At 36.9% G+C, this 72089-nt stretch overlaps 6 protein-coding genes and 1 pseudogene across 6 annotated transcripts; 5 read left to right on the top strand and 2 right to left on the bottom strand.

Annotated features, from left to right (window-relative positions):
* The first annotated feature begins 11476 nt into the window (after nt 1–11476).
* LOC132130243 (olfactory receptor 52Z1P-like) lies at nt 11477–12418 on the top strand. Its single transcript, XM_059541946.1, has one exon. It carries the CDS (start codon nt 11477–11479, stop codon nt 12416–12418), a length of 942 nt encoding a protein of 313 aa, XP_059397929.1.
* Nucleotides 12419–20409: 7991 nt separating this feature from the next.
* LOC132130242 (olfactory receptor 52Z1P-like) lies at nt 20410–21354 on the top strand. The gene has a single exon (XM_059541945.1). The coding sequence runs from the start codon at nt 20410–20412 to the stop codon at nt 21352–21354; it is 945 nt and encodes a 314-aa protein (XP_059397928.1).
* Nucleotides 21355–34590: 13236 nt separating this feature from the next.
* Nucleotides 34591–38581, bottom strand: LOC132130581 (transforming growth factor beta-1 proprotein-like). The gene is made up of 7 exons (XM_059542328.1): nt 37735–38581; nt 36948–37208; nt 35831–35905; nt 35611–35758; nt 35362–35512; nt 35157–35267; nt 34591–35069 (listed from the first exon to the last, which is right to left on the bottom strand). Exons 1-7 carry the CDS (start codon nt 38072–38074, stop codon nt 35022–35024), a joined length of 1134 nt encoding a protein of 377 aa, XP_059398311.1. The 5' UTR covers nt 38075–38581; the 3' UTR covers nt 34591–35021.
* Nucleotides 38582–48029: 9448 nt separating this feature from the next.
* On the bottom strand, nt 48030–50148 carry LOC132130200 (B9 domain-containing protein 2). Its single transcript, XM_059541896.1, has 4 exons — nt 50048–50148; nt 49490–49584; nt 48801–48926; nt 48030–48714 (listed from the first exon to the last, which is right to left on the bottom strand). Exons 2-4 carry the CDS (start codon nt 49575–49577, stop codon nt 48401–48403), a joined length of 528 nt encoding a protein of 175 aa, XP_059397879.1. The 5' UTR covers nt 49578–49584; nt 50048–50148; the 3' UTR covers nt 48030–48400.
* A 3635-nt stretch (nt 50149–53783) lies between these two features.
* On the top strand, nt 53784–57383 carry LOC132130240 (uncharacterized; annotated as a pseudogene).
* A 2356-nt stretch (nt 57384–59739) lies between these two features.
* Nucleotides 59740–60696, top strand: LOC132130918 (odorant receptor 131-2-like). Its single transcript, XM_059542792.1, has one exon. It carries the CDS (start codon nt 59740–59742, stop codon nt 60694–60696), a length of 957 nt encoding a protein of 318 aa, XP_059398775.1.
* Nucleotides 60697–65342: 4646 nt separating this feature from the next.
* LOC132130192 (diablo IAP-binding mitochondrial protein-like) lies at nt 65343–70447 on the top strand. The gene is made up of 7 exons (XM_059541880.1): nt 65343–65470; nt 65699–65837; nt 66642–66767; nt 66854–66964; nt 67088–67184; nt 68973–69212; nt 70066–70447. The coding sequence occupies exons 1-6, from the start codon at nt 65430–65432 to the stop codon at nt 69107–69109; spliced, it is 651 nt and encodes a 216-aa protein (XP_059397863.1). The 5' UTR covers nt 65343–65429; the 3' UTR covers nt 69110–69212; nt 70066–70447.
* The last annotated feature ends 1642 nt before the right edge of the window (nt 70448–72089 follow it).

Below are 72089 nucleotides of genomic sequence, written 5' to 3'. Positions count from 1 at the left end.
TGCTGGTGATGTTAGGTCATACTCTAAGAATACACAAATATGTCATCAATGTAAACCAACATGAACCTTATGCTTGAAGTCCTGGAATATTGACAGGGCATTGACCAGGCCATAAGGCATAACCCAATATTCACAATGGCCAGTAGGGATCACAAACATGGTCACTGCAGAGGTCCAGCTTGGTGAAGGCAGTGGCACCACTCAGTTGTTCCAGAGCAGTAGAGATGAGGGGAAATGGGTTGTGGAACTTCACAGTTTTTTGTTTAGAGCTTGATAGTCTACACAAGGCCATAATACTGTCATTTTTGGCCACAAAAAGAAGCTTGAATCTGCAGGGGACTTCGACAGATAGATGTAGCCTTGCTGTAAATCCTCCTCTATGTACTGTTCCATGACCTTCTGTTCAGGGATGGAGAGTGGATCAAATCGCACAGACCCATGGCTGATGTGGAAGCAATTGAGTCGCTCTTTTGGGACAAAAGACTTCGCTGAAGAGGGCATAACAGGATGTTATGTTGACAGATTGTTTATCCACTGGTCATTCAATTGATGTAGACTGTACAGCCAAGACTTGTGGTACTGGACAACTCGGATAATGAATTTGAAGGAAACAATCAGGGAAACATCTGTTGCTTCGGGTTGGTGTTGACTAAACCAAGGGAGAACCAAAATGATCCATGTTAGAATGCTCCAGAACCAGAAAGGAGTTGGATTCTTCTTGACAGATTCTGACCCACATCTGAATGTGGCCCACACTGATTCGGGCATTCCATCTACTGAGGCATTTACTGATCACTGACTAGACATGGTAGTGGTTGAGATGGTCCTCTTCTGAAGATTAAGTTGGTGGCAGAGGTTCCCAGCGATTAAGTTTCTGAGTAGATGAGGGCTGCAACAGATACAGATATACCAGGAACAGTAAGGTTCAAATGTGGCACTGCCACAGTAAAGCTCTGCACGATGCTCACTTAAGTTACAAAAAAAGTAATTGTTAATGTATATGTGTCATGCCAATATATTTAAAGTTTAGTTTTTTCTTCGGAATGTATGTTGATTTTGAGCATTTTGACATGCATTTTGTTTGAGGGGGACTTTTGATGGCCTCTAAGGATTCTTATTATGGTGGGCCTACCGATAAGAGGTGGAGGGCGGTCATTTTAAAAGGAAAGGTTTTTTGTGTTTGAGGAGGTGGCTTGCTTAGGGGCTACCTAGCTCTGTGTAATTGTCTAAAGTGACTATTGTCTATCAGACTTTGAAACCATTTCATTTTGGCACGATCTGGTGTGGCATATATGTTTTTGGACTATACTCTGGGGACTTTTTTGTTTTACAGATGGAGGATAATCAGTTTTTTAGTGGGACATTGATCCAGTGGATTTATACATTTTATACATTGTTATTTCACCAGGACTTCAAATTTCCTCCCTATCCCAAAGTAGAAAAGGAATGTGGAGTATCATATTTATTATTAGGTTTTCCTTGAAAGGACTGTTGAGTATCATCTTTTTTTGTTATTTCTTGCTCGAAAGGACTGCTGGGTCGTGGGCAACAAGCCTACTCATGGACCTTTGCTATATGATGCTATACGTTTCAACCACCCCTGCTGATTACTGGGAGTGCGCAGACAGATGACAGCCAACCTTCGCATAGTAAAAATCCCCACTTACCAACCCAGTCAGAAGGTCTGGCTGTCCACCCGGGACATCAGGAGTGTGCCATGGAGGAGGGGGTACAGTCACAGATGGGTCAGTCTAATCACCCAACCAATCATAGTGCACCCCATCTTCCGAGTTTTAATCAGTGGCACCTGTTGTTAATTCCCTCACCCATCATCCACCACATTTAAGCATGCACCTCAGTTCACATGACATCTGATCTTGTGACTACACAGTGGAATCCTCCTCTGTATTAGTTACCAGCATTGATTCCTTTCGACTTATTGCTACTTACCTCTTCTCCAGCGAGAATCTCCTCTCCTTCTAGTGAATCCTCCGTGTCTCCAGTGAATCTCCTCTCACAAGCTGTCCTCCAGCATCTTCATTGAGGTGTGTGTGCCATCACTCAGTCAACCTGCCTGTTGCATTCCCTGTAAGAATAGTCTGATCGTCAGTCCATTACTCCATCTCTAGTGTCTGTCTCAGTTAAGGATCTACAATACTCACCTTTCATCTATCCCTCTGCCACATCATAGTCCTTTATAAATGAATACTACTGTCAAGTCACCTTTATTTATATAGCGCTTTAAACAAAATACATTGCGTCAAAGCAACTGAACAATATTCATTAGGAAAACAGTGTGTCAATAATGCAAAATTACAGTTAAAGGCAGTTCATCAATGAATTCAGTGATGTCATCTCTGTTCAGTTTAAATAGTGTCTTTGCATTTATTTGCAATCAAGTCAATGATATCGCTGTTCATGAAGTGAACTGAGTTAACTAACCTTCTGTCTCTGAGTCCACCTGTTACAATTGTTGGCCTTCTGGAAAGAATGTTCATTTACTGTACATGTACTCAATACTTGGTAGGGGCTTATTTTGCTTTAATTACTGCCTCAATTCAGCGTGGCATGGAGGTGATCAGTTTGCAGCACTGCCAAGGTGGTATGAAAGGCCAGGTTTCTTTGACAGTAGTCTTCAGCTCATCTGCATTTTTGGTCTCTTGTTTCTCATTTTCCTCTTGACAATACCCCATAGATTCTCTATGGGATTCATGTCTGGTGAGTTTGCTAGCCAGTCAAGCACACCAACACCATGGTCATTTAACCAACTTTTGGTGCTTTTGACAGTGTGGGTAGGTGCAAAATGCTGCTGGAAAATGAAATTAGAATCTTTAAAAAGCTGGTCAGCAAAAGGAAGCATGAAGTGCTCCAAAATGTCTTGATAAACGGGTGCAGTGACTTTAGTTTTCAAAAAAAAACAATGGACAAACACCAACAGATGACATTGCACCCCAAACTTAACACTGGACTTCAAGCAACTTCGGCTATGAGCTTCTCCACCCTTCCTCCAGACTCTAGGACCTTGATTTCCAAATGAAATACAAAACTTTCTCTTATCTGAAAAGAGGACTTTGGTCCACTGGGCAACATTCCAGTTGTCCTTCTCCTTAGCCCAGGTAAGACACCTCTAACATTGTCTGTGGTTAAGCAAAATCCTTGACATATCTGTGTGTGGTGGCTCTTGATGCCTTGACCCCAGCCTCAGTCCATTCCCGGTGAAGTTCACTCAAATTCTTGAATCGATTTTGCTTGACAGTCCTGATAAGGCTACGTTTCTCTCGGTTGGTTGGGCATCTCTTTCTTCCACACTTTTTCCTTCCATTCAGCTTTCTGTTAACATGCTTGGATACAGGACTCTGTGATCAGTCAGCTTCTTTGCCAATGAATGTTTGTGGCTTACCCTCCTTGTGAAGGGTGTCAATGATGGTCAAAATCATCACAATTAAAAGAACCAAAGACTTAAACTACTTCAGTATGTGTGCATTGAATGTATTTAATACACAAGTTTCACAATTTGAGTTGAATTACTTAAATGAACTTTTTCATGATATTCTAATTTATTGAGATGCACCTCTGTCGTCGGACCGCAAGTCTAAAAGAACCGACGATCTGGTTCAAATAAACAGATTCAACAATTCTCGAATAAAGTGATTCCCGGAAAAGAATAGATGTCTCAGAGCCTTGATACATTTCAAAGTGGGCGTACGCACATCGAGTGCTGTAGGCTGCGTTGGTGAGGTGATTTAATGCTTGTGTGGTTTATAAGGTACTTTTACATACGTAAATAAAGGTCATAATTCAAAATGTACTTTTTTCTTGTCAGAAAAGCACAGACACATTTGTGAGAAAAACTCATCGAGTGCAGTCTTATCGAGATGTTTAATGGTAAGTTCATGTTTATTATACATTTTACAGATTTTACATAGGCTACATAATTTATTGTCTGTGATAATCAACTAACATTAACCCTTGCGCACATATAATTTTGTTTCATGCTATAGTTAAAGCTGCACTTTGTAACTTTGATGCACTTCATACAGTTAATTGAACTGAATCACTGTTATTAAAACAATCTGTATTTTCTTTACTTTGTTTTATAGGTTGGAACAAACATGGAATTCCTTAACCAAGCCACAAAACCCCATCCATTTGTCATGACGATTTGAAAATGCCAGCAGATCTCTCAGGCATTGATCATAATCAATGGAGAGGTAAGGATATTCTGGACACTTTTCAAAAGGAATTGCAAATTGTATATTTAATTGCATTTTTCCACGTGGACACATAAATTGTGACATAGTGCAAATGCAATTAAAAAGCATTTGAATTTCAGATGCCTTACATAGAAACCTGTCAATCCGTGTTAGGGGTTGGGCTTATACCAGGGGTCGGCAACCTATGGCATGCGTGCCAACAGTGGCACGCAGAGGGATAATCACTGACATGTGAGCAATAGGGAAAACTGCATACTGACGTACATTTTGAGGTAATAACTTCTCATAGTCACATAGCCTGTTAGGAGCTATAAATACTATTAAAGTGTGAGAAATAACTTGCACTAGTCTACAGATGCGAGTGCAAACGCTCCACATACTAAGCACTTCAAATCAAAGCCTCAGTGGTCTAACAGCGCTCATCAATGTCAAAATGACTGAGATGGCCAATCAAATCAAAGTAGGCAGGGTTTAATGTTCACAGAAGCAGAGCGTGAAGCATCAGTTTAACGTTAAAGAGAACGAGGTAAGATGAAGCTGCAAATCATTTAATATTAGTCAACTTTTAATAATACGTTTTACAATAGAAATGTTAAATGACCGACAGCTATATCCAGTGATTGTATTGGGAGTTGACGTCATTCACAGATGATTGTGCCAAATAAAATAATTCAAAAATAACATAGTATTGTCCCACCCCTGACACAGATTGACAGGTTTCCATGTGAGGTATGGAACTTCAGATGCCAAAGTAATTGCAATTGCATTTGAGTTTTGGCAGGTTACATGTGCGACACATGTGTGAAGCAGACATGGTAATTAATAACACCACATGTACTTGTTTTTATGATGCATGTATGCTAATATTAGTCTGTTTCATTCTTATTTTGAGGTCACCGTAGCCAGCATAGGCAAAATTATGAGAATAACCCAGCAAGAATAACCCAGAAACACAAAACCACATACACATTTGGTAAAAATGGCTATATCCTGCTGGGTTAAAATGTGTAAATGTGTGTTCTGTCCAATATTTACCCAGTGCTGGGCTGCCTATTGGGTTATTTTTAACCCAGCCATTTTTAGAGTCCGAAGCTCAGTTTGAGATCATGATATGCAAATTTCTAAGTTTTCTAAATTGCTAACCTGATCAAAACTCTGCTGAACAAAAAGCATGTTTTTTTAGCTAATACTTTTTAGTTCAATACTATAATGTCAACTGTCACGGAACTCCGGACATATGACACTAGATGTTATGAACCAAATAAGCAGGTATTTATTGCACAGATGTAGGGTAATAGAAGTTCAGAATCAGAGGAGCTTTATTACCAAGTATGTTAAGGAATTTGACTTGACGACAGAAGCTTCCAGTGTAGAAGAAAGTACAACATAGTGCCGACATACATAGGAATAACACGGTAGGGATGGGATATAACACTAATATAAAAAAAATCAATAAATGTAATAATGTACTATACAGAAATAGAAGTATAGTGGGAAAAAAGATAATTGTTTAGATAAATGTTAAGGTATGTTATTTGTGTGCAGACATGTTATTTACAAAGTGTGCAGCCTAGTGAACCATACTGCGAGACCATTTTGAAGGCTCAGGAAACATTTGCAGGTGTTTTGAGTTGATTAGCTGATTGGAATATCACCATATTCTAATTTGTTGAGATGGTGAATTGGTGGGTTTTTGTTAAATGTGAGTCAAAATCATCACAATTAAAAGAACCAAAGACTTAAACTACTTCAGTCTGTGTGCATTGAATGTATTTAATACACAAGTTTCACAATTTGAGTTGAATTACTTAAATGAACTTTTTCATGATATTCTAATTTATTGAGATGCACCTCTGTCAAATTTCTAAGTTTTCTAAATTGCTAACCTGATCAAAACTCTGCTGAACAAAAAGCATGTTTTTTTAGCTAATACTTTTTAGTTCAATACTATAATGTCAACTGTCATGGAACTACGGACATATGAAACTAGATGCTATGAACCAAATAAGCAGGTATTTATTGCACAGATGTAGGGTAATAGCAGTTCAGAATCAGAGGAGCTTTATTACCAAGTATGTTTACACACACAAGGAATTTGACTTGACGAAAGAAGCTTCCAGTGTAGAAGAAAGTACAACATAGTGCCAATGTACTATACAGAAATAGAAGTATAGTGGGAAAAAAGATAATTGTTTAGATAAATGTACAGTATGTTATTTGTGTGCAGACATGTTATTTACAAAGTGTGCAGTTTAATATAAATATGTCCGATAACTATGTAAGCTGTGATGGATGTTGTAAGCTTAATTGTTCAGGTTAAATAAAGCCTGCGGGGAAGCCTGTTTTTGTGCCTGGCTGTTCTGGTGGTCAGTGCTCTGTAGCGCCGACCAGAAGGCAACAGTTGGAAGAGAGAGTGGGCTCGGTGTGAAGGGTCCAAGGTGATTTTTTTTTATCCCTTTTCCTCACTCTGGAGATGTAAAGATATTGGAGGCTGGGCAGAGGGGCACCAATGATCCTTTCAGCAGTCCTGACTGTCCGTTGTAGTCTATTGATGTCTGATTTGGTAGCTGAACCAAACCAGGCAGTTATGGATGAACACAGGACAGAGTCAATGATGGCAGAGTAGAACTGTTTCAGCAGCTTTTGGGGCAGGTTGAATTTCTTCAGCTGGCGAAAGAAGTACAACCTCTGTTAGGGCTTTTTTGTGATGGAGTCTATGCGAGTGTCCCACTTCAGGTCCCGAGAGATGGTGGTGGCCAGGAACCTGAGTGCTGTCCATGATGGTGAGTGGGGGGAGTGCTGGGGGGTTTCTCCTGAAGTCCACTAATCTCCATAGTTTTGAGTGTGTTGAGCTCCAGGTTGTTAAGACTGCACCAGACAGCCAGCTGCTCAACCTTCTGTCTGTAAGCAGACTCATTTCTGTCCTTAATGAGGCCGATGACTGCCGTGTAGTCTATGAACTTCAGGAGTTTGACAGAGGCGGTCCTTTGAAGTGCAGACATTCGTGTAGAGAGAGAAGAGCAGTGGAGAGAGAACACATCCCTGGGGGTGCCAGTGTTGATGGTGATAGTCCTGGATGTGAGTTTGCCCAGCCTCACTAGATGCTGCCTGTCTTTCAGGAAGCTAGTGATACATTGACAGATGGAGGAGAGCTGTGTGAGTTTGTCAGAGAGAAGGTCAGGCATTATGGTATTAAAGGCCGAACTGAAGTCCACAAATAGGATCCTTGCATAATTATCAGGTCTGTCGAGGTGTTGCAGGATGTAATGCAATCCCATGTTGACTGCATCATCCACACACCTGTTTGCTCCGTAGGTAAACTGAAGAGGATCCAGCAAGGGTCCATTGATGTCCTTCAGGTAGGCCAGGACCAGTTTCTCAAGTGACTTCATGACCACAGATGTGAGAGCAACAGGTCTATAGTTGTTAAGTTCAGTGATTTTGAACTTTTTGGGAACCGAATGATGGTGGAGCATTTGAAGTAGCAGGGAACTTCACACAGCTCCAATGATCTGAAAATCTTTGCGAAGATGGGGGCCAGTTGGTCAGCACAGACTTTTAAACAGGTAGGTGAAACACCATCTGGAAACTTTTCTAGATTTCTGCTTCCTGAAGACCTGGTTCACGTCCTCTACACAGACCTTAAGCACAGGTTGAATGGTGGGGCAGGGAGGGAGAGAGGGGGTTACAGGGGTGGTAAGTGAATGTGTGAAATGCAGATCAAAACGGATGGGGCTGGTAGACTATCCTTTTCAAATCTGCAGTAAAACACATTCAGATCGTCAGCCAGTTGTTGATTCTCCACAGACTGTGGGGGTGGTGTTTTTTGTACATGATAATGTTCCTCAGACCAGTCCATACTGATGCCGGATGTTTTCTGACAGCTATTTTCTCAGCTTTTCAGAGTAGTTTTTTTTTTTTGCCACTCTGATCTCCTTTGTTAGTCTGTTCCTGGCCTGGTTATACAATATTTTATCCCCACTTCTGTAAGCATCCTCTTTAGTGTGACAAAGTTTTTGAGTTTCCCAGTAAACCAAGGTTTATTATTATTAAATGATAAGAATGTCCTGGTGGGGATGCACATATCCTCACATAAACTTATATATGAAGTTACAGTCTCTTGTGAGCTCATCCAGATTTGTGGCTTCAGTTTCAAAAACACCGCAATCAGTGAGGTCAAAACAAGCTTGTAATCACTCTCTGCTTCATAAGTCCATTTTTTAACGGTCCTTAATACAAGTTTAGCAGATTTCAGTTTCTGCCTGTAGGTCGGTATAAGATGAACCAAACAGTGATCAGAGTCACCCAAAGCTGCCCGTGGAACAGAGTGATATGCTTCCTTTATTCCTTTGTAACAGTGATCCAATATATTGCTGTCTCTGGTGGGACACGTAATGTGCTGCTTGTATTTTGGCAGTTCACGGGAGAGATTTGACTTGTTAAAATCTCCAAGAATTATTAAAATAGAGTCTGTGTACCTTTGCTCCATTTCAGTTATTTGTTCGGCCAGCTGTTGCATCGCAGCGCTCACGCACGCATCCAGAGGATCGTACACATTCACAAGAATGAAAGAGGAAAACTCCAGCGACGAGTAGAAAGATTTGCAGTTTATGATGAGTTCCTCTAAGTTAGGACACCATAACTTTTTCAGCATTGTTACATCAGAACACCAACTTTCGTTGATGTAGAAACACAATCCATGACCTCTCGTTTTCCCCATTAACTCTGCAATGCGATCGACTCTGAACAGCTGATATACTCCGGCAGATCACTCAGCCAGGTTTCAGTGAAGCACAGTGCAGCAGAATTTGAAAAGTCTTTATTTTTGCGTATGAGGAGAAGTTCATCCATTAAGTAGTAGCCCTTTATGGTCACTAGTCACAAGTACCAGCGAAATTAGCCATCAACCTGTCCATATATATATATATATATATATACACACAACATACATACAATATGACAAGGGGGTAGACAGGACAGGAAGACAGGGAATTGAGGAAGAGACACAGCATAACATTAGGGAAGCGAGGACAAAAAATAACAACACCCAGACTATGCTCCTTTGGGAGTACAGTGTGAGAACAGAAAAAACAGCTCAGCAACAAACGCACATAATCAATACAGCATAAACACACGACTTTGCAACAGGGGAGGGGAAGTGTGGGGAGTCGAGGTAATCCAGCACAGGCAAGCAGCCATCCAGTCCTGCAGACATTCTCGGCGCTGGTCACAGAACCGCTTGTCAGACTAGCGGTACAAAGCAGCGAAGGCGAGGGATGGGGGCTGTGGAGGTTGAATCCGTATCTGTATATATGTGCGTATGTGTGTGTGTATGTATGTAAGAGTTCATGTATTTGTAGGCCTGGAGAGCTGGCATTCAAATCTAGGTGCATCAGTCCGCAGCTTGTGATAGCAACACAACAGTTGCCATGGAGACAGTCCTGGTCAGGTCCTAGACAGAGTCAACAATCAGCAGGTGTCAGTGGACTGGGGGGATGAAAGCAAGAGCGTCTTGCTGCAGTGCTCTTCCAGGGTAGATGTTGTTCCCAAAAGTGGCCTTGGCAGAGGCCAGTTCTGGTAGAGGGGAGCCGAAAGAAGATAAGATTGTGATTGTTTGGTCTAGGGGCGAGTAGCCGCATTCTAATTTACTGGTTACTCTCTTTGTCCATTCTGGTCTCCAAATCCATCCATTTTCCTTTGCAAAGCCGTTTGCTTCTCTGTGATGGTATCCATATTGCGGTTAATAGTCTCAGTCTCAGTGCTTACCGCTCTGCCCACTGCTTCAATCATGACGGTGTTACGGCCAGCTCGTAACCGCAACAAAGATGGGACAGCCACACCACTGAATTAATATAATAATTAATATTTATTACAAAATCTAGGGGTTTACACAATACAAAATTCAGACAGCGAGGCAACCCGAGGCCAGCCAGAGATGATGTCAACTCTCCCTGCCTCCCTCATTGCATGAAACCACGATATTTATCTCCATCTCCTAATGCGAGTCAGGTGTCCTGTATCTCTGCGGCCGCCTACAACACAAGGAAAAACAAAACCAACAAATACCAAGAAAGAAACACACCCATAACCATAACAATGGGCAGCCTAATGAGGCTTTGGACAGCTGTTCCCGTTTTCTGAATTCTTCGATAACCCAGGGCAAAGCCTAATCCAATCAGCAGAAGACCTGTTATCATGGTTACGAATAGGTAGATGTCTTCAATATCCTCAACGATATAACAGGAGCCGCCAGACACACGACCCACCACCTATACCACATGACCATCATATAACCAGCTGCGAGTGTTCCGGCAGGGCAGTCAGGTTCCCCCTAATCCAAGCTTCTCGTTGAGAAGATGGTGTCAATTGCGTTGAGAGACCAGTTGATCAAATCCATGATTTTTCAGTTTGGAGAGCAGTGCGAGAGAGTCTCTCAGAAGTATTAGATAATAGACAAAACAAGATGAGAGAGCAAGCAGGTGAGTTAAGGGAAGGAGAGGGAGAAAATGCGTCCGTCTTCGATTGGAACCACAGAGAGATCGCTGGTGATAACAATGGAGATCACAGGAATAAACTCTAGAGATCACTGGAGATCACAATCTTGTGTTAACTCCAGAGATCTCCAATGTTTACTCCAACATTAACTCCAGCGATCTTCCTTGATCTCCAACGTTAACTCCAGTGATCCCCTACATTATCTACAGCAATCTCCAACATGAACTCCTGTGATCTCCACCATTAACTCCTGTCAATATTAATTAATATCAATTAACTCCTCCAATAATATCTCCATCGTTAAAGTGAACTCCAAAATTATCTCCAGTTCAACTGTTCAATTGTTACATAAAACAATTATAATAATAAAATAAAAAAATAAAATCAGACTATTATTTCATGTCAGACTTTAACAGTACAATACATGTAGAATAAATAAAAAATTTTCATCCAAGTAGAATACACAGAAGAATACTACACACAGAGAACATCATCATCATGTGATCTGAAACCCCCAAGACAGCAATCCAAAGTTAAACACAATGCTCTATATAAACAACATTAATGCACAGTAAAGTAAGAGCCATGATGCTATTAATTTGTGCTGTTCATTTGATTTGACTATTTGGACTACTGTTTGTAGGTATTTTAACTTTACACATTGACTGGATAACTGCCAGCACCTAGAGACAATGAAGACTGAATCTAAAAAAAGGAACATTTGAATCTAAATAATTTGTGTTTACGGTGTGTTGAACATTATTAAGATGAAAAACTCATCAGTTGTGTCATTGATAATACTGGAGGCATTTTACAGAATGGAGGACCTTAAATACCTATACATTGTCATCTTTTTCATGTTATACATGCTTGTACTCTTTGCAAACATCACTGTGATCTTTATCGTTATTAGCAACAAAGTGCTTCATAAACCAATGCACATCTTTCTTTGTAATTTGGCTGTAAATGGCATCTATGGTAGCACAGCTTTGCTTCCCCCCATGCTAGCTACTTTAATGTCTCCTTTTCATGTGGTATCTCTGGCCTGCTGTAAGGCTCAAACTTACTTCCTGCACACATATACTATCATAGAGTACACCATTTTGTCGGTGATGTGCTATGATCGCTATGTGGCCATCTGCTATCCACTGCAGTATCACACTATTATGACGATCACAAAAGTGTATAAACTAATAGCTTTCTCATGGGGTTATCCTTTAGTGGCATTCGCATTGTTTTTTATTCTGACTCTGCGCTTGACACAATGTAGAAACATTATAGGGCGAGTCTACTGCTCCAACTATTCTCTTGTTAAACTGTCCTGTGATGACACAAATGTTGTGAGTACTATTGGACTGGTTTCTGTTGTTGTATACAGTTTTCCTCAGATTGTGATGACTTTTTATTCATACGGACACATTCTTAAAATATGCTTTACTGCAACTAAAGAATCTAAAATAAAAGCACTGAAGACCTGCACTCCACACTTATTTGCAATAATGAACTATAGTGTGGGATGCTTTTTTGAAATAGTACAAAGTCGCTTTGACACAAGTTATCTCCCATTTGAAACACAAATATTTATGTCACTTTATTTTTTGATATTTCCTCCTATTCTGAATCCAGCCATTTATGGGCTGAGTGTTCAGGCTCTGAGAAGCAATTTTCGACTTTGTGGCTCTAAGAATAAGTTACTGCCTTTAAAGTAGGGTCTTTGTTATTTTCTAGGTGAAAAAAGCATGTTTTCAAATTTTTCATTGTGTCAATTAAACAGCTTACTTTCCAAACATTTTGATGATATGTTGATGATATGTTGTCCTCCAAAAGCAGTAGTCAGTAAACAGTGTAATGAACACACTGATTGTCACCATTCAAGAAAACAAGTAATTAAACAAAGTTTCACTTGGTGTTCTGTTCTTCTCCTTACTGAGAGATATGGGAGAAAAAAAGAAAAGTTCATGGATATGGGTTGATACAGTAGATGGTGCTAGCAGGTATTGTGCAGAGGCTGGAGAGTCTGTGGTCAGGACTGCCTGAGCTAGCCCCTACTCTGGCCAAGTCAATCCCTGATGTTTGTCTGCATCAACAAACACTGGGCCTAAAAAGAAAAAATTCAGTGACTGGGGTCCACTCATCAAAAGGCACTCCAGTTAAGCTTTCCATCCCAAGAAAGACTTAGGAAATAACAATTAAGACAAATAAAAGTGCATTTACCAGTAATAAGTTCACTCATGTGTTTGTTATTTTTTCAGGGGCTGCTAAGGCCAGACTCCTATTTCTGCTTGACAGTAATGTCAGGTTAAACAATGCAGCCAAGAACAAAAATAATAAAAAACAATTACTTCTAAAGCTGTTGTATAATGTTGTTCATTTTAAGGAATCTGCATGCTTTTCATTAGTATATGTTTTGCCCTGCCTTGCAATGATATGACAGTCATGTTGTAGTATCCTATACTGGAGTGTTAGAAAATGTATTACAGTAATTGCTAAAATAATTTATCTATATTACTATAGTAGAATTACCACAGCAAATGACCATACATAAGTTACAATTTACTGTAATACCTTGACTATAATATGGTTCAAAACACTATAGAATTTAAAATGGAAATATTACTACATTTTCTAGAAATAATTTAATACAGTATTTTTTCATGTGAGCAGCCAGAGATCAGTTAAATATCTGGGATCTGTTAAATTATCTTCAACTTGCGAAATATTTTGACAACATTTTTTGAACAGTGGATGGTAGCAAATAAAGACAAATCACAATAAACAATACAGATTTTAAATGCTTTCCTTGCATGCCTTCTTGACTCACACTCTCTGATTCTGTCATTACAAAGGCAAAACCTATTGTGTTTGTAATATTTTGACATTAAATTTGTTATTACCTGTAACCTTATTTGCACCTATCATTTGCATGAATACTAATAAAAAAATAAAAATAAAATAAAAAAAGCAAGTGGAATCACTGAAATTATATTTATTTTAATTTTTATTTATATTAAAACCCAGTAAACTAATAGTTTTTGAACTATCTCAAGTTAATACTTCGAGATCTTTTTTCTTTTTAAAATTTTTTTTTACATTAGGGTAATATTAGTTTTATTCATTCAGTGTTATTAGCCTAAACAAAAATGACAAACTGTTGTTCTTTCATTGTAATATATAGTCATTGCCAAATGTATTTGAAAGTGTGTTTCTCATCAAGCAATTTTACATTTTAGCATCTATTGATAACCTATTACTGGTTACATCTGCTGATAACTATAATATAACATTTTATAACATTTAATATAATGCGCATTTAAATGTATTATTAATAAAGTTTATCAACATGCTAAGTAAGCATGACTTGCACTTTCTTGCTGTTGTCCGGTTTAGAGGAGGAGCAGCTGCGCACTGTGCAAATAGTACAATAACAACTCAATGCTGAACAGCAGACTCTTTAGTTTGTGACTTAAAGGTAGAGTTTCTCCGATTCCGATACTGATATCAGAAATATCACCGATACCACAACAAACTCTGGCATTGGTATCGGCAAGTACTTGAACCCATGTATCGATCCGATACCATAAATAAAAACAAGACCTTAAACAAGACCTAGTTATGACCGCTAGCTTTGCCTAACCACTGCACGGTTCTTCTTCGCTGCTCAAACACAGGAAGTTGTGCTGTATTGCCACAAGCAACCCCTTTTAGAGCAGCGAAGAAGAAATGAAAATGGGTTAGCAGTATGTCCGATGTTTAGCAGTATTTCAGACTGGACCAACCAAACAGTAAAACGGCGACTAGGGATGCCACAAGTACGGGGACTTCAGTGCCAAATCGAGTGCTAAAATTTTTAAAATGTGATGATACCAGCATCTCTGTAGTACCGGTAGTAAGTTACCGACTCAGAGTATATTCGGTACCTGCAGCTGCGTTCAGTCGCTTCCGCGTTAATCTAAGCACAGGGCTCCAGACTGTAGCCGAATATGTACTAGTGTCTGTGAATATTAAACTGCAAAATACTATTTAAATATTACTCATGCAAATTCTATGTCTCTGTGGATGATGGGCGCAGCTGTACGTACAGATGCATGCCCAGGTATCGGATCAGTACTCAGTATCGGCCGATACCGCGAGCCCAGGTATCGGAATCGGTACCTGGAAGGGGAAAAGGGTATCGGAACATCTCTACTTGAAGGGATACAGAACCCCAAAATGAAAATTTTGTCATAAATCACTTACCCCCATGTCGTTCCAAACCCATAAAAGCTTTGTTCGTCTTTGGAACTCATTTTTAAATATTTTGGATGAAAACCGGGAGGCTTATGACTGCCCCATTAACTGACAAGTAAATTACACTGTCAAGGTCCAGAAAAGTATGAAAGACATTGTCAGAATAGGTTCAGTGGACGCGGAGAGACAGAGGAGACAAATTGTTGAATAAAGTCATTATTTTTCTTTTCTTTGCGTACAAAAAAGTATTCTCATTGCTTTATAATGTTACAATTGCTGAACACTGTTCTATTACTGTATGACAGTGTTGGGAACATTACTTTAAAAAAGTAATTAGTTATAGTTACTCACTACTTGTTCCAAAAAGTAACTGAGTTAGTGACTGAATTACTCTATAATAAAAGTAACTCGTTACCAGGGAAAGTAACTATTTGCGTTACTGTAAAAAAAAAAAAAAAAAGTTGCTATATGTCAAAGTATTTTTTTTTAGCAGTTTTCACAAGTCAGTTGAAATAAGTAGAACAGACAGGTGTTCGTACATAACTTTCGAGATTTATTGCACGTCAACAGAGTTTTATCCTGCACTCTTTGTAAGAAAAGTGTTTTTGGCCACTAGCTTTGTAGATGCGTGTGTCACACATTACATGCACGTTCTTGCCTTTGACTAAAATGAATTTGAAGTAGTGCTTATATCTCCACCTTGAAAATGCCAACTTTTCATCGGATTGCTCCTGACTCGCCATTTCTCCTGCTGCTGCAAATCTCTGTGTAGCTGTTGCGTGTGTGTGACTGTGTGTGTTTGGCGCCGCTGGCGAGTGTGTGTAAAAACACTGGCTCTGATTGGCTACCATGAAACACATGACTCTGCCTCAGCCAATCATAATCGCTTATCTCGTTATTAACCCACCTGCTCACTCGCTGTGTGAGCAAGGGGTGCGTTCGGATTGCACATTAAATCAATGCATAGTAACGCACCGCATTTAAAGTTCAGTAACGTTAACGGCGTTGTAACGACGGGAAAAGTAATTAGTTAGATTACCCCGTTACTGACTGCCGTTCTTTTAAACGCCGTTATTCCAAACACTGCTGTATGACAACAAATAGTGAATACTAAAGCATGAATCCATGTTAATAAATATTCATTGCTAGTCCATATGATTACACTGTATGTCTGATGGGCTAAATTTGGTTAATATCTGAATGTAACTTTATATAAACTCACAACAACATATATATCATCCATCTCCTGTATATATGAAAACCTACAGTGAATAGGCTATAATTAGGCTACAGTAGATCATGTATCATTGCATTGTCCATTTGATCCGAATACTGTACTTGTATTATTATTATTTTAATTCACCAATTAAATGTGTAATGTTTATGTATTGTTTTTTTTTTTTCAAAAACATTAATTCAGTTGTCTTCTTGTAGGCTATGTTTGCAGACCAACATTGAATATTTTCAGATATTTTATTTTATTTATTTTAGTAGTAGTGCAGATCATCTGATATCGTAATGCAATCTTTATATAGTTAAATTCACACACACAAAAAAACTCTCAATTAGTCAATGTCTGTGGATGGGACCAGTTTCAAGTGTCGGTTTAATAATTTCACCCGAACATCCTCCTTCCCCTATTGGACACATCAGGAACAACAGAGGCGTAAAACTGCCTAGAACGTGAAACTGTCTGGGCCGAAGATCTGCCTGTTCCAGATCTGCAGCCTCCCCGTATAGGACTTAACGGCAGACTAGAAACCCAAAATGTTCAAAAGAGTGGCTTTAGTTACTGTGGCAAAGGCATCGGACTGGCAATTGTTAAAGGGGTGTGCAAAGCAGGTTTCAATGGAGATATTGTCCTTACTGCACGGAATGAGAAGCTGAGACAAGAGGCGGTTGCTGGACTGCAGTCTGAAGGATTCAAAAATTTTATCTTCTATTAACTTGATATAATTGACCATGGAAGCTCTCTGAAACTGAAAAAGTTTCTGGAGGAGAAGTATGGCAATTGCTTTCAAACATTAGATTTGAATGACTTGTTTTTCCACTGAGAAGTGTCAAAAAGCAATTAAAATATTTGGTTGGAACAAACGTGGAATTCCTTAACCGCGCAGAGTCCACAAAACCCATCCATTTGTCATGGCGATTTGAAAATCCCAGCAGATCTCTCAGGCATTGATCATAATCAATGAACAGCTTTATTATTCACCCTGGTCTGAAAGCTCTCAGATTTCATCTAAAATATCTTAACTTGTGTTCTGAAGATGAACGAAGGTCTTATGGGTTTGTTAAGACATGAAGGTGAGTAATAACTGACAGAATTTTAATTTAACTACCCTAAGCAGTGCGCATCTACCTAGAAGTCTTTATATACTTGATATCAATTTTAGGACATCTTTAAATGATTCTGAATTTTCTGTCATTTTAAATTTTAACTGTCAATGTCATTTCACTGTGTCTTTAAACAGTTAAACATGTCAAAATGTAATATGTAAACAGTTAAACAGACACATGCCATTCAGAACTAATTGTCTTATTTATTGCAACTGTATTTATGTGATTTTTGCTAAAAAATAAAAATAAAAAATAAAAAAGAAATTACATATTTACATGCTGTTTGTCACTGGTACAAATTTTAACACATTTATGAATGTCAGATGGTATTAAAAATAATTTTGTACAGTCTAAATAACCTGTATTCTTCATTATTTATTAATCCATGATTGTCTTCTTAAGCATAGGCAAAATTATTAGAATAAAACCAAGCAAGAATAACCCAGAATCACAAAAATGCTAACACATAAATGGTAAAAATGAATATATTTTGGGTTTTCTCAACAACCCATCCTGCTGGGTTAAAATGTGTAAACCAGCATGCTCGGTTCTGTCAAATATTTACCCAGTGCTGGGTTGCCAATTGGTTTGTTTTTATCACAGCCATTTTTAGAGTCTGAAGCTCATATATGCAATTTCCGAAGGTTTCTAAATTATTACCCTGATCAAAACTGCTGAAAAACAAGCATGTTGTATACAGTCCACTACAATTATTCTGTTAATTTGATTGATAATTGATAATTTTTTTTAGCTAATACATTTTAGTTAAATTCTATAATGTCACCTGTCACACAACTCCAGACATATGACACTAGATGTTATGAACCAAATCAGCAGGTATTTATTGCACAGATGTAAAGTAATAGCAGTTAAATACATGATCAGACAAGGTATGTCAGTGATGGAGTAAAAGTTTTAATGATGTCTTTGTAGGTTCAGCACAGGCATATGGGAGCAGACAAGAGTATTTATGAAGACATTGGATGTCGCTGGAGTTAACATTGGAGATTGCTAAAATTAACACAAAATCACTGGAGTTAACTATGGAGATCACGGGAGATAACATTGCAGATCGCTGGAAATAATGTTGAAGATCACAGAAGTGGATGTTGGAGATTGCTGAAAATAAAGCTGGAAATCACTGGAGATAATGCTGGAGATCACAGGAGTTAAAGTTCATATTCAAATTTTCCTTTCTCTTTGGAGTGTTACAAATTCCTGGTGCATAAAGAAGATATGTAAAGTTGCAAAGACTAAAGTCTCAAAACCAAAGAGATATTCTTTATCAAAGTTAAGAGTCAACCACGCCTTTCTAAAAATCATGTCTACGTCATGATGTGGGAAGATTTGCATAACACCACCCAAATGTTCATGCAAAGAAAGAAGGTGTAACTTTTATTCTTGCTGTTGCCGCTGCAGCCATGTTGTGGAGTCGCTGTGTGTTTTGTTGTGAAACCGAAATTACTTTGTTTCACCTTCTAAAACAGGACACAACTAGAAATCAGTGGTTAAGTTGTATTTACAACACTGTTCCAGAAAAGTTCAACCTAAATATTCACATGTGTGCAATGCATTTTATGGAGGATGAAGACTGTTTCCTGCACCAGTAGCCTACAATGTGTCTGTGAACAAAGGCTGTTTCTATAAAGTTGGGCAGTTCCAACTTTGCAATGACAGTCTGGCGCTTCTGACTCTGTAAGTAAGTTATTTATATTTAAATAATTTGCCAATGATGATTCAAACGTGAGTTTTGAGCAGTGTAGAGTAGCGCTTGTTGTTTGTTGTTTCTCTGATCACAAATGCAGCCATGGTTTTATGTTTACGCAGCGCAATACACAACACGTAAAAAGACAGTATAAGTCATTATGATCAGTTATCATGTCCCCACTGAATGCAACTAATGCCTTGTTTGTAATGGGTTTTATTGGTTTTGTCTTGTCTAGTGATGTCCAGATCGCGGATCATTCTATTTAACCAAATCTTCTTAGTGAATCAGTCAAACCTGTTTACCAAGTCGAACTGAACCATTTGAAACGGTTCACGTCTCCAGTACGCACTAATCTACAAATTACTTAAGGTATTCGGTTTATAAACATGCCTGACACTGATGCGAAAAATAAACGAATATCCTGAGTTATTCAGTTACTCCTTATAGTACATTGACTGAACTGCTAAAAGAGAACTGATGATGGGATGTACATAAGCAGAGCAGCTGGACCGAGCTTTGTCCTGCTGGGAGACAGCATTACAGTATGTTAAGGGGCGTAACAATTCCATTACATGCTTAAGTCATTTAGCCAACACACTGGATAGCTGGCCAATCAGAGTACACCTTGCTTTTTTAGAACAATTAGCTTTGTAAAAATTGATGCGTATTGGAAACAATAATGTACATTATGTGGAAAAACATTTTTTTACTTAAAGCTGGAGATAGCTGGTGATAACAATGGAGACCACAGGAGTAAACTCTGGAGATCGCTGGAGATCACAGTCTTGTGTTAACTCCAGAGATCTCCAATGTTTACTCCAACATTAACTCCAGCAATCTTCCCTGATCTCACACGTTAACTCCAGTGACCCCCTACATTATCTACAGCATTCTCCAACATGAACTCCTGTGTGATCTCCACCATTAACTCCTGTCATTTCCAATATCTCCATCATTAAATCTCCAAAATTATCTCCAGTTCAACTGTTACATAAAAAAATATAATAATAAAATAAAAGATTATTTATATTATTTATTTTCAATTATTATTTAATGTCAAGCTTTAACAGTCAGGCTTTAATGGTACAATAAATGTAGAATAAAAAAAAAAATGAGTCAAGAAGAATACACAGAAGAATACTGCACACACAGAATATCATCATGTGATCTGAAACCCCAAGACAGCCATCCAAATTATACACAATGCTCTATATAAACAACATGAATGCACAGTAAAGTAAGAGCCGTGATGTGTTATTTATTTGTTCTGTTCATTTGATTTGAACTATTTGGACTACTGTTTGTAGGCGTTTTAACTTCACACATTGACTGGATTATTGCCAGCACCTAGAGACAATGAAGACTGAATCTAAAAAAGGAACATTTTAATCTAAATATTGTGTTTACAGTGTGTTGAACATTATAAATATGAAAAACTCATCAGTTGTGTCATTGATAATACTGGAAGCCTTTTACAGAATGGAAGACCTTAAATACCTTTACTTTGTCATCTTTTTCATGTTATACATGCTTGTACTCTTAGCAAACATCACTGTGATCTTTGTCGTTATTAGCAACAAAGTGCTTCATAAACCAATGCACATCTTTCTTTGTAATTTGGCTGCAAATGGCATCTATGGTAGCACAGCTTTGCTTCCCCCCTTGCTATCTACTTTAATGTCTCCTTTTCATGTGGTATCTCTGGCCTGCTGTAAGGCTCAAACTTACTTCCTGCACACATATGCTATCATAGAGTTCACCATTTTGTCAGTGATGTGCTATGATCGCTATGTGGCCATCTGCTATCCACTGCAGTATCACACTATTATGACGATCACAAAAGTGTATAAACTAATAGCTTTCTCATGGGGTTATCCTTTAGTGGCATTTTCATTGTTATTTATTCTGACTCTGCGCTTGACACAATGTAGAAACATTATAGGGCGAGTCTACTGCTCCAACTATTCTCTTGTTAAACTGTCCTGTGATGACACAAATGTTGTGAGTACTATTGGACTGGTTTCTGTTGTTGTATACACTTTTCCTCAGCTTGTGATGACTTTCTATTCATACGGACATATTCTTAAAATATGCTTTACTGCAACTAAAGAGTCAAAAATAAAAGCACTGAAGACCTGCACTCCACACTTATTTGCAATAATGAACTATAGTGTGGGATGTTTTTTTGAAATTGTACAAAGTCGCTTTGACACAAGTTATCTCCCATTTGAAACACAAATATTTATGTCAATTTATTTCTTGATTTTTCCTCCAATTCTGAATCCAGCCATTTACGGGCTGAGTGTTCAGGCTCTGAGAGGCAATATTTTTCGACTTTGTGGCTCTAAGAATAAGTTACTGCCTTTAAAGTAGGATCTTTGTTATTTTCTAGTTAAAAAAAATGCATGTTTTCAAATGTTTCATTGTGTCAGTTAAACTTACGTTCCTAACATTTTTAAGTGATATCTGAATTATGCTGAGGTCTCCAAGCAAGATGATATGTTGTCCTCCGAAAGCAGTAGTCAGTAAACAGTGTAATGAACACACTGATTGTCACCATTCAAGAAAACAAGTAATTCAACAAAGTTTCACTTGGTGTTCTGTTCTTCTCCTCACTGAGAGATGTGGGAGAAAAAAAGAGAAGTTCATGGATATGGGTTGATACAGTAGATGGTGCTAGCAGGTATTGTGCAGAGGCTGGAGAGTCTGCGGTCAGGACTGCCAGAGCTAGCCCCTACTCTGGCCAAGTCAATCCCTGATGTTTGTCTGCATCAACAAACACTGGGCCTGAAAAAATTCATTGACTGGGGTCCACTCATTAAAAGGCACTCCAGTGAAACCGTCCGTCCCAAGAAAGACTAAGGAAATATCAATTAAGACACATACAAGTCAATTTACCAGTAATAAATTAACTTGTGTCTTTTTTTCTCAGGGACTGCCAAGGCCAGACTCCCATTTCAGCTTGAAAGCAATGTCAGGTTAAACAATGCAGCCAAGAACAACAATAATAAAAAACAATTACTTCTTAAGCTGTTGTATAATGTTGTTCATTTTAAGGAATTTGCATGGTTTTTATTAGTAGGCCTTGCCTTGCAATGTTATGACTGTCATGTTGTAGTATCCTATACTGGAGTGTTAGAAAATGTATTACAGTAATTGCTAAAATAATTTATCTATATAACTATAGTAGAATTAACACAGCAAATGACTATTCATAAGTTACAATTTACTATATTACCTTTACCATCTTGTTCAAAACACAATAGTATTTACAATGGAAATTGTATTACTTTTTCTAGAATTCGTTTTCTGTAATATTTTTTCATGTGGGTAGCCAGAGATCAGTTATCAGGGTTAAAATATCTGGGATCTTATCTTGAAATTATCTTCAACTTCCAAAATATTTTGACAACATTTTTTAAGCAAATAAAGCCAAATCACAATAAACAGCTTATTTCCACCTATCATTTACATCAAGAAATATATATATATATATATTTACAAAATAAAAAGCAATCACATTGAAGTGGAATCAATGAAATTATATTTATTCTAAAACTCAGTATGCTAATAGTTTTTGAACCATGTGGCGAGTGGGGCGGGGCTGAGGGACGTGGGAACAAGGAGTGAGGCCGGCAATGATTGGGCAAATCAGTGACACCTGCGACCCACCGCCGGTCTCGAGTCCCACGTAGGAGATGGAAGGATATAAAACCGGAGCGACAACAGTGAAGGTCAAGAGGCCTGGGCGTTATTGTAATGAATTAACCTTAATATTCATCCGGAAGAAGTAGGCGGGAACCGGCGGACAATCAAAGGACATTTTAATAACAAAATAAACACAAAACAGCGTGATCCAATTGCAGGTATTTATTGATGGGTAATCCAAATCGTAGTCAGAACAAGCAAAGGTCAATACCGAAAGACAGTCCAAAATAAACAAACAAAAGGGAAGGAACAGGAAAGGGAACTCAGGAAACGAGAGGACTTGGAGGACGAGCAGACTGGGATGAATCTCGGGGAACGAGAAGGCTGGATACATGACGGGTAAGGACTCCATACAAACAACAGGAAAAGACTGGTATTTATAGGGAGGCTAATGACAATAAAGTGACTGCACCTGGTGCAATTAACAGGAGTGCAATTACTTTGATGACAGGACAAGACTAGAGGAAATCTAGTGCCTACGGTGAAGTGCCTAAGGGGAAGTGAGCCCACTAGTGGACACCCAGGGAAACAGAGACTAGACAGCGTGACAGCTGCCTCATGTGTCTGGGCATCAAGCACTCTGAGGTGGCCTTCGTGGATGAGTCATCTTCCGACTGCATCTCGGAGCTGCCAACCAGGCTGCGCTACCTTAAGTGGGGTGGAGTCCCATTGCCGCTGCCATGATCTGGGGCTCGTTCTGGTGGCCGACAGTCGAGAACCACTTCCAGCAGTAGTGTGGGTGGTGGCAAACGCCGCAGGAAACCAACCCTCTGGGGACCATCACTCCTCCAGCACCTCTGATCCAGTGGAGTGACCCACAGAACGCACTGGGTCCCCTTCAATGAGTGTACCATTGGTATCCATTGGACCTCCATTGGTGCAGTGAGGGGGTATACAGGGGTTCCTCCAGTGGAGCGGTCAGTTGCAATGCAGTTGCATCCTAATACAACCTCCACTCGGCAGGGCAAACCATGCCTCCCCTCCCTGGTCTGTAGGTATTGCCTGGCCTGTCCGGCGATGCTTACAGCATATAGCCTGTGGAGAAGGTGCTAAGGTGGTTTGTAGCACCCTATCCTGACAAGCTCTATCTCTGGGTCCCAGGAGGGCACGGAGAGTCACGGACGGCCAAGCACTGGACCTCCTGCTTCGCCAAATGGCAGATGCAGACAGTTTGAGAGCATCAACAAAGGCCCTATTCATGCACCCTCTGTCAACCTGTGGAACTAGGTGAGCCTTGCACCCCACACTCACACCCCTCTCCTGCCCTTCTGGCTGTCCCTGTCTCCCCGTGTCTACACGAAGCTCGCAGAAGGGGCTCTAGTTCCCCTCAGAGAGCAATGTGTTCGCATCCTCAACTATTTAGACAACTGGTTTATACTAGCACAGTTTTAGGTTCAGTTGTGCAAACACAGGGACTTGACGCTCTGGCACCTCAGCCTGTTGGGCCTTCAGGTTAACTGGGGAAAGATCTCACCCAAGCAGATGATCTCTTTTCTCAGTATGGAGTTGGACTTGGTTGAACAGACAGCATGCCTTACAAAGGAACGTGCACGGTCATTGCTAGCCTGCTTGAATACATTCAGGGGCAGGACAACGGCCCCATTGAAACTTTTTCAGAGGCTCCTGGGGCATATGACGGCGGCAGTGATACTTACACTGCTCAGTCTGTTACATATGAGACTGCTCCAGCACTGGCTTTATGGCTGAGTCCTGAGGTGGGCGTGGAAGCATGGCATTCACCGGGTCCAAATTAAAGCGGCCTGTCGTCAAACCCTAACCCGTGGTCAGCACTTACGTTCCTCTGGGCAGGGGAGCCCCTAGAACAGATCTGTAGGCATGTTGTGGTTTACATGGATGCCTCCACCACTGGCTGGCTGCTCAACCGTACAGCCGATGAGCTGTCTCAAGCAATGCTCCCGGGAGAACATTTTGGAGTTGCTAAGGTAGACCTGTTTGCCTCTCCAGAGACCTCTTATTCGGCCCCCTGGACTTTGCCCAGTATCTGTGTGAGATTGTGAGATGGGCTGGGCGATGCCCTACACGTTCGCTAGATTCTCACCTCAAACGTGTAGTGGCACTGAGAGGCCCTGGTTAGTGTCGGCTTGCTAAAACTGCTCCAGAGTGTCCATACTGTAGACCCTGTTGAGATCCTCCATCACCCTTGGGAGCTGGATGCGGCATTCCATATTGAGGCCTAAGTGGTACTCGTATTTGTATAGTCCACGGTATAGCCTTAGAGCCCGCGTTTACCCGGCAGACTTCTGCCTTCCCAAGAGGGTTACAATTAGAGATCGACCGATATGGGTTTTTCTATAGCCGAAGCCGATGTTTAGAGGTCAGGGTCAGCCGATGGCCGATATGTGCTGCCGATTTTTAGGGCCGATATCTTGAAGTTTTCCCCTTCATTTGCATGCTAAAATGTCACACTAATAATAAGTGGATGCACAACATTTCTAAACTTATCATCATTTATTTAGCACTGACTTGAACCATCTCTCGAATCTTAATTTTGTGCACTGCACGGTATTATAATAAAAATTTATCCAAAGTTAACCAAACAAATCAATAAACTGACCAAGTATTAATTATATAAAACAGGTAATATATATATATATATATATATATATATATATATAAATATATATATATATATGTGTGTCAATCATTTACATAAAAGTTTTACAGCATTTATCAAGTAGAATTTTTCAAGTTTGCTGGAACATAAATGTAAACTTAAATATACATTTAAATAAATATAATTTTAGAAATAAAAATCAATTAAACTGAAAAATATAAAAAATTAAATATATAAAAAATAAATAACAGTAGTGCTGCAAACACACTAGCAACCAGCAACATTTGTGTTTGGTATAAATGACACAGAACATCTAAAGTGCAAGTCAACCAAACATTTAAAAGGTTACACTGGTCAGTTTAAATAGACCGTATACCGGTCCACTCTGCTGTTATTCCAAGGACGTGTTTGCTCATGTGAAGAGGATGATTTTTTCCGTCTAGTTTACATTAAAAAAAAAAAATATATTATAGTTTAACGTTCAGATACATAGCGAATATAGAAACAATTGGATATGTGCAGAACGAGACGTGCAATAACCTCCAAATCTAGTCAAACCCGTTTGCTCGTCCTCGTATGGATCGGATCATTTTTCGGATCAGCAAAAAAAAGAAAGAAAAAAAAAAAGGCCAAGACAAATAAACATACGTTTCGTCTTTTTTTTATTAACATTAAATTATTCAGTTAAAATATATGAAATCAACTTAAAGTGCACATGGCTTCTCCCAGTCTGCTGTGATGGTGAGCAGTTATCGTCACAGAGCTCTCCACCCTTCTGTCGTGAGCGCAACAGAGGATGCTCGGGATAGTTCATCCACAACTTTATTTTCTCCTGTTCATAAAGATCTGGCACAATCTTTTCACTCTAACCTCTTTCCTTCATCATTATATCTGACAGGGAAGCCAAAATGTGCGGGGCATTCGAGCTCCTCCGTTCCTCCGCTCGCCATGCGCAACTTTTTTCTTTTTTTTCATAAATCAATCCGCGGGTCACGTGTGTGCCGAACCGAAGATATTGATCCGAACGGATCACGGATCAATGATGATCCGTTGCACCACTACTATAGTGTCATTTGAAAACATAGCAGTTGCGTTTTAAAATACAACTACGAGCACCACGAAACCATTTAAAGAGGCGCATTCAGCGGTCTCCTTGATGGGAAACAGTCAACAAAGTAAAATGATCTCCAACGTATGGCGCGCTCTCTTCATTTTATCAAATGATCATAATCACATCTATTCATTTTACAGTCCTGCTACTGGCATTTTATTCATACTAAAACCCCTTTAATTAGGGTGAGAAAGCTTTTTTTCCAAGTGGCTTTTGCACACAATAATAATATACCGCTGCAGATGCATTTTGCAGCATTAAGGTCATTAATTGAAAGTTAATTTAAACGACGATCGATCATGGAAATTATCGAATATTGACATCCCTAAATACAAATGAGTTGGATGGAAACCTGGTTATTGTCTGCATAAAACCATGCTTCCAAACAAATGTCATTCGCCGTTCTGGGCAGCTCCAGGAAAGCTGTCTCTCCGAGCGCGGTGCTGTCTGTGAGTGGGTCAGAGTAACTTAGCCCTCAATCACGCTGCAGTGTTTGTGAGAGCTGTCAACTTCTCCACCCCATTTACAGAATGAAATTCTCTGGCTACCTTTATCTCCCAGGACTGTTGTTGAATCCTCCAAAAGTTTTGGCTTGGGGTCCTTCACATACGCAGCAGCAATTTCCACTGCAACAATAACACGGGGCTGCCCGCAGACGTGCCTGACTTTAAATCGGTGCTACTAAACACGGATATCGGCCGATGCCGATATATTAAAAAATGGCAAATATCGGCCCGATATATCGGCTGACCGATATATCGGTCGACCTCTAGTTACAATCACTTCCTAAACGGATGCTATATGTGTATTTGCTTCTGAAAACTCCTTCAGGAAGGATGGGGTTTCCACAGTGTCCCTGTTCTCAGTGGAATGGCTATGTATTGCACCTGTTGCCTTATTATACTCATGCTGTCATCAGCGGCAGCTGGATGCAATAATTGAATGCCAATATGCATTGGCTCGTTTAGTTCACACTCAAAGTAGATTGGTCTATCGAAGCAATATCCCAATTCGTCGGTCACCAACATGACCGCTCCCTCCTTCAAGGAACGAGGGTTACCATACATAACCAAGATGTTATGTCTGCTGATAACCACAATTTAAGATTTTATAACATTTAATATAATGTGCGTTTAAATTACACCCGAGTAATAAAGCTATCAATAAAGTTTATCAACATGATAAGTAAGCATGACTTGCACTTTCTTGCTGTTGTCGGGTTTAGAGGAGGAGCAGCTTCGCACTGTGCAAATACTGAATGTCCAAGAAAATAACATTTCAAAGCTCAACAGCAGACTCTTTATTTCATGACTTAAATGGATACTCCAGACCAAAATGAAAATGTTGTCATTATTCACTTTCATTCCAAACCTGTGAAAGCTTCATTCATTTTCGGAACACAATTTAAAAAACTTTTGGATGAAAAACGGGAGGCTTGTGACTGGACCATTAACTGCCAAGTAAATTACACTGTCAAGGTCCAGAAAACTATGAAAGACATTGTCAGAATAGTCGATCTGCCATCCGTGGTTTAATGAAAATGGACTAAATTTGGGTCATATCTCAATGTAACTTCATATAAACTCACAACAACATATATATCACTCCATCTCCCGTATATATGAAAACCTACAGTGAATAGGCTATACTTAGGCTACAGTAGATCCTGTATCATTAAATTGTCCATTTGATCCAAATATGTGTATTATTATTTTTTCAATTCACTAAGTAAATGTGTAGTGTTAATGTATATATATTTTTTTCAAAACATTAAGGCAAGGCAAGGCAAGGCAAGTTTATTTATATAGCACATTTCATACACAATGGTAATTCAAAGTGCTTTACATAAAAGAAAGTAAAATAATAATGAAGAAAAATAATAACAAGAATAAAACAAGCAATTAAAAAAAAATTAAATGATTAAAACTGTACTTATTTAAAATTAGTTTAAAACAGTTAGAAAATGATTTTACATAAAAAGAAATTAAATAAACAGTGAAAATATATATTGCAATCAGTTCGGACATTGCACAGTGCTCATTCAATAAATGCACAGCTAAACAGATGAGTTTTAAGTCTAGATTTAAATGTGACTAGTGTTTTAGCACATCTGATCTCTTCTGGAAACTGATTCCAACTGCGGGTGGCATAGTAACTAAAGGAGGACTCCCTTTGTTTTGTGTGAACCCTTGGTATTTCTAACTGACTCGATCCTAATGATCTGAGTGGTCTGTTAGGTTTATATTCAGTGAGCATATCTGAAATATATTTCGGTCCTAGGTCATTTAGTGACTTATATACGAGTAAAAGTACTTTAAAATCAATCCTAAATGTAACTGGAAGCCAGTGTAAGGACCTGAGGACTGGTGTGATATGCTCAGATTTTCTGGTTCTAGTCAGAATCCTGGCAGCAGCGTTCTGGATGAGCTGCAGCTGTCTAATGGTCTTTTTGGGAAGGCCGGTGAGGAGCCCATTACAATAGTCCACCCTGCTGGTGATGAAGGCATGAACAAGTTTCTCCAAGTCTTGGCTGGAAACAAAAGATCTAATTCTTGCAATGTTTTTTAAATGATAGTATGCTGATTTAGTTACTGCTTTGACATGACTATTGAAACTAAGGTCTGTCTCCAGAATCACACCAAGATTCCTGACTTGATTATTAGTTGTTTGACCCCTAGAGTTAAGGTATGCATTCACCTTGAACACTTCATCTTTGTTTCCAAATGCAATGACTTCAGTTTTTTCCTTGTTTAACTGAAGAAAGTTCTGGCACATCCAACTATTAATTTCATCAATGCATTGGCAGAGGGAGTCAATTGGGCTGTAGTCATTTGGAGATAAGGCTAGGTAAATCTGGGTATCATCAGCATAGCTGTGATAGGCAATTTGGTTCTTTCTCATTATTTGACTTAGTGGAAGCATATACAGGCTACCCTTGTGGGACTCCGCATGTCATGGACGTCCACTTAGACTGATGCTCTCCTAGACTCACATAATAGCCTCTCCCTTCTAAGTATGACCTGAACCATTTGAGTACCATCCCAGAAAGCCCGACCCAGTTTTCCAGTCTCTCTAGTAGTATGTTATGATCGACAGTGTCAAACGCAGCACTGAGATCTAGCAATACCAGCACCGATATTTTGCCAGAGTCACAATTTAAGCGAATATCATCTATTATCTTAATGAGTGCTGTCTCTGTGCTGTGATGCGGTCGAAAACCAGATTGAAAATTGTCCAGGTATCCATTTGAGTTTAAGTATTTGTTCAGCTGATTAAAAACTACCTTTTCTATCATTTTACCTATAAAAGGAAGATTAGATATTGGTCTAAAATTGCTCAAAATGGTGTTATCAAGATTGCTCTTTTTCAGGAGGGGCTTAACAACTGCATTTTTTAAGGAGTTTGGAAATTTCCCACAGAGTCTGCAGAAATGCTTGGTGTTAAAGATATAGCCTCCATTAATTCAATTTGTTTCCTGTAGGCTATGTATGCAGACCAACAGTGAATATTTACAGATATTTTAATCCATAGTGCAGATCATCTGATATCTTAATGTAATCTTTATATTTAAATTCACACACAAAATAAACTACAACAAAACTCTCAATTAGTCAATGTCTATAGATGGGACCAGTGTCAAGTGTTGGTTTAATAATTTTGCCGTACATCCTCCTTCCCCTACTTGACACATCAGGAACAACAGAGGTGTAAAAACGGCCTGGAACGTGAAACTGTCTGGGCCAAAGGCACTTAACGGCAGACTAGAAATCCACAATGTCCAAAAGAGAGGCTGTAGTTACATGGCAAAGGCATCAGACAAAAAGCAGATTTCAATGGAGATATTGTCCTTACTGCACGGAATGAGAAACTGGGACAAGGGGTGGTTGCTGGCTGCAGTCTGAAGGATGCAAAATAAATTGAATCTTCTATCAACTTCATATATTTGACAAAGGAAGCTCTCTGAAACTGAAAAGGTTTCTGGAGGAGAAGTACGGCAGCCTGGATGTTCTAATATTAACAGTTGCCTTCAAACGTTAGATTCAAATTACCTATATTTCAACTGAGAAGTGTCAGAGAACAATTAAAATATGTTTCAATTAAAACATTCTATATATAATAGCTGTGATTTAATTTGTAAGGGATAATGCAATGCTAGCTGCTAGCTGCTCTCTGCTTCGCATTGGGGGGTTCTCGGCCTACGTCGTGCATTAAAATCGTTTGATGCATGGTCAGCTGTGCATTATATTCGCTTATACCATGATCATTTGCCAGCATTGACAACTAAAAGCTGTTGTTTGATTGATTGAATGATGTTTACAGTGCAATATTTGAGGTTAAAAATGATGGTTATTTTCATCAGTTACGTCTCTTTAGCGCTAGCAAATTAACACAGACATTAAATATTGTGGTAAGACCACATTTATTCAGATTTATTTGAATGAATTTCCATTGCATATTTAGTTTGTCAAAACATTTGTGAACTTGTGCTCTTAAATTGTAACCATTTAAATTATTGGTAGTAAGACTGACTGCCTTCACATTCTTCATGCTCAAAGGTTATTTCTCCTTAAGTCATGTGCTTTTTTTAGGATACTCAAAGCATTCAACAGAGAATTATTTACTGTATTATAGAATACTGATTATTGTGCTCTGCAATTACAGTGCCCAATCCACAGACATACCCACCTCAACACTTCTGATCACATGACGTAAAACACCAGTGATGTTTTGTTTCAAACTCTGCTCTTGAGAAATCAAAGCCATCATAAAGCAATCTGTAAAACAATCTAGCTAATAAACTGGTAATGTAACCAGTGCTAAAAGGTACAGTATCTTAAACCATATTGGCCAGCAGAAAGTAGTTATCACTGCAGAGAATGTAATATAGGATTTTTGTAATGTATCTTAACTATTACTCTACCAACTGGCAGATTACAGTTTGGCATATGTAATAAAACACAGCGTTTGACTCAAAATCCCCACTCTCATGATCATTCTCACAATATTGCATTACTAAAGTCAATGATGTTTTCATTGAGAGAAAAAAAACAACAGCAACAATATTACTTATTTCCCTTTTTACATTTTTAAATAAATGTTTGTATGTATGTTTAGTAGCATTAAAATAACTCCCCATAATTATTTATTATTAATTAAATAATTATATTTATTATTTATAAGGCAATTTTAATATATTTATTAATTATTTATAAGGCAATCGCTCTGTTTTTAACTGTAATTAAATTGTATGGTACATATGTATCCAATAGAGGGCGCCATAGATATCTGTGTAAATTAATTAGCATGAGGACAGGAAAAGCCTGCAACACAATCACTTGCAAGTGTAATAATTATTGGAGCTGGAATTCCATATTCAGAGTTAAGAATGTCAGAATATCTTTTATAACAAATATCTAATCACTTTAGAATCATGTCGAAGAACCTGTATTCATGTCCATTCATTTATGGAAAGTGCAAATAATACTAAAATAGCTTCACTCCAGTTGTTCCACTAGATGGCAGCATAGGACAATTTCTAAAGAATATCCTCAAACTCTTTACCTCCTGTTGGGTCCTTCAGACTTTTTGAAGTTGTGATTGACCAAAAATGAATTATTAAAAGCTTTTCACAATACTTTTGTATGACCATAATAATTCATAAAAACAATTAGTGCATTTAAATGTATAAATACTTTATTTCTATTTATGTCTTATAACAAACCTATGTGACATAATTTATCCAAAACAACATCATTCAGGTATCTTTAATAGCGGTGCAGGAAATGGTAAGCAATAGGTCTATCATACTTTTTATTCAAATTTTGAGGCATATTGTAGATACATAAAATTAAGATGAATTTTTTTTATTACATTTAATTGTAATCCATAGGTGTGTATAATGTACTTATTGTATTGTTGCCATTTATCTGCTCTCCTACACTACACGAGGAGCAGTGGCCATTTGAGGGGGAAAAAACACTTAACTACAACCCAAATAATAGATTTCTAATTGTTTCTAGGTTGTAAACCTGTGACAGGGTTGAGTTATTTATTAAATATATTAATAATTTAATTTAAAAACTATAAAATTGTATTGGTTTCAGTAAATATATACTTACCAAAATCATGACAACTATTTTTGTTACAAATACAATATTTGATGTACAACCCGAATTCCGGAAAAGTTGGGACGTTTTTTAAATTTTAATAAAATGAAAACTAAAAGACTTTCAAATCACATGAGCCAATATTTTATTCACAATAGAACATAGATAACATAGCAAATGTTTAAACTGAGAAAGTTTACAATTTTATGCACAAAATGAGCTCATTTCAATTTTGATTTCTGCTACAGGTCTCAAAATAGTTGGGACGGGGCATGTTTACCATGGTGTAGCATCTCCTTTTCTTTTCAAAACAGTTTGAAGACGTCTGGGCATTGAGGCTATGAGTTGCTGGAGTTTTGCTGTTGGAATTTGGTCCCATTCTTGCCTTATATAGATTTCCAGCTGCTGAAGAGTTCGTGGTTGTCTTTGACGTATTTTTCGTTTAATGATGCGCCAAATGTTCTCTATAGGTGAAAGATCTGGACTGCAGGCAGGCCAGGTTAGCACCCGGACTCTTCTACGACGAAGCCATGCTGTTGTTATAGCTGCAGTATGTGGTTTTGCATTGTCCTGCTGAAATAAACAAGGCCTTCCCTGAAATAGACGTTGTTTGGAGGGAAGCATATGTTGCTCTAAAAACTTTATATACCTTTCAGCATTCACAGAGCCTTCCAAAACATGCAAGCTGCCCATACCGTATGCACTTATGCACCCCCATACCATCAGAGATGCTGGCTTTTGAACTGAACGCTGATAACATGCTGGAAGGTCTCCCTCCTCTTTAGCCTGGAGGACACGGCGTCCGTGATTTCCAACAAGAATGTCAAATTTGGACTCGTCTGACCATAAAACACTATTCCACTTTGAAATAGTCCATTTTAAATGAGCCTTGGCCCACAGGACACGACGGCGCTTCTGGACCATGTTCACATATGCCTTCCTTTTTGCATGATAGAGCTTTAGTTGGCATCTGCTGATGGCACGGCGGATTGTGTTTACCGACAGTGGTTTCTGAAAGTATTCCTGGGCCCATTTAGTAATGTCATTGACACAATCATGACGATGAGTGATGCAGTGTCGTCTGAGCGCCCGAAGACCACGGGCATCCAATAAAGGTCTCCAGCCTTGTCCCTTACGCACAGAGATTTCTCCAGTTTCTCTGAATCTTTTGATAATGTTATGCACTGTAGATGATGAGATTTGCAAAGCCTTTGCAATTTGACGTTGAGGAACATTGTTTTTAAAGTTTTCCACAATTTTTTTACGCAGTCTTTCACAGATTGGAGAGCCTCTGCCCATCTTTACTTCTGAGAGACTCTGCTTCTCTAAGACAAAGCTTTTATAGCTAATCATGTTACAGACCTGATATCAATTAACTTAATTAATCACTAGATGTTCTCCCAGCTGAATCCTTTCAAAACTGCTTGCTTTTTTAGCCATTTGTTGCCCCCGTGCCAACTTTTTTGAGACCTGTAGCAGGCATTAAATTTTAAATGAGCTAATTAAGTGGATAAAAGTGTAAAATTTCTCTGTTTAAACATTTGCTACGTTATCTATGTTCTATTGTGAATAAAATATTGGCTCATGTGATTTGAAATTCCTTTAGTTTTCATTTTATTAAAATTTAAAAAACGTCCCAACTTTTCCGGAATTCGGGTTGTAATATGTCCACTTTGACAAGCAACCCACATCAGAAATTGCACCCACATTAGTTGCAGAAAGACAGTGCTGGGCATGCTGATATGTTGACCCAGAAAGAAGGGGACAATACGAGAGAGAAACAAAACTGAAAATTCGAATTGAAGGCAATGTATCCCTTCAAATGTGTTACAGTCTTCAACCCTGTAACCATTTGTCACATTAATATTTTTCTGGAAAAAGAAAATAGGGAAGACAATTAAGGATGAAAGCATTTCTTTCTGATTACCATCTGATTACCAGCTCAATGATAGATAGAGCTATATAGATAGATAGATAGATAGATAGATAGATAGATAGATAGATAGATAGATAGATAGATAGATAGATAGATAGATAGATAGATAGATAGATAGATAGATAGATAGATAGATAGATACTGTATTAAAAATCAAGGAAGGTTTTTCAGTGTCAACAGCATAATTAAGTTAGCAATGCAAGTACAGATATAAACAGTCTGCACAGAATGGAGATATATATTCCACTTAATACAGTAAACATGTGTCCAATAGTTTTTAAATGCTAACTTTTATTCAGAATAATCTACATCGAACTGTGATGAAAATTTTAAGTCACAATTTGATTTTCTGTTAAATAATAGTTAATACCTCTAAATCAAACAATGAGTATTGCCACTTTTATGACAACATGTACAGCACATGTATCATCAACATAGATGTACAACAGTATCAGTACATCTAAGTGTGATACAGCGGAGTCAAGTAAAATGAAAAGGACCAAAAAAACAGGAATAAAATCCTCCTAAAAAAATACTGGGTTACTCCTGCTTCAAAATGTTCCTCTCTTGATTTTGCTCACAAGAACCAAATAGAGATGTCTTTCAGCAACACTTGCAGGTCTTCACAATCATATTTGACAGTTGTTCTACCTGGGGAAAGTTATAGCAAGCATTATTTAGTTGATATTTCTGTTGACCACTGATGACATCAAAAATGTCAGTAAAATCTATTCTGACCTTATGTTGCCGGCCCACATAGTAAAGGATGGGCAGTGGGTCTAGAACCTGAGGTACACAGCAGGGTTGAGCAGATGCACCAGGATTGTGATGCCTATACAGCGCAAGAACCTGTAGGCAAAGAAAATCAGACAAAATCAGACCCATATTTTTGGTCAGTCCAGTTCTAAAACATTTCAAAGCATCTGTCAGTCCTGATTGCTACCTGTGAGTATTTATTTTCTGAAGTCCAGACGAAAGAGCAAGAGCCAGTGCAATAGTTGGCATAATAGCCAGAAGGTTCATGTATCCACTTCCAGCCCAGGTCTTTGCGGAAGTCAATGTACAGACTTCTGACACAGCAGCTGTCAGACTTACTGCATTTAACAGGAAGATGGCACACTGTGTAAGGCTTTTGATATAGAAAGAGTAAAGAATATCCGTTTTACTTTATGTTTACTCATAAAAAGCTTACTCGGTACAAACTTGATCAGTTTCAGTTTGACGTTTTCTGCGAGATTTTGATGAGCTGCTGCCATCAAGAGGAAGTGACATGACCAAAATGTGAGGCTTTGGCATATGGTCTGCTAAGGTTTCTGTATCACCTCTTGTAGTTAACAAACCTGCAAACACAAAGAGCAATATTAGCTTATTCCATCAACATCAACACAGCATTTGAATTTAAATTCACAAACCTGCTATTTTGAGTGGAAATGTAGTCGAAGGGTCACAGTTATCTGCCATCTTCAATTGAAATCCCTGTTCTGCCTCTATGAAACAAATTTTATAGAAAGTTCTATTTTTGTTTATAATGTATACATTACATATATGTAATAAACACTTATTTTAAACAGATACACCACTGTAGATTAACCTTCAAAATGTTAGACATCATCCTCAGGATATCATCATGTAAATATTTTTATAATTATATTATTAAACATTACATCAACCTGAAAATTAAATAGATACAATTTTAAATAGATTTTTTTTTAAATGTAAGATTAAAATGTAAATGCAAAAAGAACTACACACAAAAATGAAACAAGTTTGCAAATTCTGCCAATTTTAGTTTGCAGCAGTTTTATTTTAGTATTATGTATTAGTATTATTATTTAATAATATTTTAAACTAGTTTTTATTTTTATATTTTCCATTTTACTGCATTATTAATTAAATTAATTAATTTTGTGCTTTTGTCATTTTATTAGTTTTCATTGGTTTATATATATATATATATATATATATATATATATATATATATATATATATATATATAATTTATTTATTTCTGTTTAGCTTCCATTTATTATTATTTCAGTTGTAGTCATTTTAGCACTTCAAAAACATTTTTTATGACATATTTCCATTTTTCAGCTCAATATTTTAAATTACCACAAACTATTTTAAATATGATTTTTAGGTATAGTTTACAATAACACAGTGTTGTAGTTATTAATAAACATGACCAGGAAAGGAAAAAGTCTTAATCTTTATTTGATTCTGAAGTGATGGAGGAAAAATCGTTAGACATCTTTTTAAGGATTTTTCTGTATCAGGGAAAAGTTATGTTTTAAGGTTGAATGCAAAATGTGGGACACAGCTAAATTCAGATTAGAAACTTATATAAAATACTTTTTTTAGTACAATAAATGTAACAAATTATGATATTTAAGATTTTAATGACTACATACAGTTGTTTGCCATTTGATGGGTTTTAAATTAGCTACTTTCTATGCTATGTTAATTTGACATTAGACGGTAGTTTCTCACAAAAACACGTCTTATCTGGCAGGCAGCACTGATTCTCACCATTTCTCTGGAGCCAGTCCTTCATGGTCTTTGTCACATCAAACGTTAGCCATTTGCTTGCCATTTGGTCAGAAATAAAGCGTGATTCCAAGTAGCGCGACTTGTTCCCAGTGCCCTGATACAGCTCCAGTCTCTGCTCTGTAACACCTGAAAAACTCATGATGCGCATACGGAGCTCCACCTGGGAGATTGTGCAGTTTAAACCCAATGTGTGGCTTATATCTGTGATGTTGAACAATAACTTGTCTGGGGTTCCCTGTTCTGGTGATAAAATAGAAAGCAAAAATGTTGGAAATATGACACTGTTTGAATGGAGCACAGCAAGAAGGAAAAAGTGGAGAACAAAGGATGTTTTTTTTATGCATTTAATGCAAGAGCTGTATAACTACAACGGGGCTCTGTATTTAGGCACGTGGGTGTGCGTGTGTAGCAATCCAAGTGACTATTGTCATTGTCAGTGGTTTTATAAGTTCATGACAGACACCAAAACACCACCAAACAAGTGCAATGTTGTCTTTTACATGCAAATAAGGCTTTAAGAAACAATAACATATCAAGAGATGTTTGGAGTTGAGTGATACTATAGTTTACCAAGGAACTCTCAGGCTCTAAGTCACTTCATTAGCGTTCTCTTAGCAGCCTTCCTTCCTGTTTGTGGTTAGATAATTTGCACGCACCCTCAGTTGTCTGAGGAAATCATTGGGCACATGGCATTTTATCCATTTAAATAATGCACTGTAATCATTTAAGAATCGACAGACAACAAAGAAAGGACAGATCCACTCACTCAGTTTCATGGTGAATTTGTGAACCTCTTTAGCATAGTATTCCTCCTCCATAGGATCTTCTCTGGGTTGTTCAAGAGGCAACGCCTGCTCCTCATTTAGCTCCACGGTGCTGTTGTATACTGAGATGAGCTCTGCTGGGACGTTTTGTAACTCCTCTTCCTCGTCTACTTCTGGTTCTTTAGACAGTCGTAGCTTGCTGAGAATCTGTCCTCGAATCGCTTCGATTCGCTTTCTCTTTATTAGCTCTAGGTCTAAAGAACTGCATGTTGACAATCCTCCGCTGTAGTGTACAAATCCCAACAGGCATTGCAATGCCAGTAATAAACTCTCCACCCTCATGGTGAGCGTCGCTGGAATTTATGTTGAGTCTTTGAATGTGGCACTAGATGGTTACAGAACTGAAAGGTCTTCTAGACACTTCTAGATAAAATGCTGGCGTCACTTTAGCATTGCTACAGAAAAAGTTGGTGTTGTCTTCTTTACTTCAAACCCAACGGCATGAATTAGAACCCCGCAAATCGCTGAGATATAGATGCTCATAATGCTGGCACAACAGAGTCAATGGATCCGAAATAAAACAAGCAAGACTCACCAATAAAGTCAGAGGACCATAGAAATTACTCAATAGATGACTTTGCAAGCCACCATGCTTCAGTTAAAGTAGTTTCCATTCGATAACCTCAACGTTTCCTTGGATCCCGTTCAACAGGAACAAATAAATGCACGTAGTTGAGGTTCAAAGTAATATCAGTTATTTTCTTGTGCCGTACCCTTGTTCTGAAAACACTTAAGTTTGCTCTCAACTCAAGGAATGACAAAAGAGGAAAAGGAAGCAGCAGAGTTTAACCAAATGACACAACACTTCCTTTACGCAGCAGTTTCCCTTCTAGATTTAACACAAACAGTGGACAATATGTGAGGCAAAGGGTTTAAATGAAATCATGGTGACATTCATGTGCCTGGAGTCTGCTGGATACTGCTATCCACTCAAATTCAACCTTTAGAATGAAACAGAGTGTGTTGAAATGTAAAAAAAAAAATTTAAATAAAAAATTAAATTAAATGTAAAGGATTGGATGACCGATAATTTTCTCCTATTAAATTAGCATAAGACAGAGATATTAGTTATTGGACCAAAAAACAGTACACAGCATCTAGTAGACTACAATTTGCAACTAGACTGTTACTTTCTCTACAGTCAAAAATCTTGTTGTTAAATCATATTTCCCATGTTACAAAAACTGCATTCTTCCATCTTAGAAACATTGCCAAGCTACGAAACGTTACCTGTTTCTAATGCAGATAAGCTACTTCATGCATTCATGACCTCTAGACAGGAATATTGTAACGCACTTCTAGGTGGTTGTCCTGCATCTTCAGTAAACAAGCTACAGGTAGTCCAAAATGCAGCACCTAGAGTCTTTTTAATAGGTTAAGAAAATATGATCGTATTACCCAAATTTTACAATCTCTGCACTGGTTTCCTATTAAGTTCCGTATCAGTTACAAATTATTATTACTTACCTGTAAGGCCCTTAATGGTTTAGCTACAATCCATCATGCTAGGTTACAAAACTCTGGACTTTTGGTAGTACCTAAGATAGCAAAGTCCACTAAAGGAGATAGAACTTTTTTAGCATTTGGATCCCAAACTCTGGAATAGCCTTCCTGATAATGTTCGGGGTTCAGACACACTCTCTCTGTTTAAATCTAGTTATCAGTTATATCTGATCCAAAGCGCATTGTTATTCTTCACCTTGGGTTAAACAAATTAATTTTACTTGGCCGGAACAGCAGCTAGGCTAATTATGTCTCTATTTGTTTGCTTCAGTCTGGATCCAGAACACCTGAGAAGAGATGATGTCATCCCCTCAGAGGTCCTCAGATGATGCTAACCCTGAAACAACATACAGAACTAACAAATATTGCTACAAGTTTGATTGCATCATAATAATTGCTGTTAATAGTGTTCATCATCTGTTTGATTACGTCTTTGATTTTTTTTTGTACATTTCTGCCATATGCACATAAACTGACAGTTACCACTGATAAGCTACTACAGTGATTGGAGATGAACGACACCTGTTCGACCCACCGGTCTCGAGTCCCACGGAGGAGATGGAAGGATATAAAACTGGAGCGACGACAGTGAAGGACCAGGCCTGGGTTTTAGTTTGTGTTTGCTTTTTATTTGTGGCTACAGTCATCTGCGAGGGGCTGTTGTGCTGTTTTGTGTTTATTTTGTTATTAAATTCTTTATTTGATTGTCCGCCGGATCCCGCCTCCTTCTTCCCGATGATTAGGAAGGTTTTATCGTTACAGTTGTGCCGAAACCCGGGAGAAGGAGGGACGCGCTGCTGAAAATCCCTCGCCGCACTGGTGAATCTGCGGTGCCATCGAGCAGGCGAGGAAGTGTGCCACCATGGACGCTCGAGGCGCTGAGTTGCCAGGGACGGGCGAGCTCGCTGCTGGCCGCCCGTGATGTGGAGGGGCGGCTGCCGTCCGTGAGGGAGCGGAGGAGTCGGCGCCGTTCGCCAGGAGGCCAGAGCCTTCTGCCTCCGTGAAGGCATCCGGAGGGGCAGGGAACAGGGGACTCCTGCCGGCTGCCCAAAATCGGAGGAGCCGTCGCCATCCACCGGGCGGCAGAAGAGTGTCGTGCCGTCCGCCGAGGGCCGTCCAGTGCCACCACCATGCACCGTGGAGGAGATCACCCAGCTGGTGGAGGGCCGAGCAGCAGTGCGTCTGGGAACCGGAATTTTATTTTTTTATTTTTTCTCCTCTCTCCCCTCTCTCGTCTCTGTCGCTCCTCCTTCCATCTCCTTTTCTCTCGCCTCGTCTGTCCTACCCCCAGGTTCCCGCAAGTCCCCGTGAGCAGTCCCCCCCGGAGGGAGGAGGGGGGTAGAGCGCAGTCTCGTGGGTACCCCCCGGCCTGCGAGAGGCGATGGGGGTATGTGACGAGTGGGGCGGGGCCGAGAGACGTGGGAACAAAGCGAGGCCGGTGGAGTGATTGGAGATGAACGACACCTGTTCGACCCACCGGTCTCGAGTCCCACGGAGGAGATGGAAGGATATAAAACTGGAGCGACGACAGTGAAGGACGAGAGAGGACCAGGCCTGGGTTTTAGTTTTTGTTTGCTTTTTATTTGTGCGCGACAGTTGTCAGCGAGGGGCTGTTGCGCTGTTTTGTGTTTATTTTGTTATTAAATTCTTTATTTGTTTGTCCACCGGTTCCCGCCTCCTTCTTCCCGATGATTAGGAAGGTTTTATCATTACAATATAAATTATTTGTATGTTAAACTTTTTTTAACGAGTAAGAAATTAACAAGGATAGTTGGGGTTAGTTATTTTAAGATAACAGTTAAATGGCAGAACACAGAAATGATGCTAGGGCTGCAGTTTATCTGTTTGGAATATCTTCCACATCTTGCATTTACAGAATTTAGACTCAATTCCCAAAGGAGCTATTCAACTTTCAAACACTTAGAAAAAAGCAGATGCTTTTTAACTGTAAATTAGTAGAGGGTACCAAAAAATTACGACAGCTATACACACTTGTCAATGTATATATATATATTTTTTTTTTTAAACGCCCACCCCCATCTTTCTTTCTGTCTATATAAAGAAACAAAATTTAAGAGAGGAACTGATGAAATTCAATGCAAGAAGGATGTGAAACAGTGCATCAAAACATTTCTGAAACAAGATGGTGTCAACATATGTGACCCTGGTCTTAAGTCACTGGGATAGCCAGCAATAGCCAAAAAAAACATTGTATTGATTTTCTTTCATGCCAAAAATCATTAGGATATTGAGTAAAGATTATGTTCCATGAAGATATTTTGTAAATTTCCTACCATAAATATATCAAAACTTAATTTATGATTTAGTAATATGCATTGCTAAGAACTTCATTTGGATACGTTTAAAGGCGATTTTCTCAATATTTAGATTTTTTTTGCACCCTCAGATTCCAGATATTCAAATATTTGTATCTCGGCCAAATATTGTCATATCCTCACAAACCATACATTAATGGAAAGCTTATTTATTCAGCTTTCATATGATACATACATCTCAATTTAGAAAACATATTATATTTGAAAGGTTGTATTTTTATACCTATCAGAACAGAACAGTTGACCGGCTATAAACACACACACACACACATATACATACACACACATATACGTATGTATATCTATATATGTGAGCAGTCTTTTATATATTGTTCCTCTCTCTTTGACTCACCATAGCCTGCTGATGGCAAAAATGAACTGTAACCTTGCTTTCTCTTTGATCTTTTTTTAGTCTCACTAAAACAGTTTCAAACTCCACACAGGAAATGAGCAAAATGTGATAAGCTGATTCTCAGTATCTACAAAACGCAAAGCATGCTACAAAATGTTACAGTAAGTAGGTCTTAAGTTGCTGGGGTATATTTGTAGCCAAAAATAAATTTTATGGTCAAAATTTGATTTTTCTTTTATGACAAAAATCATTATGATATTAAAGATCATGTTACATGCAGATATTTTGTATATTTCCAACTGTAAATATCAAAACTTCATTTTTGATTATGCATCTATATATATATATATATATATATATATATATATATATATATATATATATATATATATATACACAGTACAGACCAAAAGTTTGGACACACCTTCTCATTCAAAGAGTTTTCTTTATTTTCATGACTATGAAAATTGTAGATTCACACTGAAGGCATCAAAACTATGAATTAACACATGTGGAATTATATTCAATTCAATTCAATTCAAGTTTATTTGTATAGCGCTTTTTACAATACAAATAGTTACAAAGCAACTTTACAGAAAATTATGTTTCTACAATATTTAGTAGTAGCTAGTAGTTTGTGCACGTTTGACAGGATTTTAGTAAAAATTTAAAATAATAATAATAATACAAGACGTAGTCGGCTAGATGATGAACTATCAATATTATTAATTAATAGTTATTATATGATGCAATCACACATGTAGCAATAATTGTTAGTTCTGTTTGTTGATTCAAGGTTAGCATCATCTGTGGTCCTCTGAGGGTCAGCATCATCTCTTCTCAGGTGTTCTGGATCCAGACTGGAGCTTGTGTAAATCCTAGTTACCACGGGATGTAAATCCCGTGGCAAAACATAGAAACAAAATAGAGACATACGATACATACATACATACATAGATTTAAGAGATACATTATTCGAATGCTTGGCGAAAGAGATGCGTTTTTAATCTAGATTTAAACAGAGAGAGTGTGTCTGAACCCCGAACATTATCAGGAAGGCTATTCCAGAGTTTGGGAGCCAAATGTGAAAAAGCTCTACCTCCTTTAGTGGACTTTGCTATCCTAGGAACTACCAAAAGTCCAGCGTTTTGTGACCTTAGGGTGCGTGATGGGTTGTAGCGTGGTAGAATGCTAGTTAGGTATGCTGGAGCTAAACCATTTAGGGCCTTATAGGTAAGTAATGATAATTTGTAACTGATACGGAACTTAATAGGTAGCCAGTGCAGAGACTGTAAAATTGGGGTAATATGATCATATTTTCTTGACCTCGTAAGGACTCTAGCTGCTGCATTTTGGACTACCTGTAGCTTGTTAATTGCAGAAGCAGGACAACCACCTAGAAGTGCATTACAATAGTCCAGTCTAGAGGTCATGAAAGCATGAACTAGCTTTTCTGCATCAGAAACAGATAACATGTTTCGTAGCTTGGCAATGTTTCTAAGATGGAAGAATGCAGTTTTTGTAACATTGGAAATCTGATTTTCAAAAGACAAATTGCTGTCCAATATAACACCCAGATTTCTGACTGTAGAGGAAGTAACAGTACATCCGTCTAGCTGCAGATTGTAATCTACAAGATTCTGTGTGGTGTTTTTTGGTCCAATAATTAATATCTCTGTCTTATCCGAATTTAATTGGAGAAAATTATTTGTCATCCAATCTTTTACATTTTTAACACACTCTGTTAGCTTAGATAATTGGGAAGTTTCATCTGGTCTCGTTGAGATATATAGCTGAGTATCATCAGCATAACAGTGAAAGCTAATTCTGTATTTTCTAATAATATTACCAAGGGGCAACATGTATATTGAAAAGAGAAGGGGACCTAGGACGGATCCTTGTGGCACTCCATATTTTACTGATGATAAATGAGATGACACCCCATTTAAGCAAACAAAATGGTAGCGATCGGACAGGTAGGATCTAAACCATCTTAGAGCCTGCCCTTGAATACCTGTATAGTTTTGTAATCGATCTATGAGTATGTCATGATCTATGGTGTCGAACGCAGCACTAAGATCAAGTAAGACTAGAAATGAGATGCAGCCTTGATCTGACGCAAGGAGCAGGTCATTTGTAATTTTAACAAGTGCAGTTTCTGTGCTATGGTGGGGCCTAAAACCTGACTGAAATTCTTCATACAGATCATTTTTATGCAGGAAGGTGCTCAATTGAGCAGACACAACTTTTTCTAAAATTTTAGATATAAATGGAAGATTTGAAATAGGCCTATAATTTGCCAGTACACTAGGATCTAGTTTTGGTTTCTTAATAAGAGTCTTGATAACCGCCAGTTTGAATGGTTTTGGGACGTGACCTAAAGATAACGACGAGTTAATGATATTGAGAAGCGGTCCTTTGGCTACAGGTAACAGCTCTTTTAGTAATTTAGTGGGTACAGGATCTAATAAACATGTTGTTGGTTTAGATACAGTGATAAGTTTATTTAGCTCTTCCTGTCCTATATTTGTAAAGCACTGCAGTTTATCTTTGGGTGCGATGGATGAAACTGAACTGTTAGACGCAGTAGAATCTACATTCGCTATTGTATTTCTAATGTTATCTATTTTATCAGTGAAGAAATTCATAAAGTCATTACTATTTAACGTTGGTGGAATATTTGAATCAGGTGGCGTCTGGTAATTTGTTAATTTAGCCACTGTGCTAAATAAAAACCTTGGATTGTTTTGGTTATTTTCTATGAGTTTGTGGATATGCTCTGCCCTAGCAGTTTTTAGAGCCTGTCTATAGCTGGACATACTGTTTTTCCATGCAATTCTAAAAACTTCCAAGTTAGTTTTTCTCCATTTGCGTTCAAGACTACGAGTTACTTTCTTGAGAGAGTGAGTATTACCGTTATACCATGGCACAGTACGTTTTTCTCTAACCTTTTTCAATTTGATGGGGGCAACAGCTTCTAATGTATTAGAGAAAATAGTGCCCATGTTGTCAGTAATTTCTTCTAATTCATGTGTATTTTTGGGTACAAATAGCAGTTGAGATAGATCAGGCAGGTTATTTGCGAATCTTTCTTTGGTGGCAGGAACAATAGTTCTGCCCAGATGGTAACGCTGAGACATATAGTTAATATCAGTTATATGCAGCATGCACGATACAAGGAAATGGTCTGTAATATCATCACTTTGGGTTACAATATCTATAGCAGTAAGATCGATTCCATGCGATATAATTAGATCTAGTGTATGATTAAAACGATGAGTGGGCCCGGTGACATTTTGCTTGACTCCAAAGGAGTTTATTAGGTCAGTAAACGCAAGTCCTAATGTATCATTTGCATTATCAACGTGAATATTAAAATCTCCCATGATTAGCGCCTTATCAACTGTAACTAGAAGGTCTGAGAGGAAATCTGCAAATTCTTTTAGGAATTCTGTATACGGCCCTGGTGGTCTATACACAGTAGCCAGAGCAAGAGATACATTAGATTTTTTTTGCATGTCTGACAGTGTAACATTTAGCAGAAGTATTTCAAAAGAGTTAAACCTGTATCCTGTTTTCTGGGTAACATTGAGAATATCACTATATATTGTTGCGACACCTCCGCCACGACCAGTCTGACGGGGCTCATGCTTATAACAGTAGTTTGGTGGAGTAGACTCTTTTAGACCAAAATAATCATTTGGTTTTAGCCAGGTTTCAGTCAAGCAGAGTACATCAAAACTATTTTCTGTGATCATTTCATTTACAATAACTGCTTTGGGTGTGAGTGATCTAATATTTATGAGCCCAAAATTCAAAAATTGTTTTTGTTCATTTACTTTACATTTTTCTGGTTTAATTACGATAAGATTTTTTCTAGATCCTACATTATATATGGAATTATATACATAACAACAAAAGTGTGAAACAACTGAAAATATGTCATTCTAGGTTCTGCAAAGTAGCCACCTTTTGCTTTGATTACTGCTTTGCACACTCTTGGCATTCTCTTGATGATCTTCAAGAGGTAGTCAGCTGAAATGGTCTTCAAACAGTCTTGAAGGAGTTTCCCGAGAGATGCTTAGCACTTGTTGTCCCTTTTGCCTTCTGTCTGCGGTCCAACTCACCCCTAAACCATCTCGATTGGGTTCAGGTCCGGTGACTGTGGAGGCCAGGTCATCTGGCGCAGCACCCCATCACTCTCCTTCTTGGTCAAATAGCCCTTACACAGCCTGGAGGTGTGTTTGGGGTCATTGTCCTGTTGAAAAATAAATGGTCCAACTAAACGCTAACCGGATGTAATAGCATGCCGCTGCAAGATGCGGTGGTAGCCATGCTGGTTCAGTATGCCTTCAACTTTGAATAAATCCCCAACAGTGTCACCAGCAAAGCACCCCCACACCATCACACCTCCTCCTCCATGCTTCACGGTGGGAACCAGGCATGTAGATTCCATCCGTTCACCTTTTCCTGCGCCGAACAAAGACACGGTGGTTGGAACCAAAGATCTCAAATTTGGACTCATCAGACCAAATCACAGATTTCCACTGGTCTAATGTCCATTCCTTGTGTTCTTTAGCCTAAACAAGTCTCTTCTGCTTGTTGCCTTTCTTTAGCAGTGGTTTCCTAGCAGATATTCTACCATGAAGGCCTGATTCACACAGTCTCCTCTTAACAGTTGTTCTAGATATGTGTCTGCTGCTAGAACTCCGTGTGCCATTGACCTGGTCTCTAATCTGAGCTGCTGTTAACCTGCGATTTCTGAGGCTGGTGACTCGGATGAACTTATCCTCCACAGCAGAGGTGACTCTTGGTCTTCCTTTCCTGGGGCGGTCCGCATGTGAGCCAGTTTCTTTGTAGCGCTTGATGGTTTTTGTGACTGCACTTGTGGACACTTTCAAAGTTTTCCCAATTTTTCGGACTGACTGACCTTCATTTCTTAAAGTAATGATGGCCACTCGTTTTCCTGTACTTAGCTGCTTTTTTCTTGCCATAATACAAATTCTAACAGTCTATTCAGTAGGATTATCAGCTGTGTATCCACCTGTCTTCTGCACAACACAACTGATGGTCCCAACCCCATTTATAAGGCAAAAAATCACACTTATTAAACCTGACAGGGCACACCTGTGAAGTGAAGACCATTTCAGGTGACTGCCTCTTGAAGATCATCAAGAGAATGCCAAGAGTGTGCAAAGCAGTAATTAAAGCAAAAGGTGGCTACTTTGAAGAACCTACAATTTGACATATTTTCAGTTGTTTCACACAATCACACTTTTGTTGTTATGTATATAATTCCATATATAATTCCACGTGTTAATTCATAGTTTTGATGCCTTCAGTGTGACTCTACAATTTTCATAGTCATGAAAATAAAGAAAACTCTTTGAATGAGAAGGTGTGTCCAAACTTTTGGTCTGTACTGTATATATATATATATATAGATAGATAGATAGATAGATAGATAGATAGATAGATAGATAGATAGATAGATAGATAGATAGATAGATAGATAGATATGTGTGTGTGTGTGTGTGTGTGTGTGTGTGTGTGTGTGTGTGTGTGTGTGTGTGTGTGTGTGTGTGTGTGTGTGTGTGTGTGGACCACAAAACCATTCTTAAGGATAATTTTTTTATCAATTGAGATTTATAAATCAACTGAAGGTTGAATAAATAAATGATTTATGGTTTGTTAGGATGAAACAATATTTGGCCGATACACAAAATTACCTTTAAAGTTGTCCAAATTAAGTTCTTAGCAATGCATATTACTAGTCAAATATTAAGTTTTGATATATTTACAGTAGGAAACTTACAAAATATCTTAATGGAACATGATCTTTACTTTATATCCTAATAATTTTTGACATAAAAGAAAAAATGATCATTTTGACCCATACAACGTTTATTTGGACATTGCAAAAAATATACCACAGCGACTTAAGACTGGCTTTGTGGTCCAAAGTCACACACACACACACATACACACATATATATATATATATATATATATATCTAAACAGAACTATGAACTGACCTGAACTGCGTAAGGTTTTCTCATATCAATCCTTGATGAATGATTTAAAAATATTTAATTCAGAAATGATAAACATTTAAAAACTGCCAAATTTAATTGGATCAAAACAAAATACAATTCTATAAAACAGTGTACAAAAAAATGCACAAACTGAAACAAAAAAGTATTGTTTGAGATCCAAACACATGAGATCCAAGTCTGTAGAGTTAAATCAATCACTTACCATTTCAGTCAACTCCTTGTATAACATACTACATTCAACAGTTTTACATTCACACATACCTTACAGAACTACCTCCTGCTCATTATGAAAAAATATTTTACCTTCTTTTCACTCCATATATCTCTGATCTGAAATGTGTGACAATCAGCAGTCCATTCTCAGCTTTCCACACCATATCGGTCAAAGTGGCGCAGAAAAATGCACAGCTCTAGTTCAACTGTGCCCATGCCAACTGTGTGGAGTCTGTATCGGTCTGCACCACTGTAAATGAGATCTGGCGAGCGCAGCTGTGGACCTCCTCCTACAAACATCTCAGAAAGTTGATCCTGCCAGGATCCCAGCGGTCGCCATGTCATGCACTGCAGACGATGCTGTCCTGGGCTTGATGGTATGTGGATATAACCATAGCCATACAGCTGGCATCGGCCAAAAGAGTCCTGATGCCACACTTGGAGATGAAGCTTTGGCCATCCTAGAAGGAGAAAATGCTTCTATAAATTAAATGATGCCTAAGTGATTATAAACTCTTTCTGCCACTCTAAAACTCAAGATGAATACCTTGTAGGCCCTTAGTAGTGTAGTGCAAATCAATGGGATGACTCCAGTATGCCATGTCCCCTGTTTGAGGCATGTCCACTTGAGTCTGGCCTTCCTTCAGACCAGAAAGAAGTCTCCACGCTCCTCCTGGATGGCATTAAGTGAAAAAGGTTTTAGTACTTCATATTAAGACAAACTTTGGGATATCAAATAAACATTAAAATAATAATTCACAGAATAAAAAATTTAAAAAAATCTTTACACCATTAAAGTGTAAGACAAACACAATTGTCTATAAGATCAGTGTTTTCTGGTCACCACTTTACAAAGCCCCTAAGTGAATATAGAGATGGAAAAAAAATATATACGGGTGGGAGGAAAATGTATATATTTAAATGTTTTTGCATTCTCTCACAAAATATTTGTTTTCTTTTGCTAAAGTTTTGCGTTTGTTTTTAGTTCTCTCACAAAACTATTGTGTTCTTCCTCCCACCTCATATTATTATTATTATAGATTATTATTATAATCACAAAAACTTTGAGAGTGAATGCAAAGGTTTTGCAAGTGACTTTTTTTCTGAGAACACAATTATTTTGGGAGAAAATGCTGAATCATTAAAATACAATTATTTTGCTTTTTTTTTCTTAATTATCATCACATCCCTTTAGGGGTCTGTAAAACATATTTCATAATAAAACAAAAAGGACACCTGTGTGTACACCCCATTTGCAGAAGAGGCTGTTCTGTGGGAATCCGGTGGCCCCGATGATTTGTCCAATTATATGCAATTCTGCCATAAGAGTCCTGAAATATCATTATGCAGTGTATTAGTTATCACATCCATCTGTTCAAACGGCTATATAACCAATTTCGTATACTGTATTAGAGTTCCATTATTCATATATTTTGAAATTCATACGTTTTATATTTCTTTCTTTTTTTGTTGTTTCTTGCTCCAAGATAACAATTCGACATGTTTGTGATTTATTATACATACTGTATAGTTTTTAGCATCGACAAACTTCATAAACGTCATACTTTTCTGCTATAAATACAATTTTCACACCCGTCACAAGTTCATTGGGTGCATTAAAACAGGTTTAGACAACAGCTTTCGTTTAAGTTTACAGATATCTAACCCCACCTAACTTAGTCACTGGCGTAAATCAAAACTATCAGATCGCTAAAGTAAGCTAATTAGCGACCCATCTACACTCGTTTCACCACTGCATTAACAAAGTTGAAAAGTTCAAATTAACACCCTTACCACAGTCACCACAATCGACTCATTGATCGGCAATGCTGTAAACTAGAAAGCGAGCAATAACGCTAATCCAGCAAACTCGCTCCCTGTTTACAGCGCCTTCCTGTCGTCAAGGATGATTTCCTTAGCAACTCACTTCCTCGTGCTCTTCTTCTTCTTCTTGCTTTTTACGGCGGATCGCAGACAAATATGCGCATTACCGCCACCTATCTTGAAATGGACCATTGACACAGAGGCTTCATACAGTTTCATTTCATCCGGCGCTGCGTGTTCAGCTCCTCCGTCCACTCTCAGCCCCCATGACAGAAAGAAAAAAACCTCATTTAAATATGCTTATTTAACCAAGTATTTCCCAAATATTCTACAATTAAATTTATTATACTCCTATCTGACTTTAATACATTTTTAATTGTAAACTTAACTCCTATATTATTTTATTCCTTCTTCAACTCTTTCATTTCTACATTATATCTCCTGCAGTGCATTACTACATGCTCAACTGTTTCACTAACTTCACATAGCTCACATAAACCTGTTGGATTCTTACCTATTAAATGCAATGTACTATTCAATCTTGAATGCCCCAATCTTAATCTTGTAATCATATTCTCCTCATATCTACTCCTACCTGATATTCTTCCTTTACCCACTATTGACTGTATTTGATGCATATATCTACCTTTTATTTCATTATCCCAATATTGCTGCCATATTTTCAGAATATTCTTTTTAATAATTGACTTAAATATCTGACCTACTAAATAAAATCTGTATATCTACTATTTCTCGTTCTATTGCCTTTTTTGCTAATGCATCAGCCTCCTCGTTACCTCTCAACCGAATATAAACTGGAACCCACAAAAACTGTACCTCTAAACTAGGTTGTTTGATTGAATATAATTCTTGAATTATCTCTATTACCATATCCTGTCTTGTTTCTGATTTCATATCCTTCAAACTTATTAGAGCTGAACTACAATCTGAACATATTACTGCCTTGGATAGTTTAATTCCCTAATCCACCTTATTGCCATAATTATTGCAAACATCTCTCCAGTATACACCGATAAACAATCTGTTATCCTTTTATTCTTATACACTTTAACTTTTGGAATAATGAATGCAGAACCCACATGATCAGTTTTTGAATCTTTTGATGCATCTGTAAAAATGAGCATATATTCCCCATATCTTGACCCAATATATTCCCTTACAATATATACTTCTGTTTCATATGAACCTTCCTTTTGTCTTTTTTCTAATAAACTTAAGTCTACTTCTGGTTGGGGCATAACCCACAATGGTACTGGAGATAAAGGAATTATTGGAGCATATCCAACCTCCTCCAAATCTCATATCTCTAACTAATTTCCCCACACTCCATCCAAAACTATTACACTTTCTCTTCTCATGTTCCCAACTAGGACTCATTACTTTTTTTGTTGGATGGTCCTCTCTCTGTCCTCTCAAATTTGCCCAATAAGATGCCATTAATTGCTGTCTTCTTATCTGCAAAGGCATTTCACCCATCTCTACCTGAAGAGTCGAAACTGGAGAAGTTGGATATGCTCCGCAGCAAATTCTTAGTGCTTGAGATTGAATTCTTTCTATTTTAATCAAATGAGATTTATTTGCAGAACCATATACCATACAACCATAATCCATTATAGATCTTATCATAGATATATATATATAGTTTTTTAAGCCAATCTATCTGCTCCCCATTCCTGACCTGAAATACATCTCATTACATTCACAACTCGCTTACATCTTCCCACCATTTTTTCAATATGCTCTCTCCAATTTAATCTATTATCAAACCAAACTCCTAGAAATCTTACTGTACTTACACGCTCTAATTCTTTTTTTAAATAATTTTAACTTAACATCCATATTCCTCCTCATTTTAGTAAAAGCTATTACTTTTGTCTTTTCCACTGAAAACTTACCATTTTCCCCTGACCATTTTTCTACTTCATTTAGCGCATATTGCAATTTCTTTAGGTTATACTCTATATTCTTTCCTACAAACCAGATAGCCCCATCATCAGCCAACAATGATTTCCCCATACTTCTATCAATCCTTGAAAAAACATCATTAATCATGATAATAAATAAAAGTGGACTTATTACACTGCCCTGAGGTGTACCATTATTAATTATTTACATAATAATTGGTTCTACAACGACGCCGCCCTGCTTCTTTCCTCCTCAACTTGGTATAAGAACACAATTGTAAAATGTATTGTGAAAAAAAACGATGAGAAAAAAAGATGGGAATAGTAAATAAAATTTTATTGGACATACAAGAATTAATGAAACGTTAACAGTTGTGGTGTGCGTAACTAGGCAACCCCGTTGTCGTTCACGTTGCATGACGTCATCGAAGTATGTCCCAGAACGTGCATACTCTTTTGCTACACACTCAAAAGTATGTACTTTTTCCTCACAAAAAAGTACATACTTTTAGGTCGTAGTATAAGTAGGCGAATTGGGACTCAGCATTTAGTTTGACGAGGGTTGAGTCTGACATTTGGCGGCACGTGCCTGTGTTGCATTGCAAGCAAAGAGGAAGAGGCAATGTTAACGTTGCACTTCAAGAAGTCCTAAGAGTCATTTCTTGTTTTCTCGTGATTATCTCATGATCTCGACATAACACAAGTTGTTTTCTCGTTATTACGACTTTATTTTCTCTTGATCTCTACATAACAACAGCTGTTCTCTAAGTTACACAACTTTGCCAAAAGGTGGCAATATAGAACTGAATATAACTGATTTATTCCGGTTTACGTTTGGGACCTTCTTCGTAGTTGCTTATGGTGGTTGCTATCATTTGAGCAGTATTGTTCATTACTGACATTTAATCAATTCATAAATTATGAAGGCTGAGCAATTTTAATATTTGGTTAATAACTCCTGCCATTGTCACTCAAAACCGGGATGGCAATTCTAGTCACATTTATGTTTTGTTTCACTGTAATATCATATTTTCCTTATGGGGGGCGTTTTCCCCCACTCTACCCTAAATGTTTGAATTAGTATGAATATTTTGTGTATCTTTAAGTTCTTGCTAGATGCATTTTCACATATGTTGTGATAAAAGAACTATTGAAAACAAGGTTGACGACACTGATGTGTTCTCATTCCAAACTATCGTCTGTCCCAATAGATCGTATGTAGCCTAACAGGATGGCCTTTCAAAAAATTCAAACACCTTCTCTTCATTGTGCATGTCAATGTGTAACAATTGACACATTGTTTTTCAAAATTTACTGAACCAGATAACAGTGCAGTCAAGATACATAAAATGTTAGTTATGTGGGTGAATGTTTTGGCCTTTCAGCAACTTATATGACAGCTCCAATGAGGTTCATACAACATTATACTCTTTACATTTGTATTTTGTTAGATAAATGGAGAGTAAAATATGTTCCAGTGTCTGTCACTACACATGTTAACTTCTTAGAACATCCCCTGAAGATGTCATGTTTATTTAATACTTTGATGTTTACATAGTGCACTCAATAACAGCATGTGCCAAACATAAGGTTTGCTTCTCCCTGTGGCCCAAAGTATCCACCTCAGGTAGACACCAATACCACATCTCAAACCCTCAGAGTCCACATTTGTACAAATACACAGACAAATAATAAATATTTAATGAGACTCATAATTGAAACGCAAGGGACTGTGTGTGAGTGGATTCTGATGTAACCTCCAAGATTGACATGATGTGGTTATGAAGATATATACCGTACGTGCATATCCTATTTTAACACACATTATTAAAAAAAATTAAAAATAAAAGACGACCGTAGTGCAGTCACCTTAACTTCATCACAAGTTAAAGAGCAAAACATCCCCTGTACTGATGACTGCAAGAGGCCCGCAGGAGGACTATTGAGGGCCAGACACTGTTTTGAGGCTTATAAAACAAGGCATTATAGTGACTGAAAGCACTTACAGTATGTTGGCCTTGTCACTCCAGCTGCAAATGTTCTGCAAATGGGATTTTGAATCAAATCAGTGCATTTATATGGACCAATACACATTGGAAATCTAAATTTGACGTGAATTACATTAGCACATGTATTTGTGCTGCAATGGATTCTAATTTAATATCTAGAAATATTTCTCTTTTTCGATGACTCAAATGAAATAAGTTCACAGTACTCAGAAACATTCTTTAAATGCAATCAGTTTCCCCAAATGGTTTGAAATTCAAAACATTTGCTGAAAATGTACTCACCCTTAGGCCATCCCAGAAGAGGTCTGGAGAAATTTAGCATCTCATCCCTTGTTCATCATTGGAGAACTGCAGTGAATGGGTGCTGTCAGAGTTCAAACAACTGTTAAAAACATTTTAAAAATCCACAAAGCTCAAGTCAATCAATTAACATCTTGTGAAGTGAAAAGCTGTATTCTAAATAGTTCTAAACAAATATTCAATTCAATTCAAGTTTATTTGTATAGCGCTTTTTACTATACAAATCACTGCAAAGCAACTTTACAGAAAATTAAGTTTCTACAATATTTAGTAGTAGCAGCTTAGTGGTGATCAGTTTATGTGCAAATGACAGGAATTTTCAGAAAAATTTATACAAGACACAGTCAACCAGACGATGAACACTATTAACAGCAATTATAATGTGATTGCATAGTAAGTAGCAATATTTGTTAGTTCTGTATGTTGTTTTAGGGTTAGCATCATCTGAGGTCCTCTGAGGGGTTGGCATCATCTCTTCTCAGTGTGTCTGAACCCCGAACATTATCAGGAAGGCTATTCCAGAGTTTGGAAGTCAAATGCGAAAAAGCTCTACCCCCTTTAGTGGACTTTGCTATCCTAGGAACTACCAAAAGTCCAGCGTTTTGTGACCTTAGGGTGCGTGATGGATTGTAATGTGGTAAAAGGCTAGTTAGGTACGCAGAAGCTAAACCATTTAGGGCCTTATAGTTAAGTAATAACAATTTGTAACTGATAAGGAACTTAATAGGTAGCCAGTGCAGGGACTGTAAAATTTGGGTAATATGATAATATTTTCTTGACCTGGTAAGGACTCTAGCTGCTGCATTTTGGACTACCTGTAGCTTGTTTATTGAAGATGCAGGACAACCACCTAGAAGTGCATTACAATAGTCCAGTCTAGAGGTCATAAATGCATGAACTAGCTTTTCTGCATCAGAAACAGGTAACATATTTCATAGCTTGGCAATGTTTCTAAGATGGAAGAATGCTGTTTCTGTAACATGGGAAATATGGTTTTCAAAAGGCAAGTTGCTGTCTAATATAACACCCAGATTTGACTGTAGGAAGTAACAGTACATCCGTCTAGTTGCAAATTGTAGTCTAGATTCTGTGTACTGTTTTTTTGGTCCAATAAGTAATATCTCTGTCTTATCCGAATTTGATAGGAGAAAATTATTGGTCATCCAATCTTTTACATTTTTAACACACTCTGTTAGCTTAGATAATTTAGAAGTTTCATCTGGTCTCGTTGATATATATAGTTGAGTATCATCAGTATAACAGTGGAAACTAATCCCGTATTTTCTAATAATATTACCAAGGGACAACATGTAAATTGAAAATTTAAGTGGACCTAGGACAGATCCTTGTGGAACTCCATATTTTACTGGTGATAAATGAGATGACTCACCATTTAAATAAACAAAATGGTAGCAATCGAACAGGTAGGATCTAATCCATCTTAGAGCCTGCCCTTGAATACCTGTGTAGTTTTGTAATCGATCTATGAGTATGTCTTGATCTATGGTGTCAAACGCAGCACTAAGATCAAGTAAACTGATGCAAGAAGCAAGTCATTTGTAGTTTTAACAAGTGCAGTTTCGGTGCTATGGTGGGGCCTGAAACCTAATTGAAATTCTTCATACAGATCTTTTGGTTTTGTTTTTTGCAGAAAGGATCTCAATTGAACAGACACAACTTTTTCTAAATTTTTAGACATAAATGGAAGATTTGAAATAGGCCTATAATTTGCCAGTTCACTAGGATCTAGTTGTGGTTACTTGATAAGAGGCTTAATAACCACATGCTTGAATAGTTTTGGGACGTGACCTAAAGATAACAACGAGTTAATAATGTTGAGAAGCGGTTCTTATACAGGTAACAACTCTTTCAGTAATTTAGTGGGTACAAGATCTAATAAACATGTTGTTGATTTACAGTGATACAGTGATAAGTTTATTTAGCTCTTCCTGTCCTATAGTTGTAAAGCGCTGCAGTTTATCTTTGGGTGCGATGGATGAAACTGACGTGTTAGACACTGTAGAATCTACATTCGTTATTGTATTTCTAATGTTACAGTATCTATTTTATCAGTGAAGAAATTCATAAAGTCATTATTATTAAAAGTTGATGGAATATTTGAATCAGGTGGCATCTGGTTATTTGTTAATCTAGCCAAGGTGCTAAATAAAAACCTTGGATTGTTTTGGTTATTTTCAATGAGTTTGTGGATATGCTCGGCCCTGGCAGTTTTTAGGGCCTTTCTATGGCTGGACATACTGTTTTCCCACAGAGTTCTAAAAACATACAAGTTAGGTTTCTCCATTTGCACTCAAGAGTACAAGTTTTTTTCTTGAAAGAGTGAGTATTACTGTTATACCATTGCACAGTACGTTTTTCTCTAAGCTTTTTCAGTTTGATGGGGGCAACAGCTTCTAATGTATTAGATAAAATAGTGCCCATGTAGTTAGACTGTACCGCTGGTGAATCAAGATGCTTCGGTGAAGGTGTTCCTGTGTGTGACCCCACATGTTATTTTCCTCTATGTCAATGGGGCCATGATCTGAGGAAAAACCCAGTTTTTTTAGGAAGCTTCCCACTACATTCTCCAAAGTTCCAAAGCAAAGTTGTTTGTGTCTGCTGTTAGATTATACTATAATGAAAAATGTCTGTCTCACTCCTCTTGCGGCTTCACAAGCCTGCCTTACTAAATCTGGCTTCATAGTCACTGGAGAGGTATGGAGATGTATCTGAGTCCCTCTTGAAAACACTTTGTCCATTGTTTGGATGATGGGTTTGATTCAATGTTTGTATTCTATTTATATGACAACACAACCTTTGTTTTGCTCAAGAACTATTATTTTCAGACTGCAGATCTATAAGAATCTGGTTTTAGTTTCCTCATGTATGTTTTTTTGTTATTTTTTTTTTTTTTTTTTTTTATCTTTACTTACGTCTTTATAGCATCTTTGGCTAAATCAGCCTCCTATGATAAAATAGCCAATGCACTGTTCTGCTATATAATACAGCTAGGTATCTGTGCTGCGTACATTTTAAGGAGTAATCCAAGATGCAATTTATTTGTGTATATAATGTATTTTTTGCTTTTTAGTGTTAATGATTTCACCAAGTTACAAAGTTACTGTACTGTATATGGCCTGAGAGACCTTTAGCCCTTTAAGACTTATTTGTTTTTAGAAAATATATACAACATTAAACTTATTTTAATGTTGAATTCTATTCAGATGTTTTACAAACCAGTTAGTAAAATATAGACATATGGTATCCTTAGTAACACATTTTAGTGTTGAATTCTGTTTAGATGTTTTTTACTGGTTAAAAAGGGACACAAATAAGGATTAAGAAAATACGTTTTTTCTTCAGAAACAGGCATTGTCATTGTTGTATACCATGTGCCTTGTTAATGCTAGGAGCCATAGGAAAGTGTATTGTATATATTATTGTTTTCTTTTAATCAATGTTTTTTGCACCTATTCAACCAGAGATGTGTCAGCTGTCACTACAGAAAATAAAACACTGTGAGATATAAAAGAAATATTCATTACTTACCATAAATGTTTTTAGATCCTATATAGCAGTTTTCATCTCAGGCCTTCTAAAAATCTGCTATTTAGCTGTCATCCAACTCACAACTAAGCTTCAGTGTGTAACAGATAATGAACAGTCAACTGGTCAATAAATAAACTGTGTCAGAGTGCTGCAAGCAATATGAAACTAGCAGTGAGTAGAAAACTTGTTGCCAAGGAAAACAGCCAATTATACAGTTTAGCGGTTATTGTAACCAAAGAATACCTGCAATGATTGAATTAAGATTAGATCGAAGTTTTGAAAAGACTGCATAATACATTATTTTACATGGTTTATCTATCCCTTAATAATAATAATAATAATAATAATTTGTTAATGCTAATCCTTCCCTCTTGCCTGTGCAAAAACACAAAACAGTGGTTTAGAGTTTTGTGGAAAAGGCCTCCATAATGACTGGTCATCTACAAGTGAACAGGGGTTGTGTAAGCATGGACACCATGAGAAAAGTATAGATACAGATGAATCCTTCAAAACTGCTGGTCCTAAAGATCCATGGACTTGTAGACACAGGAATGGGCCCAGTGGCTCGCTCAGGTGTCAAATACATCAGGGCCTTCATTATATGAACAGACTACAGATTCATCTCCTTCATGGTAGTAGAGATGTCAAGTTGTAGAGATCACTATGCATATACCAAATATGATTCATCGTGCAGCCCTGTCTGGACAGAACAAACACGGAACTGACTCTACTTGACTCTTAACTTGATTCTGCTAGTTTCCTGTTTATCACTTTGAAGCTGCTTTGACACAATCTGTATTGCATAAAATGCTAGAAATAAATAAGAAAGTTAAAAAAATTACCCGCATAAGAATTAGTGGTAAATAAACTTAGTAGTGGCCTTTGGTATGTATAGCACTTGACATGGGCCTCACAACAGAAGGGGTAAAAATAAAACACCATGCACAGATCAGGATCGGAAATCAATTAAAATTACCCAAAAATTAAAGATATGGGGCAAAAATGTCCTGTAGGGGTTGTTGTTTTTTTATAACATGATATAAGCAACACATATACGAGCAGGAGTGCTATATTTTACAGAATATGAGCACATATGTTATGTGCATATCACATGATATTTGACTGAGAGATTTAATGACTCATTTCATGAGACAGTGACATGCATACACCTGGTGGTTTTAGTTTCATATTTAGAAGCATAATTTCATATATATATATATATATATATATATATATATATATATATATATATATTATTGGATTTATGTATGTTATTAGATTGTTCAATATGTATAAACTTGCTTTGAAAGAAGCCATGTTGTAAAAAATATTTCCTCTTGATGTAGCATATTCCTGTTCAAATCATTTAACTAATTCCAATTAAACCCCTTATCAAATCCCTTATCATTTTTATTTTGAGAGTGGTGAGGATTAAATATTGTTTTTGTTTGCAGTGGTGATTTTGTAACAATAGAAAAAGCATCATTAAAGCTTGATGGTAGATAGACTGTTTTATAAGTAGTCTAATAACAGTGAAATATTGGAGATGAAGTAATTGCATATATTATTCTTTCAGTCTTTTTTGGTAGGGGCTCCAACTATTTATTTGAAACTGGCCTCCGAAAATACCACCTCTGACGATATGCTATATTGTCTTACAGCTATTAGTGAAATGCACAACCTAGATCTCTGTGACGCACATACACAAACGACCTACTGGGATTCAGTTTCACAGTATTTAAAATTTTGCTCTGCTCTCTGTGCCTTCAGCAGCACCTGTGAGGGAAGCACGTGCTGTAGATTTGCAGTTACAAGGACTTTGGAGACTGCAGTATTAGTCTATTCAGTGTTCGTAACAGCATCTGTGGTTAATTTGAAGATGTCTAATTTGAATACCTCTAAATCTAATCTCACTCAGACTCTGTTGGTGCTGGATCAAGATGCACCAATGAAGGCATTTTTATTTGTGACTCCATGCGTTATATTCCTCTATGTCAATGGGGTCATGCTCTTCACTTTGAGGAAAAAGACTCTTTTCCAGGAAGCATCCCGCTATATTCTGTTTGGTCACATGCTTTGGGTCGATACGCTCAATCTCTTTATGAGTGTAGTGTTGTATATATGTGCTGTCAGTAGGATTTTAATTATGAAAAATGTCTGTCTTGTTCTTCTCATTGCTGCCCAAGCTCTCTTTCAAGTTTCTACTATAAATCTGGCTTTAATGTCACTGGAGAGGTATGTGGCCATCTGCTTTCCTCTCAGACATGTAGAAATCGCCAGTTACAGAAGAACTCATATAGCCATCTGTGTTGTTTGGACTATGGGTTTAATTCAGTGCTTGTCTGAGATGATTATTTTCTATGCCATTGATTCTACAAACACAGCAATGCATTTGTTCTGCTCAAGAACTACTCTTTTCAGACTTCAGATCTATAAGAAAATTGATATAGCTTTCACATGTCTATTTTTCGTGTCTGTTTGTTTTGTTATTATCTTTACTTATGCTTCTATAGCAGCTGTGGCTAAAACAGCCGCCTGTGATAAGATGTCAGCCAAAAAAGCCAACAAGACTGTTCTATTGCATTTAATACAGCTGGGTCTCTGTGCTGCATCCATTTTAGTTGGAGTTATCCAAGAAGCCATTTTTGTTTATGCTGACTATATGACTTCATTGAATGTGATGTATTTTTGCTTTTTAGTGTTCATCATTTTCCCCAAATGCTTAAGTCCTCTTATATATGGTCTGAGAGACAAGGCCTTCAGCTGTTTGTTTAAATACTACTTCAGTTTTGGTAAAGGCAAAGTCAAACCGTTTGTCATAGAGCAACACGTTTAGTAGCAGTGGTTTAAAAATAAGCACTGAACGTGGTACCGCTTCAAGCAAAACTGACATCTAAATGAACTCTGATGTACTGTAAGTAAAGACCTGTTCATTCACTGACTCAGATTAAAACTATGAGAGAGAAAAAATGAAGTGTTGATATGGAATGAGATGCTTCTCCTTTCTAAATGCCTGGCAGAATGTTTCACAAGAGATATTCTTTAATGTTTGACACATTCTCTGCATCTTTAAAGCCTTGTTTGTCAAACATCACATTAACAAAAACAGTGTTATGAATATTTAATGTAACTGAAAAGGAAAAACAAAAAAGGATCTAGTTAGACAAGGCTCTACATTTTCAAGGCCCAGACTCAAAAGCAGTGGCCAACCAATTTGTAATAAATGCAATGGTTTGCTTTTATTAAGGGTCAAATATTAACCTTTATGTATTCTCTGTACCCTGTAAAATGGCATTTACTTTGTGGCAGTGAAACTGGGAATAGTCCATGTTTCACTCACCCTCATGTTGTATGGAAGTATGAATTTCTTTGTTTTGCAGAATACAAAGAAAATATTTTGAAGAATATTGTTAACTAAAGAGCTTCAACTTCCACTGTAACCAAAACTGGTTGAGCAACATTTTTCAAGATAGCTTTGTTTATGTTCCTCCTTTGTTTTTGTTCCTCCAAGAAAGTCATACAGGTTTAGAGTAACATGAGAGTGAGTAAAAGACAACAGAATTTTCAGTTCTGTGTGGACTCTTTGTGTGGATCTTGTTAAATGTTAATGTAACATTTTTACATTGTCCCCCTTACGAAAGGAAAATATATTTACCAATATATTTCTTAAAATATATTGTGATATATTGTAATATATTATTTTCCCTTTTTATTTTCTAATATATTATATATTTGAATAGATTTAATAATATATTGATGATACATATATTACATAATATATTGCAAAATATACAAATGATTGTCGCTTTCAATATATTGCAATATATTGGAAAAAAAAAAAAAAAAAAAAATATATATATATATATATATATATATATATATATATATATATATATATATATATATATATATATATAAGAATATATGCCTAATATATTACATATTTTCCAATATACTGCAATATATTTTTGTTTCATAAGGGCCTCTATGACATTGAGCACAGGATGAAAACCCCCTGTTGAACTTATAATGCCACTTCCTGCAGCAACATACATAAGCTTCCTCTGGAGGTCTCCCATCCATGGACTGATATCCCGTTTAGCTTCAGTGGGTTTGCAGTCAAATGCATTGGCTTGTCAAGACACTTTATTTAATTGAAATAACTTTTTATTTTACTGCTAAGTTCCAATAATGGTAAATTGATCAAATACAAAAAGAATTAGAGAAAGATTAATTTACTGAAATGTAATTCCAAATCATTCAACAATAATCTCAAAATATATAAGAATATTTATATATATTGGACCATATATTCACAGACTTGCTCCAAACAGATTTGCTCAGTTTTGCAGACATCAAAGTAAATTATAGTGCACTCTGGCAAATGAAATGCTTATTTATATTTACCATGGTCCATACATTTTGTTTTTTAAATGAAATATATAGTTCAGTCATGAAACTCTAGAAGGCGCAGGTGACTGGGTGTTAACGTAACCAATAATATTCAGAGAGTAAAATGACTTTGCACAAGCTGATTGGTTCATGCTGCACATGTAGCCAATGAGCTTACTGCCTTGCATTTATATGGCTGGCTAGCATTCACTAGAGTTCCTGCAGCGCCTTCAGAGTTTCTCTGTAACCCTCCACCTTCCCTAGCTCCATCTGTATAGATCTGCTATGGGTTATTTTATATGCTATTTGTGGAGCAGCAGTATGTCTTAAATGCTCACAGTACCGTATCACCGTATGCATTGGCTTGAGCAAGTTCCCGTACTTGCTTGCAGCAACAGCAATAATCTACAACTACAGGAATAACCAACATCAGCAGCAATTAAACAGCAGTGTAGCAGATCTATTAAGCCAAGACCAAATACATTAACATTGTCATATCCATCACCATGCTAAAATCTTCCGAGAGTTGTCATGATTTAAATAGATTTAGGCTATTCGTATATTGAGAACTGATATCATCTGCTGTTATACTCTAAATATTCCATATTATTAGTGTACCTTTAATGTTAATTGTTATGTTAATTCATATTTAATATTCATATGAATTGAATGGGAAATTGCACTTAATTTATTGTCACAACACAGACTAGGTACACAGTGGTAAGTGGTCAACACAGAGGTATTTATTGAATGAGGAGCCAGGAGGAATTAGGAGCAGACGAGAGGAGAGTGTGGCACAGAGAGTCAATTTCAGAATGGCTTATCTTGAGGTAATGGATCTCTGTTTTTTTGCAGGATAAACAAGGAGGTGCAGGATCAGTAGCACTGGAGCGGTGGAGCACAGGAACATCTAAGGTAAGCAAACACAGGTAAGTTTAGGTATGAGTCTTGTATAGTACAGTGATGTAAATGGTTGACCGGACCACAAGATTTGCCTTACACCAGTGGTTCCCAACCTTTTTCAACTCGCGGCCCACACAACCAAACAAATATGTTTGTGCAGCCCACTGCAAAAAAATTAACTGACCCCGCTATTGTTAGGTTAATAACTTAGTACGCAGAAGCTAGATTGTGAACTGTCTTTATTGAATGAACTGGCAACGAACAGAAAATAACTCGGACTGGCACCGCTCAGAAAAACGGGAAAACCAGGCAGAGCTCGGCAGCGGGTAGACAGTCAGCAGAGCAAGCAGTCAGGAGGGACTTGACAGCAATTTATGTTGACCTTGTTGACAGCCATTTATGCATGTTTGAATTTGTTGTTCTGTAGCATATGCAGCAAAAATATCTAAGATAATTTGGCGAGCTCGAATAGTGGAAGCATAGTTACAGTTTAATATTGATATTGATTGATTTTTTTTGTTATTTAATTATAGATATGAAATTATGTTATGTTATGACTTAGACATTTTTACATATATTAACAATAGTATTATTTCTTTTAATAGTTCTTTTAATTGAAATTGGCGGCCCACCTGTAATACCATCGCACCCACTAGGGGGCCGCGGCCCACAGGTTGAAAACCACTACCTTACACCATGGGCATTCTCCTCACCCCTCAAGACCCAGTGAATCTACTCCTCAAGATGGTCGCCCAATTGAGGACTATGAAGTGGGTTTCTCGAACTCTCACATCAAGTGCCCTGGAACAATGACCCTTTAAAGACTATTTTCTGGTTCGCTTAGATGATCACCTCTATCAACATGTTCCAGCAGGTGCTACTCCAGGTTCTTTTCAAGAATATTTTGACGGTATTCTGATGTTGTGTGGATCACCATTTAGCCTATTTGTTTTTTTCCTGTTCCTTTCCCAATTTAGTTTTATCAGTTCAAGCTGTGTTTAATTAATTATCTTATTTGCTTCCTTTTACTTAAGCCCTGTGTGTCCCTGTTTCCAGTGTCCGCTGTCATTTTGTGTTATCAGTTTTTCCCATGTTCCTGTATTCCAAGCTTTGTGTTCATTGTTTAGGGAATAGGCATTTCCATAAAGACTGAAAGAGATTAGCTAATAGTCCTTAGGGCCTAAATCCTTCACTAAAAAAACATTTTTAATGAGAGGTTAATCTAAGACTCACGTCTCTATTTTTAATGATGATTAATTACTATATTAACTTGAGCTATAAGTGATTGCAGCAGAGGACATAAACAGAGTTATAATTCAGAGCAGTGAAGGCATTTACTTCTTCTGAAGGCTTGTATTGTTTGTAAATTAATTTGGTAACTCCTCGAAACTAAATAAACTCCTGTCTTCCTTCAGGGTTATTATCATTCACTAACACTGAAAGTAAAACCATTAAAAAAAAAACGCATTAATTACTTATAAAATAAACATTAACTGAAATAAAACTTAAAACAAATCTTAGACTCATTTTAATTTCAGCTAGTTACCAAAACATTTCTCATTTTCGTTTAGTTTGTGTAAAAATTAAAGGATAATATGTACAGTATGAGGACACATCTTTGTAGACATATTTTTAAATAAATAAATACAATAAAATGACTGGAACTAACTAAAATTAATTATTAACGAAAACTATAATAATATCTAATAGTAATTGATGCTACAATAACAATCTCTATTTGGTTTATTATTCAGACTAAATCATAAAACTGCATGTATATAAACTACTTGATTCTGAAAGAGAAAAAGAAAAAAGATAAATAATGTAGCCTAATGTCAAGTTGCAATGTTATTCAGGTCATACTGTATATGGGAGGACAGATAAGGTCAAACCAAAAACATCTAACTGGAAAAACTGGATACAGGCTTTGATTAAAATGTCATGGCATTGCTGAAAGAAGCATACTTCTGGGTATGGCAGTTGAGGTAGTACATGAGAAAATGAAAAAAAATGCATAGGCTGTATGAAAAAATCTGTGTAATGGATCTTGTAATGGTGGTGTAACCCTAACACATTATTTTGTTGTGACAAAACATTAGCAGTAGCAGCAGCAGCAGTAGTAGTAGTATTCGTAGTATTATTGTTTTTAAGTGTGTAATCCGTTTCTATCTTCTTAAATATTCATGAGGCTCATTATTATTAAACAGGACCTGAAGGCGAAATTCTCAGTCTACATCGATAGGGGGAAACTTTCATTTCTTCATCTCAACAAGTATGGCGGTGTACAGAAGGAACTTTTTTGCTGTTGGATTGAGGTGGTATTTATTATTAATTGTCTCATGCTTCAATATTTCGCTGTCTGTAGATTCGTTTCCTAACTTTCTTGTTTTAGCTTCGTTTTTACGGAGCTTACTTTTCGTTTCATTTTAGCCTCATGCGTTTAAACTGTCATGAATATGAAGTTATGTCTTTGTACTGAGTGACTGAATTATACATCGTTGGTTGTTCCTGACATGAGCTTTGTCGTTCTGTGTTTTGTGTAGCTGGGCATCTTCTTTGTTGAGCAGAAGCTCCAGCTCCAGAAGCTACAGCCGCGGACTGGCTGTGCTGCCCACTCTCCTCAGAAACAACTGGAAGACCTTGAGTGTCACAGGTGCTCTGTGTGCTGTTCCTTTCATCCAGGTCTGATTGGAATATGGAATGTTTTATTGTTATAGCTGCTAATATTTAGTACACAAATGCAGAGTTCAAAAGATATCATCATTAATTATATAATTTGTAGAATCTTCATGGTATTATTCACTGTAATTATATTTACATATGCATCAGTGTAATTACTCTTATGTGAGGAAATAACCATTCAATTCACGAGTTAGTTTATTTACACATAAAATAATAATAAAAATAATGCATTTTATTTTCTAATCATATCTTGAAGTTAAACTGTTGACATTTCAGGTTTGACATCTATTAACATTTGTGCTGTGCTGAGAGTCATTTGCCTAATTTAATTTAAGCAGCCTTTAAAAATTGCTTGTATATACTTTATTATCACCAAATCTCAGATCTAACCTTTTTGTCAACTTGTTTTCTTTCTGTATAGCATTTTGTATTTCTTTTTGGGATTGATTGTTTGATTGAGTTTATACACATTATTTTTTAAGTGAAAAGGTATTTTTTGTGGTATTTTATGTGGATAATATTGGCAGTGTTCACTCATAAACTGAGGTGCTTAAGCTCATATGAGACATTACAAACAATCAATTCCAAAAAGAAATGCAAAACCTTTGCTAATTAAAAACAAGCAAACAGTTTATAAAAATATTGAATTCTTTATTTGGTAATAAAATAGCATGAGCTAATTAATATTTCTGAGTTCAGTCTTCACTATTTAGTGATGTTACAATTCACCATGTAGAACTTCATTTCAACTAAACTGGTATCTGACAAACCTCTTAACCACTCTTTTCTCTTTATCTTGTTTAGAAACCAGGAAATCTGTCTAATGAAGATCGGGTTTGGAGAGCATCATCTCTAATTACAGACAGTGCTAAAACTTACCTCTCACAAACGACTTTAGTACTGCTTGATTCCATCTCAAATTATGTTAAGGTAATAAAAACAATTAGAACAGTTGCTTTCATTTTCATGATTTTAAAAATCACAAAAACAGCATCCAACATACTTGTCTTCTCTAGGCTATGAAGAGACTTGTAACATTACAAAAGCACTATGTGGATTCCATCGACAGATTATCATCTGTGGATGAGGATAAAATCTGGCAGCTTATTCTTAGGAATCGTCAGGAGGTAATGACTTGAATTATTGTCACAAGCGTTCAAATTAGAAGTAATGCTATCTTCTTTATATCTTCTTTTTAATCAAAATGATTGCAAAGTTGTTGTTGGTGTTGTTGTTTATTTTTTTATTAGGTAATTGACAGGAGAAAGGATTGCAAAAAATTTGAATCCTGCTGGAAGACGGCAATCAATCTCGCAGAGCTGGCAGCAAAGGCAGCTTTCAATGCTGGTAGCTTTCATTTTCTGGAACAGTCATTTAACACTTTTTATATTATATTATATTATATTATAAGTTTGGGTTCGTTAAATTTTTTATATTTTTGAAAGAAGTCTTACATGCTCACTAAGGCTACATTTCTTTGATTAAAAACAGTAATGTTATCTTTTTTAATGTTTTTATGAACATCAAGATTTTTAGTAAAAAAAAAAAAAAAATCAAACAATGTTTATATTATATTATATTATAAGTCCACTATGTAAATATGGGGTTGGTATTTATTGTTAATTTGTATTATTATAATATTTTAATCACGTAAATGCAGCCTTAGTAAGCATGTGAGACTTTTACACACACACACACACACACACACACACACAAATAATTGTTTTTAAATTTATTATACTTTAAATTATCATTTATTTCTGTGATGCAAAGCTGAATTTTTAGGATCATTATCACATGATCCTTTAGAAATCATTCTAATATGATGATTCATTATCAAAGTTGGAAACAGTTCTGCTGCTTAATATTTATTCAGAACATGTGATACTTTTTTAGGATACTTTGATGAATGAAAGTAAAAAAAAAAAAAGAAGCTATGTTTTTAAAATATAAATATTTTGTAATAACAATATACACTACTGGTCAGTAATTTGGGGTCAGTAATTTTTTTTCTTTCTTTTTTTTAAATAAAATCAATACTTTTATTCAGCAAGAATGTGTTAAATTGATAAAAAAGTGATAGTAAAGAAAATATATTATTAGAATATATATTATTAGAATTTTTTTTTTTGAATAAATGCAGTTCTTTTTAACCTTTTATTCATCAAATATATTAGACAGTAGAACTGTTTCCAACACTCATAATAAATCAGAATATTAGAATGATTTCTAAATGATCATGTGATAGACTGGATGTTACATGTGACACTGAAGGCTGGAGTAATGATGCTGAAAATTCAGCTTTGCATCACAGGAATAAATTATTTTTTTTTAAGTATATTCAAATAGAAAACTATTATTTTAAGTTGTAATAATATTTCACAATATTACTGTTTTTTCTGTATTTTTGATCAAATAAATGCAGGCTTGATGAGCAGAAGAAACTTCTTTCAAAAACATTAAAAATAGTAATGTTTCCAAACTTTTGGTCTGTACTGTATATATATATATATATATATATATATGTGTATATGTAAGGCTGCATTTATGTGATTCAAATATTAAAACAATTTAGAATAACTTATTTATTTAAATATATTTTTCTTATTTATTCATGTGATGAGAAAGCTACATTTTCAGTTGCCATTACTCCAGTCTTCAGTGTCACATGATCCTTCAGAAAAACCTAATTTACTGATTTTTTTTAATTATTTTTTTATCATATTATATGAATGTTTGTAATTTGCTGTATTTGGTCACCATTTTCACCTTTTTGCATGTACTAGTGCATTTTTATTGATCCTGTGTGGTGTGACAAATGACTTCTTAAAAGTACAAATATACTATGTAGTCTCAATTAATATGAGGTTAAAAAGCTGCATCTTTTATATAATCATAAAATAAAAAAATGAGTGTAGAACAAAATGTCACCACAGGGCATGTCAATAAAAGGTTTTATTGCCAGTTATTATAGAGATACAAGACAAATTATTTTGCATCATATTACTAAGAAATAAGTGTGATTTATTGTAGAGCTCTATTGAAATTTGGCACCTACTGGCACTTGGTGGTAATTTGTTGAATTGCCCTTTTAGCCTTAAGTCGAAATAGCTTAACCTTGCTTGTCCTCTCCAGGGGCTGACCAAGCTTCTGTGACCACAAAGGACAGTGTACAGCTCGCAAAGTCTCAGGTGGAAGAATTTCAACAGATAATGCTGATAACTGAGACACAACTCAAAGACTCTGAGGCTGGGGAAAGTGGGAGGCTTTAAAATGCTCTCAGCAGTGCAGTGAAGGATGAAGATGTCCCAGATGCATATTTACGAGAGAACTAGTCACACCGAGACCTTCAATACAGATTTAAAGTATCTTACAGTTTTTTTACAGACGCTAGTACACATTTCTCAATACTTAGGTCACTTTTGCAAAACTCTTCACACAGTTCTCCTAACCAACTTTCAGCTTGGCAAAGCAGTTCATTTCACATTCAAAATGCACTACAACTACCAAAACACTTTATTCAGGTCTCAAATCAACTCATTCTTCCAGAACACTAGCAAAGGTTGACAGCCGACAGACACAGTTTGTCACCCACAAAACAATGACCTAACAACATGTAGCATTATACAATGTTTTCTTGTGTAAAACAAGGACACATTTCTGTTTATAATTCACTGCAATATATGTTACTGGAATGAATCGGACATGATGCAGAATTTGTCAATATTTTATGTAGTTTATTTATTTTTATTTTTTTGCACTGAGTAATTCCAAAATAGAAGAAATTGTATAAACACCATCCACTGATACAGATACAATAGTAATGCTAATCTACTAATTGTCCAATTGTTATTATAGCATTTAATTTTAAGATTTAAAATATATTTCATTCAAATATTACTGTAGAAATGTAGCAAATTGCTGTCTTATTCAGTTTTGTATTATGTTATTGTTTTGAACATAAGTTTAACAGTTTTGAAAACAGTATGTAAGCATGTGCAAATTGACTTGTACGTACAAAGAGTTTTGGCAGTTGTTGTGTCTGAGTGAGAAAATAATTCATGAAATTTGAGAGATGTAGTCATTGAATGCATTTTGTGCCAAAGCAATGATAATCGATCCCCAGTTTAGCCTAAATAGACTTCTGTTGTGCTCACTGTGTGAAGAGTTTTGCAAAAGTGACCTAAGTATTGAGAAATGTGTCCTAGCGTCTGTAAAAAACTGTAAGCACTCTGCTACAAAGACCTGTACCACTACTGAAGCACTTAATTGTATTTTTGTTTGATTAATAGGGCAAATGCTGTGAAATGTGGGAGACTATGGTGCAGCCAGGAGAATTTATATAAATTAAGTATCAAATACAAAACTATGAGGGTAAGAAAAGGGACTTTGTAGATAAATACATTATAGATCAGGGGCTTCACATTTGCTTTCAAATGCAATTACAATGTAATGAAATAGATTTAAATTTAAACCAGAATCTCTTTTTTACTGTATTGACAATATGTTTGATTCATAATTCCAGACAGATGCTACCTTTGTGATTTCTTATTCATTTTTTTAATAAACAGTCTCTCGTCAGTCTGGTTTTTCAGGGCCAGCCTTCCAAACAGTCTCCTCTATCTCCTCTTATCTCCAACTGTTGTTTATGGGCTGAAGGGCTCATTAGCAGCAGATCCATCTTGTCAGTAGAGGTGTTAACTGCCTTTTTGGCAGTTGAACTTATCACTATTTCAGTCGGCCCTCAAGAGCCAAGGTTTCTGATCCTTTCTGATCTCATGGCTTAGAAGTTAAATTTTACACACGCAAAGATCAATCACAACTTGCTATCAAAATTTTTGTCAATGATATTTAGTTTCAATAATTAGATTTACAGAATTTGTACAGTACTATATGTTCGGATTTAACAAACAGTGGATAAGAAAAACATCTCGACTGATGATTGAACAACCAGAAGGTGGGGCCATAGGACAAATTATAGTTGACATGAAACTATCACTTCTGTAGTGGGGGACGTGTGTGGGGTTGTTTCCTATGTGTTCTATTTACTATTCGATTATTCATTCGCATATTGATGCAGAGACAATTTGAGCATTGGCATTTTTATTTACTTTTTTTTAGAGCTACAATTTCAACTGATGCTTAGAAAATACTATAAAATTCACAACTAGATATGTATATTTTATTCTAATACTTTTTTAAACCATCTATTCAAATGTGATCTGTCAAGACATCCCTTCTAGACGTATAACCCCAATTCCATAAAAGTTTTGTAAAATGCAATAAAATCAAGAGTCTGTGATTTATTAATATTCTTAAACTTTTTATGTATCTGACAGAAGAAGTACAAAGAAAAGGTTTCCTAAGTTTTGTAAATATAAACAAAATTTGATTTTGGTGGGGACTGAGGCAAATAAAAGTACAAAGGTTATAGAAAATGAAAATGAAACTGTTTTGAAATAGTTCACAGTAAGCAGGTGAACTGGCAATAGGTGAGGACGTCATGTTTGGGTATATAAGGCGAAACTGGATCATGGCTTGTCACTTTGTGCCAAATTTCATGAGAGAAGCATCAAACAAATCAAAAGTCTAATTTCTTAAGAATTTAGGTCCTACACCAACTACCATACGTAATTTTGTGAAAAGATTCAGGGAAACCCTGAGAAATCTCAGGACACACAGGGCAAGGTAGGAAACCTCAGGTGAATTCAATTCAATTCAAGTTTATTTGTATAGCGCTTTTTACAATACAAATCGTTACAAAGCAACTTTACAGAAAATTATGTTTCTACAATATTTAGTAATAACTTCTAAGTGGTGACTGTCAATTTGTGCACGTATGACAGGATTTTTAGAAAAATTAATAGACGTAGTCAGCCAGATGATGAACATTATTAATATTATTAATAATTAATAATTATTATATGATGCAGTCACACTTGTAGCAATATTTGTTAGTCCTGTTTGTTGATTCAGGGTTAGCATCATCTGGGGTCCTCTGAGGGTCAGCATCATCTCTTCTCAGGTGTTCTGGATCCAGACTGGAGCTTGTGTAAATCCTAGTTACCACGGGATGTAAATCCCGTGGCAAAACATAGAAACAAATAGAGACATCATTAGCATAGCTGCTGATCCAACAAAGTAAAATTAATTAGTTAGAATGTGCATGAACTTTGAGCCCTCAGACGGCATTGAATAAGAAACTGTCATCCTGCAGTGTTTAATGAGCTCAGGAGTACTTAGGAGAACCAC

Source organism: Carassius carassius, chromosome 47, assembly GCF_963082965.1.
Source record: "Carassius carassius chromosome 47, fCarCar2.1, whole genome shotgun sequence".
In the NCBI taxonomy this organism is placed as follows: domain Eukaryota; kingdom Metazoa; phylum Chordata; class Actinopteri; order Cypriniformes; family Cyprinidae; genus Carassius; species Carassius carassius.
This window is presented reverse-complemented; position numbering and strand designations above follow the sequence as displayed.

Excerpts from the sequence above, each read along its gene's own strand:
- LOC132130243 (XM_059541946.1), top strand. The coding sequence starts at position 11,477 with ATGAAAAACTCATCAGTTGTGTCATTGATAATACTGGAGGCATTTTAC.
- LOC132130242 (XM_059541945.1), top strand. The coding sequence starts at position 20,410 with ATGAAAAACTCATCAGTTGTGTCATTGATAATACTGGAAGCCTTTTAC.
- LOC132130581 (XM_059542328.1), bottom strand. The coding sequence starts at position 38,074 with ATGAGGGTGGAGAGTTTATTACTGGCATTGCAATGCCTGTTGGGATTT. Across the intron at positions 37,209-37,734 it reads CAAATTCACCATGAAACTGA|AACAGGGAACCCCAGACAAG; the intron begins GTGAGTGGATCT and ends TTTTATCACCAG. Across the intron at positions 35,268-35,361 it reads CAGAAAATAAATACTCACAG|GTTCTTGCGCTGTATAGGCA; the intron begins GTAGCAATCAGG and ends CTTTGCCTACAG.
- LOC132130200 (XM_059541896.1), bottom strand. The coding sequence starts at position 49,577 with ATGGCAGAATTGCATATAATTGGACAAATCATCGGGGCCACCGGATTC. Across the intron at positions 48,927-49,489 it reads CAAATGGGGTGTACACACAG|GAGGAGCGTGGAGACTTCTT; the intron begins GTGTCCTTTTTG and ends AATGCCATCCAG. Across the intron at positions 48,715-48,800 it reads CACTACTAAGGGCCTACAAG|GATGGCCAAAGCTTCATCTC; the intron begins GTATTCATCTTG and ends TTCTCCTTCTAG.
- LOC132130918 (XM_059542792.1), top strand. The coding sequence starts at position 59,740 with ATGTCTAATTTGAATACCTCTAAATCTAATCTCACTCAGACTCTGTTG.
- LOC132130192 (XM_059541880.1), top strand. The coding sequence starts at position 65,430 with ATGGCGGTGTACAGAAGGAACTTTTTTGCTGTTGGATTGAG. Across the intron at positions 66,768-66,853 it reads CCATCTCAAATTATGTTAAG|GCTATGAAGAGACTTGTAAC; the intron begins GTAATAAAAACA and ends TGTCTTCTCTAG. Across the intron at positions 66,965-67,087 it reads TTCTTAGGAATCGTCAGGAG|GTAATTGACAGGAGAAAGGA; the intron begins GTAATGACTTGA and ends TTTTTTTATTAG.